Below are 55,964 nucleotides of genomic sequence, written 5' to 3' on the forward strand. Positions count from 1 at the left end.
CTTAAACACGAACCTCTAAGGACAGAGCAAATATTACTAGTACTGGTTTCTCAGAGGTGTGCCCCTGCTAGTAGGAACTGAGCACCTGTTTGGGCTGAATGCACACAAATGTCAGACAATAAAAAATAAGAACCTCATTTTCAGTTTATGTTTACACTCCAAAACCATAATAAAAGGTTCTGCAAAAAAATAATTTATTGCAATTTTGCCCCTCACCTCAAAGCTAAAAAGAAAGGAATTATGTATTTATTAATGTATTTAACATAGTAGGGATGTGGAAGTTTCCCTGAGGTGACATGCAGCTTAGCGGTGTGTATATGTATCATATTGCCAACAGCAGTTGAGGATTACCTAAATCCTAATAAGCCAGATTCTTTTTGACGTGAGCTTGCAGCAGATCTTGAGGTAATTATGCGCTTTCAGTATCAGCTTGTGATACTCTCTCTGAACTACAGCTTGAGGGCTCCATAGTATTTTTTTACTATTTTGGGGGCATTTTATGCCTTAATTAGACAGTGACAGTAGAGAGATGACAGGAAACGACAGAGAGAGAGAGATGGGGCACAACATGTGCAACTGAAACTTGGCACATTACCGTTGTTCCAGAGCATCACATGAGCAGAGTCACACCACCAAACTGAAATGCATATTGTTGCAAAAAAAATAGTGAAAATCCTGAGTGAATGTGAGTGTCTGTGAACTGTATTTTATTTAATACTAAATGTAATAATAATTGTCAGTCTACCAGTCTAATATCTCTAGTACCTTCAGAAGCTCACATTGCCATTCCATACTATTAGCCCTAAATGTGTCCCACCCTTCACCAACACCTGACCTCCATTTTACCAGTCACTCTGTCAACGCAGGTAGATACTCAGATCTTAAACTGAAGAGCATAAACATGCTTTTGTATCGTTTTAGAGTTATTGTGATAGACAGTCACAAAGATGTATACTCTGACATACAGACAGTCTTTGTAATGTGCTTTGAGACAGAGGAGATGCATCAGGTTTCATTCAGACACCGGACCAGTGCAGTAATTCTGCACAGGAGACTGAACTGCAGAGGAGGAACCTAATCCTCAAGCACAGAGGACTGTGCTTTTGCAAAAAGATTGTGCTTCTGCAACTACCCCCCCTAATGTTAACATTTTTGAGGATATCAGAGTAATGCATAAACTTGTAGAGGCAAAGAATTTTTAAACTCACACTCCTCCTTCTCCTTCATGCCCTGCACTTAAATCACACTCTGCCAGTCATCTTTAAGGTGATATGACTCCCTCTTCGCCCTCTGTCCATCTTATCTCTGTCTGCAGTTTGCTCTCTGGTCCAGCTGAAACAACAAGAACTGTTTTAATTTTTATTATCTGAGATGTTTCTACTCAGAGAATAAAATAAAAAGAACCTGAATTTATTGGTAAACAAGACTCAAAGGTCAACCTGATGAACTTTTACTTCCTGAGTGTAAAAGTGTAGATTTAGATCAAATTCAAGTTGTTTTTACTCTTCAAAAAAAACTGCAGGATTTGTTCTGATGAGACACAGTTTGACAATTTGATTGATTCCCTATTGATTGTAAAATTGATCAAAGTTGCTCTGGTTGGTTCCTCTGCTCACTGCGCATGCGTGTGCACACGTGTGTGTGCGTGCATGTGTGTGTTCATACTGCAGCAGCATTGTCGCTTTGCTACCTGCTGATCAATGAGACAACCCAACAGATGTTTAATGTGAATTCATGCATTCGGTCATCAGTGCCCCCCCCCCCAAAATGTGTGTGCATGGCCCTGCTGGCAGTAATGCATTTTCATTAATCATTTACTGTATTATTCATATTCAATGAATGCGTTATTTAATTAGGTTATGATACTGGCTCATTTGGAGAAATTTAGTAGCCTATATGTTTCAGGAAAAGTGTCTCATGTCACAAATAGTTTCTATCTGAGACGCTGGGATTTTAAGTCAGCCTCATGTGAGTGGATAGAAAACCAATATTTAATTAAAATATCTTCCTGACTTTTTCCCTTATTATTAAGACCTACAGATACCACAGATCCAATCATTTTAATTAAATGTCTCTCCAATCCCCCCGTCAGAAAGGGTGTTTCAGATATTGTTAGATGTGATGATAAACACTTTGTTTGAATCATACTGAGGCCTTAGATGGGAACCTTTGGTCATGTGATAACAGGTGGTCATATATATTCAACCAATGACCATTGAGATGGGCTGCAGCCCCCCACAATCCTGGGATAAACGTTTTAAAAAATATGGATAGATATCTTGATGAATTTTGGACTTTGTCTCAATGTCGTCAATACTCTGTGAAACAGTGGAGATAGTATCGTCCAAAAATGTTTCTAGGACTCAGCAGTCTCTTGAACCTTTTGGGGGTTTTTTTATGTCCAAAGAACAACACAGGTTGACATACATACTGTATGTTACGAGGTCTTATATTAAGGTTTCCCCTTAACCATCACAAATTATTATTATTATTTGTCATGAATCATGGCATAGGACATCTGAAATTTAAGTCACACTGACAATTGCTAAAACCCATGTAATGAATATAATTATTTTGTCTGTTCAAACTCAAACTGACAGTAATTATGCTAAACATTCCAACACATACATTTGTCCAATTCATCACTGACTGTATGCAGAATTTGGTGATAGATGCTGTCTGAGCATTAGTATTTTACAAGCAGACCTGCTGTATTGGAATGCATCCGGTACAACCCGCTAATGAATGGAGATGCTCATTTAGTACTAAAAGAATTATGGGAGACTTTCAGTTTAAATAACCTTCATGGCTGTTATCTTACACATTTATATCATGTGTCCAGTGCTCTTAATGCATAGACATGCAAGTAAGAGATGTAAGGATGTTGAGTGCTGGATGCAGAAACAGAGAAAGACTAGGCCTGGTGGATAACAAAGGCTGAGATAAAGATTTTTATGTAAAGACACCACCGGGGATGCAACAGAGGTAGCAGTGATTATTCACTCTTCTCTAATAGATTGATAAATTTAAATCTGAAAGTCAAATAAAAACTTCAAAGAGACATTATGACTTTGACTTGTGGGTGTCATCTAATATAGGTTACTGAAAACCTGTCTCAAATGCAAATCAGTTTGTTTCAAGAATTTTAAGGCTGGCTGCACTAAAATCAAGAATAACATCCTGATTCTAGAAAATGATGTTTGATTTTGATTGTCTGAAAGTTTAGCAGTGTTAAATGCACTAATAAACCAAACAGAAAACTTTCCAGTGTCTCACGTATATATTTACTGTATTTTACTTTATAGCCTTGAGGGTTTAGTTAGTATTGCAATAACAGTTTTCGGCTGGTGTGAACAGAAGCTTACTATTAACATTGACATTTTAAATGTTGTGCTTCCAAGCATTTAATTTGTAGGAATGCACATCCCTCAAGGGCCCATAAATCACTCAGAACCGTAGACAATAACAGTGTAAATGGTGATGAAAAAAACTTACTGTAAATATGCCAACATCCCTTTCAGGCAACCACCCAATTATATGTATATGCACAGTATAAGTAAAAATGTGTAACTTTACACCAGCAGCAATTTAATACAAATTTGCTTCACACTAAAACTTTCATTAAAGAATTGACTGACCAATTATCTATTGTTTTCTTCTCTTATTTTTGTAATCTACAATATTACAGGATTGAAAAGCTGATTGCTGAAGAATATCAATCAGGTTGATCTTATCCTGTAAAATTTTAAATGATGCAACATGTTAAATAAATGTAAATCCAAAGTTTGGTACTAAACTAAACTCTACAGCTCTGCTGAGCATTTCAGCATCTTTTAGCCCATTGTTCTTGTTTTACGTCACATTTACTGATTGGTTCAGCCTCAGCACTCTCATCCTGCGTCCTGCAGCAGCAGGCAGCTTTTTTGTGGTGAACTGGTCAATCAAGTGGAACATCTAAGCCAAATACTTTTCTTAAGAGTTTGCAATAACCAAACCTAAAAGGAGAGTGAGTATAAGACATTCATGGGCACAAACAGTACTCCAAATGAACATTGCTCTATTTAGCCTCATCAAATTTACAACATGTCGGGACTGTGAGTCTAGCTGCTTGTTGTGGTGTTTTTCTGGCCCCTAGTGAGTAAGAATCAATTAATGCAGCTTTAATGTGGAAACAGCGGCCAGATTCTCCAGACATTCCAGGGGGACTCGAATTGTAAGTACAGGAAATCCTGTTTCTTGTAAAACTGGATTACATTCATTGATAAATATCTGTGGAGGCACAGTATATCACAGACAGATTTGCATAATAAGCACATTACGTAATTATGCCTCTCAGACAGCTGCTGTAAGTGAGAGGTAGGCAGGCTGTGTTTCTCAATTTAGGTGGTGGTCATTCAGGAAACAACTATGTCTCTGATTCTTAAGCCTATTACTTCAGTCCACAGTGTTATGCAGATTCTGCACCCGCGCCACAAAAGCTTTTGAAAGCTGAGCACAAAATATTAGCAGATCATCTGCACTCACACAATCATTACTAACACACACCTCATTCTTCTCTGATGAGGCCCTGACCATTAGCATAACTATATGCTTGAAGCCCTTACTTGTTACAGATCCACAACAAGAACTGACTGCAAAACCAGTTTGTTTCTCCCTGAAGGCACAGAGTCCTCCTTTGCCAAATGCTTGTGTAAGGAATCCTATCATTAGAGGTTTTTCCTCAGGCACAGTAAACAGAATCTGCCCCCACAAAGCCTCCGTAAAAATGAAAGAAACTCATTAAAAACCCCTAATCTTAACTTTGGCTATTGTTTAGTGGTTATTTACAAAACTGATTATATTTCATTTGACTCTGTAATTTATCTTAGATTGAGGTCATGTATTCCATGTAGCTATAAACATGATCAGAGTAAATTATGTGTTTAAGTTCTACATGTAAACATTAAAAAGTAGGTTTATGTTACTATTTTTTATTTAATGGTAAAATATGCTATGAGATGCAGGTGGTGTGTGTTGCACTTTAGACACAGAAGGGCACCTCAGCAATTAGATTTTTGTGGTTATTTTTAAGCACCCAAAACATTTGGTTTAAGGTTAGAGAAACATTAGTTTTGTTGCCATTCATCTGTTTTCATGCACATGTTCTATTTGGATTGAAACAAAAGGGGAATTCAACCAAACTATTATAAAATAAGTTTTGTACTTTTACTGAGGTAGAAAAGTTGGCCTACGAAAAAAGAAAAGATGACAAAAGCTAATGGAAACAAATTTTTTGAACATACTTAAAAGAAACACAAATGCAAAATTCAGCAGAAAACCACAATGAAATACCAATGATATCAAATATTGGAGTTCCTGGTGTTTGATTAACTATTCAATCATGTAGCTTAATCTTTAATACATTTGCATATAGATTGTTGATAGAAAAATATATCCATTTGCGCTTTTTTCAACAAAATTTTAGAAGTCTGTTTAAACTTTTAATGAAAGGGTTAGGGAAAAGTTTTAATGAAAATCTGAAGCATGAGATGAGATGTGACCTCCATCCCGACATCATCCCTACAACTTTCACTGCTTTATAAATACCTAAACTACTTCCAGTTTTGGAACAGAAAGCTGAAAGTTGAAAATTGCTTTTGCACATTATTTATATTTGTATGAGAAAGTAGATAAAAGAAACAGATGTATAAAGAGGAGAGTCTTGAGTTAGAAAAAAAGAAAGAAGACAGTTGCAAAATATTTAAGCTGTGTATCATGGGATCTTTGACATCTGTCACAACCATTCCCAAATAATGAGACTTCCCAGACTGCATTGCTGTGGCATGTCTCCAAAGCTTTAAAGTAGTCTCTACACATTTTATTGCTAGCATATAAATCCATTAGCGCATGATGTGTACATGCAATTAATCAATACTTCAAGTGGTTCCAACTGCTGACGGCCAGGATTGAAGTGTTTCAGTGCACTCTTGTCAGCCAATAAATGTCATGTAAGTCTTACTAAAATCATGGGATGCTGACAGTGTTATAATGTGCTCACCAATTAAAAAGGAGTTTGTACAGATCACAGTGGTAATGATTAAAATACTTACATTTATATTTACATTTATTTTATTTTGGCAAATGTTCCACAGGCTTACAGGTTTCCCTCCAGATCAGCTGCAGTGAAATCTTGCAATCAGACAAGCTAAGAAAGGTGTTCTTACATTCCACATTGTGTCAAACGGCCCCAGGGAAAGGCTTTGATGAGGATTCCTTTAGGTCTCGAGAAAATGAAAGTTTCTTTTTACCAATCTAACTGAACCAAGCCATAAAAAAAAAAAAAAAAAATCTATTGTAACACTGCACATGGAAATATGCCGGAAATAATATTATTTTGTCAACAGTTTGCCTTTGAAAAAGACTATTTTCAACACATGTATGTTGTTTCAAAGGAGGACAGAACACGATTAAGATGTATGCTGACTGTTTTTACTTTTACAGATGTAAAAGTTGTGGAACAGGCCCGGATACAAATATCACTACACCAAAACTGTTCTCAGTGACCGCTGGATAAAAATATCCAACAAATATTTCTACTGTAACCTCAGAGGACACCAACAGGAAATGCCATTAAATATCATTGGGTTACTGTAAAATCACTATCAAGCAAAATGAGCAATGTAAATCACATAAAATCCCACTATCATGTCTTTATAACGAGCACCACAGACATGCAGATTTCCTATAAAACAAAACATATTATATATGACAAAGTAATCTAAGCTCAAAGGTTTCAACTGCATCTCACGGTCTTAATACATATGCTAAGAAACATAACTGTGTGCTGTTGTTGGGTATACAAAGATGGTATTTTGGAAGGTAATCTAAAAGACAGTGTGTATAGTGAAACCTTTGTGTTTACTGAGATTAAATATATGTTAGAACATGCAAAACTTAGTAAAATTAATTCATCCAATATTGTGTGTTCCAAAAGTTATTCTCAAGACAAAGACAAACTGGATGATACCAGTCTTGTTATAAACACATTGTAATTGTTTAACTGCATTTTTAGTTTCTTGTAAAAAAAAAAAAAAAAAATACCCGGTGCTGTGTGTATTACTGACTCATTCATTAAGTTACAATCACACATGCACACACACGTGTGCACACAAAAGGGGGCCTGCAAGGGGAGGGCACAATTTCACAGAGCAGAAGTTTTTCATGTTATATCATCTTGTGAACTGCTGCATATTCTGCACAATATAACTTTCAAACATGTGTTAACCTAATTTGAAAGGTCCATGCACAACTTTGTGCTAAAATGACTCATATTTTTCTTTTTTCTTTTTTTTCTGTATAAAGGTTTAAAATACATTCTTGAAACAAAAATGAGAACACTGTGATAAAGAGTTATGCATCTGTATGGTGTGTATTCTCATGTGTGTGCTTGTGAGACAGAGGACAAGAGATGAATATGTTAAAGGCAATAAAATTAAATAAATATCAAAATGAATTTTGCCTGTATTTTTTTTTTCTATTTTACCCTGAGAAAGTAACTTATTTCAAGTTTTATTTTTTTCTTCATTCTGGCTATTAATGGGTTAAATACCTTAGGCCTATAAGTAGTAAAACCACCACTTAGTAGGCAGTCCGTGTCCGTGTTGAGCAACCAGTACAACGACGCTATGAACCTGTTTTCCTTTCTCATCTGTTTATATTGGCAGTAGTGGATCTGGAGTGAACCTCTTCATACTGCGGCTCGTCAGAGGGCGGCTCTTTGACTGCTTTTTACGCATCATTATAAAGGCTTACTCCCTCCCTCTGCGCGCTGTCCCGCTCCTCCGCTGCGAGCCCTCAAGCCTTCAGTGTCTGGATCTATGGAGTAGATGGGCTAGATGCCACATGCCAGTAGCCTGCAGGTTGCAAAGGTTGAAAGTTTGACTTCAAATTCGTCCTGTTCTTCTTTTTTGGGGCTTCTTTTCTCCTCCGCTTGGATACTACTGACTTAGGCATTGGATATGTGCACACAGGATGATGACAACCCCTTTCCTCCCCGTAGAAGTAAAATAAAATAGGCTTTCGCACACACTGGATTTACTCCTGTCGTTCCATATGAAGAAGTCAAAAGTAAGTAATTGTTTATTGTTGTTTTACTTGAGGGAATACATAGTTTGCGTTGTGGCGTGACACGTTCCTGCAGCTTTCCTTTAGTTCAACTTAACCAGTCAAGGTTTTAGATTCGGCGTGTTTTTAAAACCTTATCAGCGTTGACTAGACAAACAAAAGGAGACACTTATATACTGGTTTGTAAATTAACTGGACACTGCAAGTGCCAGCGGGATCAAAGCTGGTCGGCAACGCTCCCTTCGCTGTGGTGTGGCTTAATTGCTCAGGTCCTTGTGGTGATATGTCAATAGGAGCGGGTTTATCACAATGCATCGTAATAAAACGCTTTCATCCCTAAATGCCGCGTTTTCCCAAATGCTCCACCTGTCCAGAGTTCATGCAGCTTGTCCCACATCCACATAGTCTTCCATATTCGAACGTCAGAGCTCTTAATGGTTCCCCGATCAATAAGTTTATATTAACGGCGCCAGTCTGGCACCTCAAGAGTATCCACTTCTGAGAACGGTTTGCGCCTTGCATAACTGTTACCTATTTAACTGCTCTTCAAATGATTGCATCTGTAAGAAGGGACGTAGCACAGGAGGACAAATTAGTTCACATATTTTTACCTGCAATATAGAGTTTATGTCTTTTTATTCATGAAGGTAGAACGGCGCGGTCTCTAATTCGCGTAAAGTTGCTTTTCTGAATGTGCAACTGATTTTTTATTGTAACGTTTGATATGTAGCCTAAAACATGATTTAATCATTTCTCCAAGATGTCACAAATCATTTGCAGATACATTTGGCTCATGTTCATCAGGTAGTTATAATGTCAGGACAGCGTGGCCTGATCACCCACACAGAGCGTTTATCTGCCTTTTCATCTGACGCCAGTCCACCGTTGCAGGTAACCCTTCAGGTTATTCACCAGCCTGCTCCGCAGTGAGAGCAGCCGCTGTCTCTGTTTTAAGAGCGCTGCAGGGACAGCTTAGGCTCGCTGTCAACAAGCCCTGATACCATAATCTCTGGCGTATGAACTGGGTGACCCAAAAATATACAAAATAACGACAAACGCTTATTTTTAGGTCTCTGTTATCATCATTTGGCAAAGAAAGTAAAATGAATTACGCACATTTCTGCATTTTTCTTTTCTTTTATCACCGTGGTGTAGGAAGGTTAAACATGGTTATTTGGACCCTTCATATATCAGTAGGTGATCACCTTAAGGCAAGCAACTAGTATAAAACAGAAACATCTGCTTGAATCTCTTTTAAATGAAAGCATTGATGTTTCCTTATTTAAAGACCCTTTGTGCACCCGGTTCACATTACCATTTGAGGAAGCCTGCAGTGTGAAAATAAATTGGTTTACATGGATTAAATGTGTGTATATGTGTTGTGCAAATTAGAAGGTGTGCAGATTAAGTTAGAAAGGTTTAACCTGCATTATATCCTCAAGGCTGTTTGACTGAAGTCTGCACATATTAGGTTTTTGACTAATCTCTGCCACAGTCTGCTCAGTAATTTAAGCTCCTTTTAATCACTATCAGATCAAAATAAAAAGACACGAAGCAAATTAATATTGATACAGCAGGGTGTGTGTGTGTGTGCATGCATCTGAGAATAAAAGTCTTTGAAGTTTCCTGGAGGAAAGATGGGCATTTCTGCATAACTGCCGCTGTTAATCATATTCCAGGCAGAGTTCCCTTTATGCTTTTTTAATGAAGGTGTACGTAAGTTGTGCTCCGTGACTGTATGCATTAACAGGCACCTTTCATCTTTTATTTACTGTCTTCGCCACAGCTCACGGTGCTGTCATGTAATCACATGTAGAAAATGTGTAAGGGATTTGTGAGAATTCTTATTGTAGTTGTCTGGAATTTGTCGTGAAAATTGTAAAAATTCAACTTTTAGTTTCAAGGCTGCGCTGCTCCCTATTTAATCTTTTCATATTTCCAAAGAGATTTAATTGTTGCTATTAGGAAATTTATAGTGATCTCATATTATACTGGCACCGTCTTTGGTGTTTGTAATCAGTTAAAACCAGGATTTAAAATGTCTTTAATGTTTTCTAATGATGGGGGACTGTTCACCAGACTGAAAAGTGAGTCAAGCCTTTTTAGATCTGGCACATGAGATGTGTGTGTTCAAGAGTTTGTGTGTGTGTGAGAGACAGAAAGTGGTAGTGCATGTCTAATCCTTCAAAGAACATTTGGCACCAGTAGGGGGCGCTAGTTTTCTGATGCCTGCATAGTGTTGGAGAGACCAGTTGCCGAGCTCTTGGGACTGTGGGAGGTTTAGAAAAGACATCACATATCAATGTCCTCCCCCGTGTTTTTCCTGAATACTGACACAGATATGTGAAGGTAATTTAGTGTCACCTATTGCTAATTCAGTGACAGTAATTCAAGATAAAGAGTCCGATCAGATGAGTGACATTTAAGATATCTTCTCCTCAACTGCTTGCTCTCAGGGGTCAGATCTCCGTGATGATATACAGCTTGCTGTTTGATGACTGGTCGAGCTATTTTCCCAGGTTACGGATTTCCATCTGAGGGAAGTGACATAAGGCACGTGAAGAGGTGATGGAGTGTTTTGGTATCAGGATGATTTAGACGCACACATGCTCTGGCCGGAGGAGCTGTGCTTTATCACAGGCTGTAAATCCAAAGGCCAACTGCTCACATATTGTAGGCTCAGTTTGCCTCTACTTTATTGTTGTGGCCTTTGACCTGCTGAGGACCAGCATACAACATAAGAAACCCCCGAGTAAACTAGATCATTTTTTATTGTTGTTCAGGAAATTGTCATTGTTTGAGGGTTTGAAATGTGCAAGTTGGTGCAGAATAGAAGGCAAAGCATGAAAAGGAACGACAGACCGTTCTTCATCATTAGATTTATTATGTCACATGTTCTAGGAAGCATACAGGAGGTAGGCGTTGTGGCAAAGAGGCTGTTGATGTGTCAGAATTACACTCTCCAGTAATCACAGCTGAATGAATTAGCTAAGGCAAATTTGATTATAAGGAGCACATGCAGTAAAGACTTTAATTTGCTAATCAAGTCTTGTGTTCATGATTTTTTTTGACAGTTTATCAATGACTTTTCATTACCAGCAGGAAACAAAACACTAAACATTCAATTAGAGCTACCATGTGGTGCTGTGTTGTATCCACACTCATTGTACGGTGAGGATGGTGTTGCTGCTCTTTAATTAATTGATTAGTTCCTCTCAAGTGGATCTTCTAACTTAAAAGCCACATCAAAACATTTTTGTTCTTCTTTGCATTTTTGTGGTTAATAATTTTTGTCACATTTGTGAACTTCCCTCCTGGAGCCAAGTGCGGAGCCAGTAAATTTCCCTGTGATGCCGGCAGTCACTGACTTTTCCTCATTGTCAACAGACAATGCTCATTTTTCTGTCTTGCATATCAAATAGACGCTGTGACTCATGTTTTAATCACAGCTCATGCCTGGCTACATATCTTACCATGTGTTAAATTAGATCAATCACTGCCACATTATTGTTTATCAGCTTCCAAATATTCCTCTTAAATCTGTATTCAAGAAGATGTTTTATATGGCTGTAAGATGTAATTAAAATGACAAGTAAATGTCTTGGATATCATAATACATATTTCCTTGTAATTCAGCTTGACATATAAAACCTTTGGAAACCCTGTAATGTAGACTTGCAGCGTTCTGTGGGTTTGAACAATGCTCATTGGCAGGAAGGATTAACCAGTTCATCAGTAATGCTGTTCTCTACCTTGTGATGATCGACCCGCCAAAGGTTGTGTTGGGTTGAAGAGGTTCAGTCACATTGATCTCCAGTGTCACATGTTATTGATAAAACTGAAATTAATTTGGTTTCAGTGTTTCCAATAGGATCTTTTTCAGCAGCGGAGGAAAGGGTTTTGTTGTACCGGGGTAGTGCACGCGTGTAGGAGTGAATATCAATATGTAATTTAAAATATGAAATGAAATGATACTTGACTGCAAAACAAGCTTTAGCACATAATTATTGACATGCACTTATTCATACATAATGCCTTTTTGAACCCCTACTTTTAGAGGGCACTCTATATTAGCCTCAGTGGCAAAGTTTACAGCCTGGCTAAGAGCACTTAATTTTCTTGTTTGTTTTTTTTTGTTTTTTTTTTTAAAAGAGCTTTAAGGCTCTGTCACAGGGAAACTCCCCCAGAGGTGGCCCATTGATGCTTAGTAGCATGCATGATGCCAGATGGTCCTCATTCAGCCTGTTTGTCAGGTCTGTCTTAACCTACAAATAGAATAACAAAAATGAGTGGAGTGTGAGAAATTGAGGAAAACCAAACAATCTCTCATTTCAGATATCAACTATCTTACCCTATTCGTAGTTAAGAAGTCTCTCTCACAGTTCACACTGGAGATGGGCACTGTGAGGGCAATGGTCACCAGCCGGCTCAGGCAAGGGTAGAGCTGTCCCCATTCATCATACTGGGATGCCAGTTTCCCCATTATTGTGAGCTGGTCCATATCCTGAAACACATTAAACACAGACAGTGGGACAACATTAATCTAGCAGTCATCTTTCTGCAGATCTCCCCTGATAATTGTGATTTTTACATTTTACCTGAAATGCTCTGGTCAGCAAATGCTGCTTGTATGATGGCCATTCATACAGGATTTTCAGGCTGCTGCAGGAATTTTGAGGACAGGGTCTTGAGATTTTCTATATTGATGGCATCAACCTCCTTGGTTGCTTAGGATCCCAGCACGTGAAAGGCTCACATAATGTCCACGCTCTGGAACCTTCTGTCCAGGCTGTCCTGGAGACCATCCAGATTACCCCTTTACCTAAACATGGCAGAAAAAACTTTTATATTTTATCGGTCTGGTAGTCCTACAAACACCCGAGGTAAGTTTTATGACCAATCCAACTTTTTTTTCTGATCATGTCATACATTGACAGCTAAGTTACAACAGCTTCCATAAAACAAAACTTTAGGCTACTAGCTGAGCTGATAACAGTAGTCAGTTTAAAAAGCTGGCTCACTCATGAGAGATGTCAGATTAAACTAGGAAATAAACACTGAATCTAAATGATTTAGATATGTCATACACACATCACTGTAAGTCAGTCTCAGGTATAATATACAGTATATTGTGTAATCATATATTGTGGTTCATATCAAGTAGGTCCATTAGCAATGATTTTGCAACCAAATTATGACAGTTTACTTAGTCACTTTGAGTAGTTAGCTGTTTTCAGCTCTCATTCGTGAATTCATGCCATTGTATTATGAGTTTTGAGGATTTTCCATCATGTAGGCCTAGTAATAATGGTAGTATGTATCTGATATGATGCTCATTTTGGTTTGAGACAATCGAGTGGCTGGAATATTTATGTGCATATTATACAGTAAATCAAATTCAAACCCTTCCGTTTCCAATTTTCACATGTTTTAAGCAATGTGTAGCCCTCACATGCATGAAAAAAAATGCATGGAAACAGTCTATTTAGGAGTACATTTATAAAAGTTTTTTGATGGAGAAGAATCTGGCCAGTAGTTGGTCTGTTTTCTTAAAGAAATGAAATTCAATAAAGATTGAATATTACGTAATTTTGAGGTGAGCTAATTTGCAGTGACGAAATGCAAATATGAACAGTAACACAGGACCATGATTATTATTTACCTTCAGCTTTTTAAAGTAGTCACACCTCAGCAACTCAGCTAGATCAAGGATAATTTGTATGGTGTGCTTGCTCTCACTTTGTTAAGTAGTAGAAGCATTTGATGTTCTAAAATTATGAGTAGGTCAAAGTCACAACCAGAACTAAAGAACCTAGCAGGTACAAATATCTGTTATCTTTGATGGTTTTAGCAACAAAAAGCAGGTTGTACATACCTGAGACATCTTTATGAATTAAAATAACTTCCTATTATATCTAATTGAAGGAACTTCACTTTGTGCCAGTAAAGCATGACTTCACACTGTGGAACTCCGTCATCATATGCATATTTAAATAGTCAACTCTGTAGAGTTGGCATCCTGTCTCGGTGAAGGGCAACTCGCCCCCTCCTCTTTTTGGTGCCTTCTTATGTTGCCAACATAAGCAGCAGAACATTCCCGTAGGGACAGAGTAAAGTGTCATTATTGGTCATTGTTCATACATTGAAATACACTGAATTGCATAATATGGTGTAATGCTGAATACTCACCATGATAAGTGTGGTTGAGCCGTGGGTAGGACCTTTTCTTGTCTACTCATTTTAGGGTCCCAGCCTGATATCCTGTGCTTAGTCTTTGTTTTCTCTCCTCTCCTCTTCCACTCTCCTGTCCACTGTCATCTCCTTCTGTCTTCTCTCCTGCTCCACTCTGCTCTGCTGCTCTACTCTGCTCTTCTGCTCTACTCTGCTCTGCTGCTCCACTCTGCTCTGCTGCTCTACTCTGCTCTGCTGCTCCACTCTGCTCTGCTGCTCTACTCTGCTCTTCTGCTCCACTCTGCTCTGCTGCTCCACTCTGCTCTGCTGCTCTACTCTGCTCTTCTGCTCCACTCTGCTCTCTGCTCTACTCTGCTCTCTTGCTCCACTCACCCTCACTACGCCTTCCTGTCTTCTTGGTTAATAAGGTTTCATTTGAGAATGAGCAAAGTTCTCCCACATCACAAATATTTGATCAAAAAACCAGTAAGAACATTAAAATATTGTAGTAGCCACCACTAACATTACATATTTTAGAACTAGAAGGAATATCTTTCCCTTCAAAAGTTCGGGGCATAGCTAAAACCCTTGAGTCCGTCCTTCGCTAGTATAACGTTACCTGACTATCTTCCTCATTGACATCAGGCATCTTTCTCTTCTTGGAGAAATATTTTAACAAACTCATCTGAAAAGCCAAAATATTTTAATGCATAGCTTATATAAACATTGTTGGCAATTATTTTAACATTTACTGAAGTAACATTACCGGTATTATGATTCACTAAGTTCACTAATGTTAACGTTACTTAGCTAAAGTTAGCTGGAACATTATTTCACAATATATTATTAATAATAATTAGTTGGCCATGGACATCTGTAGAGAATACATTGTGAATGTTTATTTAAACTGTAAAATCTATCTAACTTAATGTTAGCTAGTTAAATCTACCTTTTATCTTGTTGTCCAGTAATGTAATCCTATCCTCTGCCCTGTTTGTCACTCTGCCTGAGGAGAAAATACTGTATTTGCGCTGTTGTTTATTTGGTTGTCATGACTTCGCGAGTGATTAATGTCCTGTTACTGTTCCAGTTGCTCATCCTCAAAGTGGAGAGAGAGCAGACAACCGTTCATTTGAGTTCAGTGGAGCGGACAGCTCCACAGAGTCGTGTAATTACGACTTCATGACATTTCATAAAATTCTGTAGCAGCAGCGGTAATAATTTCCGCCGCTGCAAAATATATATAACACTGAGGAAACACTGGGTTTGGTTGTGTGATTTGTTGTCATGCATTCTGTGACATCATTACACTGAGTACAAAATAAACACTTTCATATTAATTTATAGCACACCAAGACATTGGAGTGGTTGATGTTTTAGTTTTAGTTCTCGGTCTAATATTTCAATTCCCTTTAAACAGCAAAGATTATCATCAATAAAAATCTATGAAAGAAAATAAGAATATAGGAGGCAAAATAACCAACAGCATTTTTTTGATGACAAAGCCTGCACAGTTCAGCAATGTTATGGGAAAAGAAATTAAGGACTTCCTCGTCCTTTGCACACAAAGTTGATGTTTAATCTTATTTGCAGGACTCTCGCCTCATTTGCACCATCCTGCCATAAGGCCCAAACAGGAGGAACTCAAGGAACACACAGAAGAAACTGAGACTTTTTTTTTTGGACACCGCAAATGGTCAGTCAACGCTAGACAGCAGTGTACTTTGAAAATGATTTTCTCCACCTCCATTAGTCAAGGATGTTCACAGGGTTGCAGTGTGGTCAAGCAGAAACAAATACCACATTGGTTGGTGATCTCTCTTATTTTGGTTGAATTTCTTTAAAAAAAAAAAAAATGATACAGTCTGTCAAGCCCATATTTAGTCTTATATGTTGGCTTTCCCCCCTGTGGAATAAAAACATATGTTTTTGGAACTGTAAAGCACGCAGTATCCATAAAAGCAACAAAGTGAACATGGTTTGAGTTACAGGCTTTTCTTCTGTCACAGAGCCTTGGCCTAGTGTCTGAATGTTTGATGTCTTATTTCTACAGCAACGAGACATTCAATGTGCTGTCCCAGACCCAGAGAAAGGCTGTTCTGCAGGCTTCAGATAAACTCCGAGTCATTTGACTACATGCCCAGTCTAACCTTAAGCCTGCCATCAAGGTGGCGTGTCTACAAGAGAGGGTATTTTGCAAGAAATCTGCAAGTTGCAGATACGCCTTCTTGGAAATCTTGGTGTTTAGCTGTGGTTGATTTCTGTGATGCTTGGGATATAAAACCACGAAGAACTCATCTTGAAGTGATCCTCTGAAATGTGTCAGACAAACACCCAATGTGATGTGAGCTGTTTGTCGTTGTACATGTGAGTGGCGGAGGTTTCGGTACACCTGGCAGTCTGACAGTTTGGAGGTCCTTCAGGCCTTTTCAACCTGACGTGCAAGCTTGAAATGACAAGTTCGATCAGTTCAAAGATTTATTAGACCTGGGTTCAGGCTTGTCTTTGTACAAAAGGCGCAGTGAGTGGGTGTCATGTGAATGCGAACATTAGTGGGGAAATCACTGTCACATGGATGCAGTACACGACCGGAGCCAGGATGATGGGTCTGTTCTGTGGGTTGGCAGGAAATGAGAACCAGAAGCCACAGTGATACATTTGTCAGAGGCAATTACTAGCACTTAACACGGCAACTCCTCTTTTTCTCCCCTCTGAAGTCCAAGACTGTCTGTAATCACCAGCTATTTGCTAATTATCACACAATATTAAATTTGTTGCATTTTATTTGAGACTCCAGATTCTAAGTGTGAGAATTTATGCTCTACTTGTGGCCTCGCATGATTCATGAGTGTCTTAAATCTAAATTGATCTCTCACTATGGAGTTGCCTTTGAATGTTTAATACTGTGTATGCAGTGAAAAGTGAACAAGGGGGGAATTTCTGTGTCCAGATTTTTCAGATTGCACTACTGATTTAAAAGCATGACCAACAGAGAACATTTATCTGGAAAAAAATGCCAAACATTTGCTGGCTCCAGCTTCTCAAATGTGATTTACAGATCTCTCTGTTTTATGTCATTGTAAATATCTTTGGATTTTTGTTGGTCAGATGAAAAAAAGCTATTTAAAGACTTCACTGTGGGCTCTGGGAGATTGCTACAGGCTTATTTTCTGACATTTTACCGACCAAACCATTTGTTGATGATTGTAAAAAATAATCGACCAGTTAATTGGTAGCAAAAATGATTGTCTCTTGCTGTAGCCGACACAGTCTCCCCATAATTCTGAGTTAAATGTTCTTTTCACTGTGTCTCTGAAGGACAGGTGGCATAAATGCAGTGACTTCTCAAGAGATGAGCCTTTTCTGTAGTGTTTCTAACTTGCATTCATTGTAGACAATCTCTCATACCCTAAGTCAGGACCGTTTTGTAGCACTTACTTGATCCATATGTTTTATTGTTAATCTATGTGTTTCTCTTATTTGCAGTTTATACCTTTAAAGCAAGTGCTTTGACTCACTGAGAGCGCAGAGACTGCAGACTGTAAACCTGGCAACCACTTCAGTGGTTCATTGAAGGTTCATTTAAATATTCTCCTTTGCCGTATCCTCAAGTGGCATGAAGCACAATATGAAAATCTTGAATTTTGTGGTTTTTGTCTTGGCCAAGAGACACAAGTGTATAGCGTGCACCATCTGTGACCCACAGTGTTTCTATATAATCAACCTCTCTCTTTTTTTCACCTCCCTGTCTCATATGATCATTCTCATGAATATTTTGACAACATAAAATCACATCTTTGAGTGATTTTAAATTTAATTAAAGGGTTCATTGCTCTGCTATGGTTTGGGAAAAATTCTTCCACACTCTTGGTCTTGTGAAACGTTGTAAAAATCCATTGGATAAACTCTAAAATTCACTCAAACAAGTCTGTTTTTGTTGGTTTCTTAAAAGTTGACATTTTGGGGATATGTGGTTTCCCAGAGTAGCCGCAAGATCTTTCAAAGTATATTTAGTGAGCTCTGGATTTAACTCTCACACCCTTTCTGTTGAAAGTAACTTAAGTATTCATAAAGTAGAAACTCCCTACTTTAAGTCATTTTGGTCATACAAGGCTACAGTATTGTAATGTGTGGATAATGTTACATAAAAAGTGGAGACCAGATAAATCTGAATCTCATATCCCCCAGAGGCTTACTGATACTTATTAAAACAGAATTTTGAGTGTTTGTGTGGTGAAAAAAGGGTGATTTTAAGTTGATTTGGTTTCACGTCTTTGCAGCAGCAGCCCGCTGTCACAGAGTCAGCGAAGACACATCGTCTGGTGAAAAAGATTACATCTGAAACAAATTGTTACGTGATCAGTGGATTACTCCATCCTTTCTGCAAAGAATCAACTAATTTAGTTAGCATTCTCATTGGGCTGTAGTTGTGCTGCATGAGTGTATGCGCTCTGCGTCTTACATGACTCAGTTCTGTGTGATTGGCATGTTGCCTTGAACTCACATAATTAAGAGAGGCTCGAGGTCCAGTACACATGAAGGACCTCTGGATATATTTACAAGCACAGAGTCATCCTAATTGACTGTTGTCCACTATTGAGCAATCCCACTGTATATCTGGCTCAGAGCAGTCACTGCTGGAGGCCATTTAAAGGGATTTGATTTGTCCTATGTTCGTAGAACCCTTCATGGCCAATAATGCATCTGCTTGCAAGGAAATTGCAGTTTCCACATGATAGGTTTTTCCTTAAGCTAGTATGAGAAGTAACTTGGGGCAGCTGACACAAGATTTAGAAACTGCATTAGTCATCTGTTGTGTTCAAGAAACATTATAGAAATATACGTTAGTTTTGTCCACATTTCTTTAAGCTTGACATGTTGTGCGGTCAACTAAAGCTGTTCCTCGTGATTTCAAGGGCTGTTATATGCATTTCTTGTCAGTTTTGGCATGACTGGTCATGTGAATTTGGCATGTTATTTCTTTAACAATGGCAACAAGAAATCTCGGTCACACTTTATTTTACGGTACACTAATAAGCCGCACTCTGTATCAAATTAGACAATGAGTAAAAATGATGTTTGTTAGACAGCAAACAAACACAATTATAACCTAATTAGAAACCATACACCTAAATTATGCTGTAATTAGAAACCGCATATAATGCCATATTAGACCCAAAATATACTATACTTACACACTATTATACCAAATTATACTCTAATGAGAAACCAGATAGGAAATCCTAATATACTATTAGACACCATTTTACAAGATCATAGTCTAATTATAAATCAAATACAATGCCATATCAGATCCAAAATATGCTACAGTTAGACACTATTCTACCCTTACTACCAAATCATGCTGTAATTAAACACTACATTTAATGCAACCAACATGGGCTTATGATAGCTTAATTAGACAATGCTGGCAGTAATTAGATGAATTTAATGCCATATTATATCGGGCATAGCCTTTATAATAGTCAGACAAAACACTGAGAGTTCAGTGGACAGTACATTTTCATTAGAAGAAAACTGTATCATAAACTAAAGTCAAACCACATCGGGTCACATCTGGTCGCTACTTAACACGTCCCTCGTCGCCTGGATGTTCTCCGGAGACCCGTGGAGTTTGTAGGTAGTAACACATAGCCTAATACATGCTTCCTCTACATTCTACTCCCATACCAGTTAAGACATCAAACCACTTAATGCAATGTCACTATCTGACCCCAGTAACATCAGGCTATGGAAGCTGCCAGGACATTGCATCTTTATTTCCCAATGTTAGACCCTTATTAGAATTTCTTAGAGGGTAATTTGCGACAACAGAACTGTACCGTAAACTAAAGCGAAATCACATATCTGCTACTTGAGACAATGTTACCGACACCTGCTTCGGCTCGTCCCATGCTGGACGTCCTTCCTGAGCATCCAATGCCAAAATATTTTACCATCATCAACAGGCCTATTAAGCTATTTTGCTAAAGTTTATGTACACAGTGTGCATTCTGCCTCTTTATACATCCTATATGTCCAGATTAACAACTTAATATGCTCTACTTTCTAAAATGGTCCAATGAATGTCCTGTCTGACCCAGACGTCTGTTATACATATTTATACATCACTTTCAAGATAATCTTGATAATAGATTATATATAACCAAACACACAGAAAACACATTAAGTATTAAGAATTCTTAAGTCTTTTAATTCCATCTGATACACTTTTCTCCAGCTTCCATCGAGGCGCTGAAGCAGGCTAATGCTAACGCTAACCCCAGGATGTACACAACTGCCAACAGTCCTCATTGGAGCTCTGTGAGGAAAACTGAGGCTCTAAATCACTAAACTCTTTATCAACATGAGCGTTGTAGAACATACACGCCAACATAAAGCAAACTTACCCAACCGCATTATTTCACAACCTCTTGTTTCTATTGAGAGCAGCATGTTCTATGCTCTCAACTCTCGCAGTTAACTACTGTATGTGTATTCTCGCGAATGGGGGTGTGTCTCGCCCACAAGTACGAAGATAATACATTCATGATAAAGATACACTCACTGGCCACTTCATGACATACACCTGTGCAATCTAATGCAATCCAATACAAGAGCTCTGCCATAAATTCTACATTTACGAAGCTTATACATTTTCAGTTTTTGTTGACATTGTCAGAAAGGTGATAATTCTACTTCATGTTTATTATTGAGGTTGTAGTGAGTGATGGTGGTGTACTGGGATGCACTGTATTGAATGGTGTTCCTAATATTTTGTCCACTCCATTAACACACATGAGCGGGGCAAAATATTAGAAACACCAGTAGAATTTATGGCTGAACTGTTGTATTGGATTGCATTAGATTGCACAGGTGTTCCCAGATAAAGCCCATATCATAGCTAAACTGTTAAAAATATGTAATGCCCAATGACGTTGATTTTATGTGCAGAAGACATCCTTCTAGGACGATCTGCTTTTTTTACGAAAAATACGAAAACAAAACACCCATAGATGTGTTGCACAGCAAAACTTTGAGAAGTATTTGAAATGTTTTCGAAGTCAGGCTCAGATGGACCTTTATTGAACATGGAAAGGACAACACCCTGGGACCATCTGTTCACACCAGTTTTTAAACCAAAATTGGACCCGACCTGATATTCATTAGGAGGAGAAATTGACACTTCCACATGTTTTTGGCGTCTGACCAGAACCATTTTTTGCCAGGAGACAACGTCGCCATCCAAAAAATTTTTGCTGGGTTATTTTGGATCTGATATGGCATTGTATTTGATTTCTAATTAGACTATAATCTTGTAAAAATAGTGTATTGGGATCTCCTAATAAGAGTATTTCTTGGTATAATAGTGTTTAAGTATAGTATATTTTTGGTTTAATATGGCATGATATACAATTTCTAATTACAGCATTTAGGTGTATGGTATCTAATTAGGGTATAACTGTGTTTGTTTACTGTCTAATAAAGAACATATTATTTCTAGTTTTTGTACAATTTGATACAAAGTATGACTTAATACGTCTTATTACATTTACAGCTTTTTATGAGGCCAGATTTTGGGAGGGACTTACAGTGCACCATTCTCTTTAAAATCCCTTCAGACTAGGCAGACACGATACACTACTTTCTACAAAAACCCCTTTTTTCATTTAACAAAAAGAAGCCAAAGTTGTCAAGCATTACATGTAATCTAAACACAAGCCGTTGTACAAAAACTTCGCTCAAATAAAATACAATTTATGGTTTAAATCAGAAAATGTTGGATCAAAGAATGAGTCAAGAACATTACAAAGAAAGAATTCTGGCATTGAATTCAAGAATTCACTGCCAGCTTTCGGTACTTAATAATTCTCAAGTGGCAATGACACATTTTGGTCAGTTCCAAAAAAGTATTGAGGTTTCATACCCAGCCCTAGCTCAGACTTCCTGTCTTTTCATTCAGCTTGCAGTTTGTTGAACAGAAACAAAAAGGCCACCTTGAAACTAAAACTAAAACAGTTTAAAGGACCAATAAGTTATCAAGTTATTTTTTAAGAGGGTTGCACATTCTTTTCCTCCTTTCTTAACCCCTATTTCAGTCATGGTTGTATTCTTATTAAGCTAAATGTCTGTCAGAAAAGAATTTTGCTGTCATCTAACAGTGTCAAGCACATGTTGCTGATTAGTAGCACTGTTGTTGCTTGATCTAAGCAGACAGCATAATAGATTAATTGAATTAGAATAATTGGTCCACAATGAGCAGGTTAATATCAGGGTGGCCACCATTACCAACCACAGTCTTATATATCAGGGAATGAATCACAAGATCAAAACTTCAAAGGTTGTTTTTTTGGGGGGGTGGGGGGGCAGTGCTTTTTAGTCATTCAGAGGTAAGACTAGGAAGAAATTTATCTGAGCTGTGTGTGAGAACTTGTGGAGATAAAAAAAACAAAAAAAAAACTTGGCAGGACATACATATATGAATCTGATAAAAAAAAAAAAAAGCACAGTTGCACAACTCAACTTTCTTCCTTGTTGTCCAAGCCAAATTCCCCTCCTGCAGTTAGTGCATATTAACCAGAGTCATCCTTGCAGTTATTTGTTGACATAGTAAGTGATGTGGCTAAATAAATGGACTGTAAGGGGATCATAAAATAGCGCCTTTCTCTTCCAAGGAAAACAATAAAGCCTACAGTAATCAAGTGTATTTTATCTTCACCCTCCCCCGTTCAAATGTGCTCTCAGTAGCGAGATCAGATTTACTGCTGGACACCAATGGGACGATTTGATTGCAATCAAAGCATCAGTATTTCAAGTCTACACATCCTCTAAAGGAGCAGCAATTTATGTGGATGAATTATAAATGAAAGACAGCAAATTTCACAGAGAAAAAGCGATTGTCCATCCAGTAAGTTGACTTAACGAGGGCCATAATTCTTCAATCACACATTGGGACTCTCAGGATAAGTCCCAGAGACAGTAATCTGATTAAGCCACTGCTCCATCTCAAACAACAAATGCCTGGAAAACTTCATCTCAGGAAACGTGGGATAACAAGAGCTTACCAAGCCAAAGGACACTTGTGCTCCAAGTTTGAAATAGGAATCTCGTGTATGTCCCCAAAAATAGCACCTCTGGATTGTTTTTCTTCTCGGTTCCCATTTTTTCCTTAGCTTCATTTTTATTTGTGTTTTCACCATTAAAACCTCTAATCCTCTCCAGCACACTGACTCTTTGATAATATTTGGTTGGAGGGCCGCAACATTTGGTACACACTGATCTTTGAAACCCATGCTTTAACACAGAGGCTGCTCTCTCTAATTTCCACCAAAGCAATTGTGAGATCTGGTCTCATTAAACATTTGAAAAGGTTTGCTTGTTTCCTGTTTTTCTCTGCAGCATATACTTAGTTGTGAACACAACTAAACTAATTGTTCTCACATTGAATGAAAAGAGCAATTTGAGACTCTCACTTAAAACGTATCTATAGCTACATGCGGCAGCTTGCTTGCGGTTGTGAGCACCAGTACCATTAAGTGGTTTAGTTGATCTCAGCCTACAAGGTAGGCCTCTGTCTGTCCATCTGTTCGTAAAAAATTTTTCTCTAGACCTGCGTAGCTTTACACAAAGGTGGGAGACACCAGTGGAGGCCATCTTTCCGTCTGAGGTCATTTTATGTGTTCTTAAATGGAACCAGATAGCTTCTGCGATATCTTTATTTTGCATTCGTCATTTGATATGCGTTAATAAACGTCTCAAAAGACAGAAGTAAAGAGGAGATTTTATTGCATTGTTTCCTTTTTTATGTGTTAAATTTTACTCACTATTTGACTATTTGCTCATCTACTTTACAAACATTTAGCCCTTTGCTAGCAGGGCTTTATAGAGTGGCTTGGGTATCAGCCAGATCCACTTTAATTCAATTTTTTTTTTTTCAATATTATTATAACATGTACTATGTCTAAAAGTTATAATCATTTGTTTGTACAAGGGGCTGTTCTGGATTGCTGTTCTTGCCCAGGCACATCATCTGTCTGAGATGTGTGAGATATTTTATTATGTTTCTCAAATACACCATGTTGAGCCAAGATAATACTGAAGAATGCAACACTTACTCTTGCCAGGAACTACCTCAGACTTGTCAGACACAAGTTCCTCTTAAGCTTCTGCACAACCAATTAGATTCAATCCGACTCAAAGTAATTGTATTCCTCCAGTCTATTACCCTGAAGAGTATTAGTGCCAGGAGCTACTGTGCACCTCAGCAGACAGCAGCAGCAGCCGACTGAATGTTCTCAGATGCTAATTTGATGTACACATGAAGTAAGTGTACTGTAGTTGCTGTGTCAGGCCCTGTTTGGTGTACCTTGTGACTATCCGAAAAGGATACAGATCATATTATGCAATCAAGGTAGTGGATTTGGTGATAACTGCAATGTTGCTCATGGTAATATTTAACTAATTGTAAGATCAACACAAAAGTCTGAAAATACATTTTGATAGGAAAATCTTTTGAAGCTGTCTTTATAGCTTTATCTTTATGGTTTTTATGGGGCTAAAACTGCTTCCTGAGAATTGAGGCCTCTTTTCATCGCAGCTTATTCATTGAGATGTTAAATATTGACATGTGAATGTGACTAAGGTCCCTCCTGATTGCCTGTGACATGGTGATTCGTTACAGTGTGGTATCGGAGAGAAACATGAACTTTTATTGCCAGTAAACAGCATGAAGCACAAGAACATGTTGGCACCATGTACAAAGCACTGACCAGTATAAACAACATCAGCACCAAAGAATAAACAACAACTTTTAAGGGAAGAGATTGTGGCTGGGAACAGAGAGAGGTGCGGGGGTGTGGTTAAACATTAAGGGTTGTCTTTCAATACACAGTGCAGAAGAGTGATTTGGTTTTATTATTTTATTTCAGGAATATCCCCACAGAAACAGCAAAGATATCACCAAGGGGGCGAAAACAAACCTCTGAATAAAACCTTAGCTGTCTGGATCAACTCTAACATCTGGAAAACAACAGCAGCCTGGTGTATTCTTTGCACAGTTTTTATAATCTGCCCCATTTTAATCCTCATTATGAAACACAGGGACCAATATCACATGACAAAATTCAAAACAACGATCTAGGAAAAAGATTAGGATAAAATATCCATCTCTCTGACAAAACAGGCTGCATGTTGCTATGGTGGACTAATGTCATGCAAGGTCCTGTGTTCCGCCTTTATGAGATTATATGGTTAAGAGGGCCACAAGGCCGGCGGTCTGGAGAGCCTGTTCAGCTCAGGTTCAAAGCGATGGTGGAAAATGAGACAGGGGTAATCATCCTCAGCATGAATGTGATGAGGTAGAGCAGGCTCGCAGGCCTTGAGAGCCATAATGCACCCGACAATGACCGACAAGAGGGCTTTAGTTTGGAGGGTTGCACCTCACTGTTCAACTCTTGTGGTTTGTTATCAGTTGGTTCTACTGTTGAAGGACTACAAGTGGTTGATTTGCTTTACTTAGGACACAGAAACAGTGTACTTTTCAGTGTTCCAGATAAAAATGGGGACCATTTAATTTCTTCAACATGGGAAATTATTCCCTGTCAGAGCAGCTGTGACTTCAGTCTCACAAGGTCATTCAGAGAGTGTCAATGAAACTTTCAAATAGGTTAAAGCCATCTCGCTTTTCTCACTGAAGCCTTGTTGTTTGTTGATATGTTTGGCCAAGTTGTGTTGGGTGACCATGAGTATTTTTTCAAACTTGTAGAAACAAGATCAGTTTGTTTTTATACTGGTATTATTTACAAGATATGTTTTCCCATCTTTTTTGGTGTTTTTTTGTTAAATAAAGACAGCTCATGATAAGATAGGAATCGCAGTTCCAGTTTGGATCTTGGTTTTATCAAAGTACATTGTGCTTCTGTGGACATTACAACATAACAACAACAAGCTTTATGTGTTTAACCCCCAGACAGACATACGTTTATGGCAATACATGATGGAGTCATGATGGAGAGGCAATAACAACAGAACCACATTCATGTGCTGCAAGAAATAAGATAGAAAAGACAGATCAAAGTTACAAATACTCTACTTTTTGAAGATTTGCAGTAGTAGATCATTCTGATTTTAATGAAACACAACTGAAATGGCTGCATCACTAATTAATTATCTTAGAAATCCTTTCTAAGTAATGTGCAGCCTATGATATTAGAAACTTCCATCGTCTCTGAGCGTCAGGAGATCAAACACATAAAGACATCAGACAGAGCCAATAACTCTGACATGAATTAGTTTAAACATAACAAAATGGCTGCAAATATATTGAATACAGTACTACATACCAATATTTACAATTTGTAAATGTTGTTGTAACACTATGAACACAAAGGTAAACTCTAGGGGTATTTTCGGATGTTTTTCTTTTTCTATTTTCTAATCCCATGCATGGTAGTAATGCATATTTTCTTACAAATGTTGCTTTTTGCATAGTATGTTAGCCACGAACACATTATTTTTCTTAGCAATACCCTGCACCCATTGCAAGCACAGCTGCATTTTGGAATGTTTCATGCAAACAAGTTGTCATGTCATCCCCATACCCTGGGATCTTAGTTAAAATATTTGTACACCTTCACACAGAACTTAACACTCAGCAGTGGGATCCATTTCTGGTACAATGAATTTGACTGGAGACACATTTTAGTAGCAGCAAAACCATTTGAAAATGCCTGTTAAACTCAAATACTTTAAAGCTGAACCATGCAGCAACATTTAAGTCATCAGTATCCAGTAATGTGCTTCAAATGTCCTAGAAACATGTGCATTTATTGAAGTACTGCTTACAGAAACCCCTCACGTGTAGATCATTCACTGGACAGGAATTTTCCCATAGCTTGAAGCTAACGGGGTGGTTAATCAGTAGGTTTCCCAATATACTCTGGTCTAGCTTTGGGAGCAGTTATCATTGTATATCATAGAGTTTGGTTTAGGCTCCTGCAGAAAATAAAGTGTCTTTTTCAGTTGCCCAACTTTTTTCAATGCTAACACAGCTTTGTTCTTGTTAGCTGGTTGCTAGATAGGTTATCACAATAACTTGTTGTCTTATAGTGTTTCCCTACAATTTCTGATATGAGTTGGCATTGTTCTGATATGGGTTGGTATTGTCTTGTTAAATATATTGCAATATTTCATGAAAACCACTACTTAGTATGTTTATGATATGTACCCTCACCCCTGAATTTCCACAAGGTTGGGATAACCTTGGTTGGAGGCTGCCTGGCATGCATCTCTTCATCTAACAACTGACTATGGCTGCTTCCGCTTTAGTATTACTCTCTTAAAATATTTGATGCTATGACCAAAAGCACTGAAAAATGTCCATATATTGATTTAGACCACTTTTTAATGGAACAGTACTAACACAGGAACTAACCTCCATGGCTAGCCTGCATTCAGCATATAACTGTAGCTGCTTCACAGTAAAAGCTACCAGTGGTTGGCCCATAAAAATGTGTTTAGGCTACAGTAAATGCAAAGCAATTTTTTTCACTCCTGCACAATTTTTGACAGTTTTTGTAGTCCTATATACGTTAGCTGAAGCTAGATAACAAAACCCATGGATTTCTCTGACAGATGTTGAGATTTACCACCAACTTCACTTCTTTATGTTTTTATCTCCAGACAGCCCCCCCTGTTTATCTCTGTATGTTCATGAAGAGGAATCATATGGTTTTGTAATGACTGAAAATTCCTTTCTGATGTTGAAACTTTTTCAACTCAAGTTGAGATGCAGTTTGCTCCACCTTCAGCAAACCTGAGTCAAGCTGTGCCCAGTACTTCCACTGCCTTGTTGCATGCCATTGTGCTGCTTCTAAAATATGTTTCACTTTCAGTCTGATTACATCATTAACATTAAATATAAATCAGTGGAAGGTTCAATAGTAAGTTAACAACAGAAGACATCATTACTGAACCAATCAAAAGTACTGCAGATAAGAGCATGTTAGTATAGCAGCATGAGAACACGGTGTTTTACAAGTCAGGAGAAAGTTTCACAAAAATCAACAGCTAGACAGATCAATACTGTGATAGCCAAAAGTTTGCAAGGAGGTGCTGAGTCAGCACAAGTCTTTGACTCTTTTGTGTGCAACTCCTTGGAGGGGTTGCAAATTGTTAAATACACCAAAGAGTTTTTTGTGAGCATCTCAGAAATGTATGAATGGATTTCCATAAAACGTGGACCACAGATCAGCCTTGGAGCAAAGAAAAAGTTAATTACACTTTGGTGGTAATCAAAATCTGGGAATCCTACCCTTCCATAATGATTTTTTAGACATAACCTGTAGCCACCATCAATTACATAATCAAATTTCACTGACTTAGTCAATAAAAGAAACTATTACATCTTGTCAGGTTTTAATTCTTAAATTAGGTAATGAAGAAAAACATCAAATTATGCACTTTTTGGGTATCTGGAAAAGAACGGTTGACAAAATTTTCCTTCTTCCATTTTAAGTCAGATCTTTCATAGATTGAAAACTAGAAGGCCCTGGCTTGCCGTCAGAACTCGCAGCTCCTCTGACATCGGTACCTTTCAGATGGCTTGTTTCATGGGCTGTGAATCTGCCTCATAAAGACCCGAGAATGGTGAACGATATCGCTGTCACCTGGGGGTGGGTGAAGAAAAAGAATTCACCTAAGAATCTCAATTCTTATCGCCTATGATTCTGAATTGATGTTTGTCAATAATGTTGATGGTGACAGAATGAAAAAGGTGGAACTCTTCTGCAACGGCAGTGCAGCACCCGGACAGTCTAGAGTACATACACACTAGAGTTATCTTGTAGTTCATCTTCAAAAAAGGCAGAGCTTGCAAGCATGTTTTGATGTAATGACTAAATAATTACCTTTGCGAGATGAATGTGAAGTATTTTGTGAACTTTCTACACTGTCACTCAGAGACTGATGTTAGCACAGCGGAGCAGAACAGCGAACTCCAGCAGTAACAAATGAGACCAGCTGATGAACACACACTGCAGCATTAAACAACGTAAACCAACAATGAGGTGAAGAAAACAACTCGGTGCTCAGTCGGTTTCACCTCAAAAACCCTGCACCTGCTCAGTGTCTTGGACAACAACAGCTTTTCCAGGAGCTAACAGTGCAGCGGAGAGGCTGCTCTCCACTGCTGGAGACATGATGTTAATAACAACACAGCAGAGCAGTCCACCTCCCCCTCATTTTGTTATTGTCATACAGGCAGGACACTTTAAGATGCTTTCAAATTAATTCATTAATTCATTAATGCAGTTAACTTTTTAAAATAAAAAGGGTATACTGGAGCAAGAGACTGAAAATAGTGCCCCCCTTTCTATTCATTCAGTCGAGAATATGTTTTGAATCAAGAATTGATTCTGAATTGAATTGGACACCTAAGAATCGGAATCGAATTGCGAGATTCCCAAAGATTCACACCCCCGCTGTCATCACTCACACATCACATCCTGCTGTGTATATTGCTGTGTTTACTTGGCCCTGCCCGCTCTCACTAAAAAGCCACAGGGATGGTTTTAAAAAGAATGACTGTAAATGATCGTAAATGGCAACTATGAGCTCTGGTAGTCAGTGACAGTTGCTTTCAATAGAGAGCAGATGTGTATAGAACATTTTAACCCTTAACTGACTTTATTATGCATATTGAACACACATGTAGGGTGAAACATCCTTGATGTTCTGTAAATGTTTGCATGTGCTTGTATTGAATATTTTTCTTCGGAAATTGAATGACATAAAAGACAAAAGTCTGATGATTTGGCACCAACATATGTAATGTGACAGCAAGCACACACATAGTAAATGATTCTGCTTTGGGAGTTACAGTGCTGACAAGATAGACCAGGTTTTGCTGAGAGACAGCTCTTCTTCATTGCATTCAGTTCTGTTTCAAGATGACAGGAGTCTTTCTGCATGGGATTTTGGGATGGGATCCAAACTAAATTGGCATGTCTTTTCATAATTTTTTTTTCACTCATTCAATTTGGATATTTGTTTGACACGAAGGTATTAGCAGCCACCACCTACTTTACACGCTGAATCATCCTTTAAACAAACTTTGCAGAAGTAAAACAGGGCAGTGTCAGTGAAGTGATAATCCCATTCATTGAAACCAGATATTCTGAAAGTGAAACACTGAAACAGTCAGCCCTGGTGCTTTGCTGCAACTTGAGGCAACATTTAAAAAGCTGGACGATCTGGTGACCTTTTTTTTAAAAAAATATGAACCTTCCCCGAAACTAAAACAAAGATTTGGACCTGCTGAACTGAGACACAAAATACAGTGCAAGTGGTAGATGTGTGTCTCAGAGTGAATATCAGATCACATGGAGAAACCACATGGATTAATATTGTCTGTAATGCATCTGAAACAAGCTTCCCTATGTAATTCATTTTGATATAGTACAGTTCCTGCTGAAGTAGTGAAGAGGCAGCCAGGTGACCATGTGTTAGCTCAGAGCAGACAAAAACAGGTCAATAGGCTTGTTTTTCTCATTCAGTCAGTACAGGTGTTTAACACCTGTGCATTTGAAGCATAGGTAATATCAAGAGTATTTGCAGGGGTTTAATATTGCTGTCAGTAGCCCCTTTTATACAGAGATCCCGCAATATTGCTGTAAAGAAGACCCCTCATTATGCTGGCTTTGCTTTTTTGCACTGAACCAAACAAAGTTGGACCCCATGTGTGATTTTAGATAGAATGCTGGTATTCCAGAATCAGAGGCGTGACGTGAAACACAACAGCGTCGGCATCACACGTGTGTACTCCCGCCATGCCAGCTGTCCCTTTTACACAGATGATCTGGCAATGTGACAACCTCAGCTTGAGGCTTAATGGCAAAACAACAATGCCCCCTATTCCGTGTTTGTACCTTTTATACAGAATGGCAAGGCAGAATAACAACACAATATTCCCCCTTTGAGCAGGCTGTGTAAAAGGGACTAGAGAGTTGGCACTTGACGTTGTTTGAAACTTTTGTCTTCTGTGATTTTTGCCATGTGTGGAAGTAAACTCAAATCGGCACTCTATCAAGAGTCTATTGATTTGGGGGGATTTTTTTTGTGCAAACATTAAGTATGACTTCGCAAAACAAGTTGTAATATGGCAACTTGCATTAACTTTTAATATCCTGTACAAAAATGGTTCATGACAGGCAAAGGTTGAGGCTTAACTGATGAACTACAAGATGTCGCACACATTTGTCTTTTTCTAATCACTCTTTAAACATTGCTTGCTTATTGCCCCCTTCTACCATTTAAAGATGATTAGCTTTGGTAAGCAGTAGATGCAAGGAGGAATTGAATTACATCCCATCTGTCCTGTACATGGTGCTTTTCCTTTGGCCTTTCCTGCTGTTGATGGATCATTGTTCTATTCTCTTCCTGTTGTGCTTCCGTAAGACAAATATATAGTAACAGGAGGAATGTGGGTGGCAGATTCTGCCTTGAAGATTTCAAAATGATTGATCTTAATCCTCAAACTGGCAGGGAAAATGTAGACGACAGAAGTATGAATGTGTGTAAATGCGTGAATGAGATGCAGCAAGTTGCTGCAAAAGAGCAAGTGTGGTCATCAAAATCTGTCATGAATAAACTTTAGACTTTGTACTGGTTGAAGTGCGTGAAGCTTAGACATGGCTCAGCTCATTATGATCTTTTTTATCCCTCTCAATGAGTCCCATTTGTGAAACATAAGCTTTTTTTCACTAAAGAGGAGGTTCACTTTCAAGGTTGCTGAATTGTTTTGGTTGGGCTCCCAACCAAATCTTAACTCCTAATCCCCATTAAGAGAATTGCAGGTCCATTGTTTAATATGGTCAGATTGGCACAGAGAAGTGGTAGGATGTCAGCCACATGAATGGCAACTGTTAATGTACTGTAAGCCAATGCAACTCCATTAGGCAGTAAAATACTCACAGAAAGAGACAGACCACAGGCCTCCAATGCAACCATGGGAAAGAACTGTCGATAGCAACAGATAGTTCCCTGTTTACTAAAGGCATCTGAAAGGTACCCTCTGGAGTTCCTCATTGTAAACAAACAAAAGTTACATTTACATTCTGTGTTTCTATCCAAAAAGAATTTTGGTGCATTTTGTGTGTCCTTGAGGTCATGTTGAGTGCATGTCCTCATTCTAAAAAAAATAATTAATTAATAGTGCATTGTTTATAGTGCTTGTTTACTTCCTTCTTAACTTCCTTTTGTGGTTGCATTGCTACGGTTGGTGGTGCGTTACTGTCACCATTTGTCAATCAAACTGGCAGGTCGCCCTCATGTTCATGCGTGTCCTTGTTCACATGTGCAATACAAACGAAATGGGGACCCACTCATAAAAACATTAGTTTGCAGTTTTCCAGTGCTACAAGTGGTCAGAAACTCCACAGGGTACCTTTAATGCTTCAAACTGCACACCACATTTTGTTACATTTAAAAAAACATTGTTATTAAAGATACTCTTGGAATCTCTCATATATTATAAAATACTACCTATCAGTCATTAGTTGGTGGAATTGCTGAATTTCAAATCACTCATGACGGCATAGATTTAAATTGAAGTATACCAACTGAAATTCACTGTTCCTATCAATACTCATGTCACTTGTCAACCATTTTCAGCCAAAAGAAAGAATTAGATTTCTAGTTTCAAACTTGTACTGCCCTTACTAAGACATCAATTTGATGGTGACAACTGTGGCTCAGGAAGTAGAGCAGGTTGTCCACCAATCACTCAGTTGGCAGTTTGATCTCTGGCTCCTCCGGTCCACATTCAAAGTGTCCTTGGGCAAGACACTGAATTCTAAATGGCTCCCAGTGGTTGGGCCAGTGCCTTGCATGGTAGCTCGCTGCCATCAGTGTCTGAATGGGTGAATGAGAGGAACATTGTAAAGTGCTTTGGATAAAAGTGCTGTATAAATTGCAGTCATTTTACCATTGATGAGTTGTAGACAATTCAATAGACAGCAATGCTGTAGCAAGACGCAGGGTTTCATTACACTATTCAAATTGGTGTTGGAACAAAATGCTTCAGGTTACTAGATGCTGCACATACAAATTCTAACATCTAGATCATGGTAATATTGCTGTTTTTGAAATTCAATCCAGTTGTCAGAAAAGTAAACATATGTAATGACATCTGAGAGTTTTGGATCAGTTAGCTTCATGTCACAACAAGATCACCCATTCCAACTTGACACCGCTATTTGAAGTCTACCTTTCTCACAGCACTAAAAGTTGTCTGAGAGCCAACGTCATGACTCAACCCGAGGGCAGCTCACTGACAGTCTGAAAAATTGACTTGACTAATTAAACGGAACCGGAAGCTGCTAGCTCGTCAGTTTAAAGCAGCTGCCGTAATCTGTATGGAAGGAGCCTTTTTTTAGTTCAAGAACAATTTTCCTGGTGGAAGACTAATTCTTTACAGTAGTTCAGAGGAAATTATTGCATTTGTATGGAAAAAGAAACTTGTTCATATAGTCCATTCAGTCTTTGATTCATTCACTATTTTGTTCATTCATTTGTCATACTGAATATATTGCAATTGCATTGAAATGTAAAGTATCTAATTAGCATTTTATTCATTCATTCATTTACTCTATCTGTCTTTCCTTGTGGCCCTTAATTGCATAGTAATGCAATTATACCTGGCCAAAAAAGACCCCATGACTACCTTACCCAAACTGAATAAATTACCCCAAATTATAAGCATCTGCTAATTTAGAAAAGGCTACCAACCCCAAAGGACCCAACAAAAATCTGTTTCGAGCTTGAACAGACCCATGTCAAGAAAAAGCGGTTGTTTGTCACCCAGCTCCAAATTTTTGATTAAAACCACATAAGCCTTTTTCAGGGAAAACATTTTGATATGTCCCAGCAAGAAAAACACAAGTTGAAAGAATATCAATTAATGTTAGCTAAATTTGGTAACCCTTTACTTTTGCTACTGTGACAAGCCAAAATGTCTGCTGTGAAAAAGGCCTATCATCTCTTTATTGGCAGATCTAGAACTTCCACTGGTTCACTTTAACAGCACAGAAGTTTAAAGTTTCAAATAGTGGCTTTTTTTCCTTTGGCACTTAAAGAGCACATAAACATGCATACATATTTAAAAACATCTACTGAAAATGCCCCTAACTCAGGAAAAATCTCAATAGTCATTATTACTATTTCCTGGCTGAAATGCATCAATATTTAAAGCTGCCCTGTGGAGTTTCTGACATCGAGTAGCGCTATGGAGCAGTTTTTTTAATGAGTGGGTCCCCGTTTTGTTTGTCTCACACACGAGGACACACATGCACATACTCAGCACATGGGTGATGCCATATACAATCCTGCCAATGGTTTCTCAATATTTCAACAACCTACAAGTGGCTGTAATGTGCCAAGAAATGCAGCAAAGTGCCAACAAAGCTAGTGAAGCAGAAGACTGCAACCTAGTGCACTACAGGATTTAAAATACTTTTAATTGGCTTTGCAAAGGTTTTTCAAGGATGGAAATGGATTGGACGCTTTTGTTAGACCTCAAGGATACACAGAATGAGTTTTAGTGAATGAACATAACTCTTGTTTGTCTACAAGAAAACTCCACAGGGACTCTTAAAGTAACAGTGACAATCTCTTAACCCAATAAAGCCACAATTAATCAACAGCATATGGCATTTGTTGCTCAAATAAGACTATGTTTCAAACACTCTAATTGGTTCCATCATGTCCAATTAGACTTTTGCCCAGACTTGAGACTCATTGTAATTTAGGATGGACCTGAAACTGTCTGTCAAAAACAAAGACAATACTGATCATTCACCTGTGTCCTCTTAGCAATACAGGGGTGATATCTATGGCACTGTGCCTCCTTGTGAAATACTGTGATGAATCTTCACCAGAAACAACGAGCCAGTGGACAACATACTTTTTATCAGCTACATCTCTGTAGCTACTGAAATATCGCTTTAAATTACAGTGTCTCATTGTTAATGGCTGACTTGCATAACAGAAACAGCAGCTTTGAGTGTCTAATGTCAGTCTATTGATGTGGTCAATGGTTTGTGAAGGTTAATGACTTTATATCTTTTGACCTCAAAGAGTATTACAAAGCTGTTGGTGAGTTGCAGTGTCACAATCATTTGTTTCCCCCTATAATTTACTGTGTCATTGTTATGTGCAGAAGAGCTCTAATTAATTGTTTTCCATAGATTGAAAAATATTCTAATTTCACATCGTCTTAATTATCATTCATTATGTGTAGTTGGAGATGTGACTAATTGTCAAAACATCCTGTTTGCCTCTTTTCACCTGCAGATTTGGATACGCGTCTGTGTCCATTTACTGCTGTTCATCACGTTTGGGGTACATTCAAGTAAATTTGACGTCAACCCAGTGACAGATGACATCTTTAGACTCTCTGCTTTGGTAAGAACAACACTCTCATTTAACGTCAATTCAAAAATATTAAGTTTGGTTATAACAATCATATTCATGCGGGACTATCACTTTACTATATAATGACTAACTATCATTCCTGAATATACTGTTTATTTCACAGGCTAAAACACTATTTCTAATGTACAATATAATACTGTACATTAAATCTGCAAAGTACACCTGGATCTTATTACAAGTGGCTACTTTAACTGGAAGTGATTCTCTTCCCAAAATGTGTTCAGTATAAATACAAAAACATGAAAATACAACAGCATTTAGGTCAGTTAGTAATTCAGTAGGTTGCAATCTGCAACCTCACTGCTAGATGCCACTAAATCTTACACACTGGTCCTTTAATGGTACAAATGAAATACATGAAAAAGAGAGAAATCAAACTTGCTGTTCGTTTGACACACCAAATGGAAGTGTTATTCTGTGTTGACAAAGAATGAATGTTGTTTTTTTGTCCATATATACTATTATCCATGTGCTTGCAGGTTTTTTGTTTTTTGTTTTTTAGAAGTTTATGTATTGCATTGCTACTTTTCAGGATTTCAATGTGATTTTCTTTTGCAATTTAACTGAATTACATTTTTTCTTTTTACAGAGACAAAATATTCCTAAAGATTACAAAATTCCTGTAAATTACATTCCAAAAGAGGAGGTAAGACATCATCGTATCTTCGCTCGATAAATCATGTGGGGATGATAATGTGGAGTGATAATTAAGTTAATAGTAGATTTCTATGTCACTATAGTGTGTTGATTTGACAGGCCTTTAGAGGATAGTGTTGTTTGTTCTTCAATTCAATGTGATAACAATGTCACATTGTCACCCAATGCTGCTTTGGTCCATATCTGTGTGCTGTTATTCTGACACATATACATATATATTTTTTCTAGACCAGTTGAACTCGTGACCCTTGTTTCTATCTAAGGGTTGTTCATTAATCTTTAGGGTTAGTTATATTTATTTCTGAGTCTGTACAAGACTATTTAAGAACTGGCTGAGTGCCAACTCATCAGAGAGAGAAAAGGTCATTGTTAGTAGGTATGTGCTCTCTCTCTCTCAGAAGTACGATGCATTGTACTTCTGATTGTATTTTTTGATTACATTGTTTTCATAATCTTCATATTATCATAATCTGACAATGCTCTGTGTGTTTTTTGAGTTATTAAGCAATTTTCTACTATAACGCCTCCAGCTATTCATTTCTGTAGAAACCTATCTCCTTAGCATTACTCATACTGACACAAACTTTACTTCACACTATTGTTCAGTGTAAATATTGTGTCATCTGTGGATCTGCACTGTACTGAGAGCTTTCTTGTTGACATTGTTGTAAATCTGATTAGCACACTATATATGTAACTATCATACAGTACATGCTATCGCTCATTGTATGCTATATCTGTCTGCTCTTTTTCTTCTAGGGTGGGATGTGTTGGGTAAAATTAAATGTCTTCTACTTGGAGGAGAGTTTACAAGAATTAGCTTGGAAGTTTGGAAATATTTCATCCAACAGAAAAGATATTAGCTTATTTATCCAAATGCTCCAAGAAATACGGCTCAACATGGGGTCTGTGGTAAGTTCATATTGTGGTTGTACCATAGACATACTGAATGTGTCAACAACATAAAATCGTCACCATTAAGGAAAAGATCTGTGTATTGTGTCTTCATTCTGCCATCATAATGAACATGCTTTTGATATACAGTGGTCTTAAAAACATGCTCATTGTTGCTGCTAAATATATCTTTGGAGTGTTGAAAACTTTACAGTTTCCAGCCTTGATCTGAATAATTAAAGCCAAAATCCAAACATTGACACCCTTTACAGTGGTGAGGGGTAATTTAAATTATGTTCAAACTACAAAAAAGATGGCAGACCGTCCAGAGTCGTACTTCTAACATCTTTATATTGCCTAATGTTACAGTTTGTGGCTAGCATGACAAAAACAACATTCTTAACTCCACGAACACATGGCTAGCATGCCTACAGCAAGATGAGGGTCATTTATCTGAATACAAATCTGAAAACTTTATGTCCACTGTATGAAGCAATCTTGGTTTTCTCTCAACAATTTGTTTGTGACTTCCTCCTCTTCTAGATGCTTCCTTGTTTACAACTTGTGCAGAATACTGTGATGAAGCCTGCCATTATCTGAGTCAGCCATTGCAAATGTTGATCAGATCGATAATCAGATTTTCCTTTCACTTCATTTAAATTGAGCCTAATACCGTGTTCATGTTAGCTAATTTCTTTCTGTGTGGGTTGTGTAAGTGACCTTCTGTCGCTTTCCGGTCAACACGCAAGCTACAGTAGCGGCTTTAAATTGTCATTGTTATTTGTATATGAACTGCTTGAGCACAAATATTAATTTCTGTGTTTTTTTAACTTTATTTTTGTATTTGCAGGAGCCGATCATGTACGATTTTGAGTGCCACTACAGGGAAGAGAGGTGGCAGACAGCGCGATACTTTGACTTTCTTAAAGAGTTCCTTATAGCTGCACAGCATAGAGAAGACTCGGATGACTGTGATCCTCCACCCTGTACCACGCCATCATACACAGTAAAAACAGAAACATCTTCTAAAGGTGAATATTTATTATATGTGGTATTAATATGTGGCCTGCTTGTATTACTGCAGTTATTTTTTAACAGAGTTTGTATTTTGGCAACCTGGCATGTTGGTTACAAAACAAGTAATATGAAAAAGTCATCTTGGGCTCTTATTTTCCCACTGATAATGAAAATTATGATAAGTTGCGGCCCAACAGTGCATGAATGCTGCATTTATGGCTTTAGTAATGTATTTTAGTGCAGGGCTGTTGGTGACTGCAGCCTGGCAGAGCATGCTGATACCTTTTTTGTTGCTGGTGCCACTATTAACTACAGTCCTTGGCTGTCAGCTGAATCAGCTGCAGATTATCTCCATTAACTAAATATTTCACTGCTGCTTGCGATATTGCAGTATTTATGTCAAGTTTTCCAACTATAAAACCTGCGACTTATGTTATGTTTTTATTATGTTTTGTTCCCTGTAAATTTGCTCACCATTGGGTAAAGTTCATGTCAAATCGACAACGAACTGTGAAGAAGTGTGTTTTCTTTGAGCAAATATGATGGGAAGTTTCTGTTCTGAGTGACATCATCGGCTGAGACTCAGAAAGATAAAAACACACATATACTTAGAATAAAAATAAGACACAGTGGTTATTTCTCCAACAAGCTTTTTGAACTGACATATCTCAGCCGTTAACCTCCACACATTGATGTTGAATTGTTGCATCCCCACAATGATTTCCACACTGCGCGCTCATGTTCATCCCATCTGGCTTGTGATGTCTTAAGCCAAAGGATAATACAATAAAATGGCAAGACTGGCGCAAGATCTAACAGTCAGTCCAGCTTTCTCTGGATGAAGCTGATATTTCTGAGACTGTTTACATTTCACACTGAATTTGGATTTGTCTCTTCATGTGGCATGGGAAGGGTCAACAACAACATTTGGCAAATAAAGTGCATCAACATTGTTTCAACAAGTGAACCCATTTTGTGAAAGTACTGCTGTACTTTCATATAAGAAATAATCTCACTGCTCAGAAAACAACCCACAAATACTTAACTTACTTAATCACAGCTGCAACGGGTTAAAATACAGAGGTCATGACAGCACAGAGGTCAACTGCATTACTCTTAGTCAACGTTAGGTTTGGTAATAATGTCAGTGAGTCAATCAGTTTCACAGTTCAGATCAGTTTGGTATGAAGCTGGCCCATGATTCTGTCAGGATGAAGATAAGATCACCTGAATGGCTGCCAACCAGACATTCTGCGTGTGATTTGTGGGGTTTTTTTAAACCTCAGATAATCCTGAGAACATTTGCTCAATGTTTTTTTGTTGTTTTTTTTCATATTCATAGGAGCAGGAACTCCAATTGTACTGTGGAGCAGTGAGAGGAAAGCTTCCCCAGGGTCACATAAAATCACATATTCAGTCACTTGCCTCTAGCTGTGTCTAACCATGCAGACAGTTTTGGTTTTATGTTTTGGGATATGTATCAATTACCTCACTGTCAACAGGTTTTTAGAGGCTATTTCTTTGGCAAAAAGTTCCAAATAAAATTGTTTACATCAAGGTCTGTGGATTACCCAGATTAACCAAGACATTGTTTCTGGTAAGAAATATGGCTGTTAAGCTGCCCATAAGCTATTTTTCAACACTTTTAGCACCACAATCAAATGTCCATACACTGCCACCATATTGAGGTGGCAGATGTGAAATCTTTATTGTGGATATCGCAAAACCTCAGCAAATAAAACCAAACTATCTGCATCATTCGATAAAGCTAGTGATAAGTGAGAAAATGTGTTTTCACGATTTGGGTTAACCAAGACTTAAAGTGTTTTAAGTGTTTTGCTCCAGAACACATTAACAGCAGTTGATGATGTAGGTCACACTTCCCACACACATTTTGTGAGCCAGTCTTCAGATTCAAACATTCCAGCTCACTTCTGCTTGTAAAACCACCGCCACCCTCTTTGGACTATTGTGAACAGGCTCTATTTAGGACAGATCTCTTGTGGCCGTTTCGAGAAGCTTTTAATCCAGGAACCATTATTTCTTCACAAGAACTTTGCGAGATAAAAACTCCAAACAGTGTCAGTGCTTAGACGGCCCATTGAGACATGGCTGAGTCACAGGACTGAGGGAAGATGTCCCCAGGTAGCGCATGTGAAAAGGAAGAAAAGGGCCGAAACCTGATTGTATACGTGTTGATTACAGAGCAATCTTCCAATCTTCCCAAGCGCTTGGCCTTTCTTTGCCAGAGTGGTTGGATCAGCTTTTTTGTGTGTGTGTGTGTGTGTGTGTGTGTGTGTGTGTGTGTGTGTGTGTGGGTGGGTGGGTGGGGGAGGGGTGGGGTGGGGTGGGATGGGGGTTGAAAAAGGCGGCGTTGAGACAACTTTTTAGCACCTGACAATGAAATGTTTTCATCATCAGGCTGTAACACTCCACACTTTTCCCCTTTTTTTTTCATTTTATCCCTCCCCTCATTTTTTGGTTTTCTCCTCTTGTAACCACTAACTCAAAATCTTTTTTTTCTCCCCCCCAGGAACACCCACATCCAAGAGTGAAGGCTTAGAGTGTGATTTGTTGAAAGACTGCAAAACACGTAAGTTTGTGATTGTCAGTATTTCTGAAAAAAATAAGTGTCACTCCTGTGATCTGGCTGCAAAACCAGTCCAGCTGGTGTGTCAAAGCAGCAACTTTTGCCCGCTACAGTATTTTGCCACATTCTAGGGCAAGTTAGTCAATTTCCTTGGAGCTACTGTCACTTGATTAATGACGCCCTGCAGGGCAAATTCCTCATCATGTCTGCCTCATGTCTTATCTTGTCTGCTGAGAAAAGGCTTTTCTCTTTCCGCCTTATTGAGACCCTTGCACAGTTCTACATTTTCTGAAGTTAGTCTGTTTCTGTTTCCGTGACTGGATATCCCAGTCATGTGGTTTTAACTGAGAGGACATTGTGTGCATTTTTTAACTTGTCTTTATAGAAGCATACACAATAATACTGTGTAAGAGTGTAATGAAATGTGACAAACTTGCAAAAATGTTTTGGGTTCGTAAAAAATGCAAACACGCCATGATATTTTATGGTAATCAGTAACATATTGTAGTGAGCCCGCATTGCTGGACATAAATCCTATTGGCTTAGCACAGCAGTTTGTTTGATGTGAAATGGAAAATAACTGATACAAAATACAAATTTTCTGAGTGAATTATTTCTGGATGTCTAATGTCAGATTTTTGTTCTGGAAGTGTTTCTGGAATACCTTGGATTAAAGGTAGAGTCATTGATTCTGGAGAAAAATTGTGTATATTTGAACTAAACACCTAAACAAATACATCCCTCCCTACCTTCGTGTCCCTTCAGAAGCTGCGCCCCCCCCCCCCCCCCATATTCATGGATGCGCATTTGAAAAAAAAATTTCATCTCATGTGAGCACAACAGTCCATCCACAGGCCTCCTTACTTCTCACTCGACCCGTGTTCAGCATCTCTGTCCATGGAAGCAGCCTTCTGTCAGCGGTCAGACAAACTGTCTTCACCAGGCTGACTGACAGCGGATATTTACTGAGCCAGTTTGCATGTCGGCTCCACAGGAAGAAATCAACAGTGTTTGTATTTATTGATTCATTGTTCTTATTTCCGTGCCCGCTGTAGCAAGTAAGGGGAATCTGCTTATAGTGAAACAGGCCAGCTCACAGACGAACTGGGAGCCTTGATCAATCAATGTAGATACGGTTAATAAGTTCAAAACACATATACAGTGGGATATTTGTGTGATTTAAAAAGCTGCTTGCTCAGATTAAGCTTCTCTAAATGCGACAAAAATAGGCTCAGCATATAAATAAATGCAGGGGGTCTCCGTCAGACTGTCTCGGATTCATTGTGGATTGATACGTTTAATAAAATGGTAGCGTGTCTTTTCCGTGAGACACGCGAGTGACGGATGTCAAAAGCGCTTCTAAAAACACTTTTTATGTGAATTGGTCACAGCCTCTCTCTCTCCTCAGTTTGCCAGCCCTCCCCCACCTTTCAACGGGTGCCGGAGACAAGAGACTGTCATATCCCATGCAGACTGTTCATGGAATAGTGTCATGTGGCTCGGTCCGAGCAACTTTGTTTCCGATTTCCAGAGCCAGGGCTGTGTATGAACACCAGACTTTTTTCAGCACACACAGAACAGACGGCTCGCAGACCGTGAAGATATATTTGCCAAATTTGACAAAAAAGTGTATTGAACAATCTTTCTCCAGAATCACTGACTCTACCTTTAGGTCAAGGGTCACATCTGATGTTAATAATAAACAGATGAGGGAAGCTCATCGTTATATGGATTCCTTGGCACCTCTGAACATAATTGACTGTAAACACAAAAAGCAGGATGGTAACAATAATCTAAAAAAATACTAGGTGTTTTTTTTTTGTTTTTTTTAAAAGCAAGAAGCATTTGCAGATGTTTTTTACTCATTGTCTTTAATGTACACTGTCAGCTCACAATCATTCAATAGGTCAAGACTCAGGAAAGGTTAACAACAATGTAAATTATAGACATTAAAGGGTAGATGCTTGTTTATAATGAAAGCAACACAAGAATGAGGTTAAAACAATCGTAAATTACCCAACTTTTGGGTAATCGTAAATTACCCAACTGCAGATCTATTATCAGCCAGAAGTATATCCAGAAGTATCCAGATGTTGACAATATTTCAGAGGCTCTTAAATAATAATAATGAGAGTCAGAGGAGAGAAAATGATGGGGTTTTTTCTCTTTTTTGTTCCAGATAAACCAGCAAGGCTCCTGCCTGAGGTGGTGGAGCGAAGCCTTCTCTCCCTGCTGTTCATTCCACTCCTAGCCCTCGTAGTCCTGCTTGTGTGGAAGGTGAGCTGATCTTTGACCTCTGGCACTAAGCTTCTTAACTTCCTGTGGCACTCCTTTGTTTATTGTTGGAGGATAGCACTTTGCTCCGTGGAATTTATGACAGACGGCGATAGCCTTTCAACTGTCTACAGATGCTGTGCAGACTGTGCTGATCTGAGTTGTGGCGATTTCAGCTGGAACTAAGAATGTTGGTATTAAAAATGATTTCCTACCCTGAAACAGGTCAGATCACGAAGAAACGAGGATGATCTTCAACAGAATCCTGGAGAAGGTGGATTATTCACAGGAACAGAAGGGACTGCACCTCCACTAGATGAAATCTCAGAAAAGTGAGCTGATTTTCCTCTTTTATGTGCATTGATGTTTTGTTTTCTTGTTTTTTCACACTGAAAACTGATTAGTTGCTGCACACTTTATGTGTCTGACTTCATTCAGTGCTCTTGAAAAGCTACAAAGTTTAGATAAAGAAAAATTGTGTATTATTTATTTACACATTTCTTGTGTTACAGAGATGTTAGCCTGATGAATTTGTTTAGCTGGTTGTTATTAGGTATATAATATAATATGATAATACATATTTGGCTAATTAAAGATGTGATGATGAAGAAAAACATCCGCATCTATAACAATCAACCCATCAGAAATAGAATAAACAGAAACAACCTGGGTCAAATTTTATGTGAACTCTAAAGCTCTATTAGTAGAAAAGATAATATGGTAGGTTAGGTAATATTTTCTGAGGTTAGTTACGCCTGCTGCCTTGTATAAAACTGGCCATAAAAAAGGCTGAATTACCAACCATGAAAAGGGCTGCACCAGGGCCAGCAGTTAATTATGTTATAACCACACTATGTTGAGGAAAATAGGCCTCCTATCCCTCTGAGGGCCCCTGGCAGGCCCTGGGCATGAGAAGTATGAAAACTGCAAAAGTAGAAAGTTGAAAAAATCTACAGCAAATCATCAATCAGAGCTGTAGAAAAAAGTAATCACATACTGTGTACCTCACTATAAGTTCAACTGGTAAAATACAGGAATAATAGGCCGGTTTCTGTAGACTTTTTGACAACTTCTCACTCGTTTTGCTTCTATCAGGCTGAACTGACAGCTTTTGACTCTGAGAGGTTGAAAGACATGCTTATTGACCATCTGTACATCATCCAGTTTACATTAATGATCAGTCAGCTGTGTGGGAAGTATAAAGACCTCGGGTGACTTCTTGATGGTGTGGCTTACAGTTCCTGCCACAATGGAACCGCTTGAAGAAAAATGCAGAATCGCATGCTGAGGTTGTTTAAGTAGTTTGAAATTAGACCTGGCTTGACTTTCTCGGAGCACAATTACCAGGACTTGAATGCGACGCATGATATGTCATCAGGCCCGACGCAGCCACGGGACCCACTTTGTCCTGAGTTAGTCACTGACGAAACAAAACTGAGTTCCTCATACATGAAAAACTATTGGTCAAGTTAGATTGATTGAACGGCCATCCAGTCAATCACAGCCATTTGACCAACCCACCAGGCCAGGGAAGAGTAAACGCTGAAGTATGGTAAAGTTATGTGCGTAAATTCAGAAACTGTGCTTCAGTCACTTGCCGCTGGCTGTGACAACAAATTAGGGAATAACGGATCAGAGGTATGAAACGGCTATTTAATACTAGACAATAAGGACAATTTTGCCCTTTGTTGTTTATGACTGTGGTTTTGAGTCGAGTACTGTTTTTGTAATGTGAAAGCTGCTATGTTGTTGCCAATTTCACCCATTGACACTGGTTTTGAGTAATGTGTATGGTCGAATTGGACAATGTAGTCAGTTCTCATAAAATAAGAAAAAAGAGAAATTAAAGTCTTATTCTTTATATTTGTGTGAAAAGCATGTTTTTTTAACAGACTATTAAAAAGTCTAAAGTCATTGCTTAATACTATGGTATGTGAAAGCTGGTGAATATAGTATCTTGGGGTGAAGAGTGTGCTGCTACAATGTACATTTTGAACTCAATATTATTTGCATATAGTGGTGAAGAAAATGTTAGAAATGCACCCCTGCGTGTCATCACGTGTCATGTGAGAGCTCCTTCAGCCACCCTAAAGCAGGCATTCTTACTGACATTTTCTTTTGTTGTTACCCAGTGTGTAATATTTTTCTCTGTCCAATTCCAGAAACAAGTTGAACGTCATTGAAACAGTGTAATGCAACCCTTCAATGTTATCCAGCGTAATTGGTGAGATTTTTCATATTGCATTAAATCAGACAAACAGGAAATTGGTTTTGAAAGAAAAGAGAGTCTTGTTTGAATTCTTGCCTTGACACTGAGCTCTAAAACCTCTCCCCATACTTTTCTCTTACAGGGCTCTACTCTTTTCTCCTGTTGGTGTCCAAAGGTGATGAAAACCAAACATGAAGCTGACTTCCATAATGAGATCTCAGAGGTGAAAGGCCTGTTTTTGACTGCTCTTCAAATTCACAATGGCTTCACAATTGCCATGACCAAGATTTTTCTGGTTAAACCACGCCTGCTACCGTATGGATAAGCTTGCCTTTCTTATAAGACTGCAAAACCCCATGCTTTTGAAAAAGACTGAGATTTTAGCAGAGAGAAACCCCCATACCAGAAGCCCCTCTGGATTCTCTGGCTTCCGCGAATCATCCATCAGAACCTGCTGCATCGTGAACTCTTTGGGGAAAACTTTGCTTCCCCATTTGCACGTTGCTACAGTCTGCCTGTGTTTTTGGGCCCACCAGTTCATCTTCAAACAGCAAAGCAGAGAGTGACTGACACTGGTTATCTCTTATATGAACTGAGGCATGAATTACTACCTCTGGTGACCCTCACGTTAACCACATTCTCAACAGCTATACAGTGTCCTCTTAGTCTGGGGTTTCCCAAAGACTATAATGTTAAACATTGTAGTTCCAAGGTGTAGTCGCATTGTTTATCATGTGCCCAAGGGGCTGTATGATGTATTTATTTATTGGTGGCGGCACTGAGCTGCTACTGTTGATTCAATTAAAATGTTTCTAGCGATCATTTAAGATTAAATTTACTAATGGGTCACATTTAAAGAACAATCAGTATACTAACACATCATAAACCCAAAAACACATTCCTGAACAAGTGACATTTCCTCATCTGATATTGTTGTATTTGGTATATATGACGGGGATGATTAGGTTGTGTGAATGGATTACATGGAGAAAAAAGACATTTATACAAAGCTGCTTTGACTAACTTACATGTAGACCATTAAAACTGCAATGACATTCTGTTAACAAGTATCAGGGATGACTTCTGTGGATCCAGGAATTTTACAATAGGTATGTATGTAAGACAACGATCGGCCTCCCATAGTAATTATTAGTTAAACATTGCCTTTATTTTTTACTTATCTCACCTTTATGCTTGCAAGGCAGGAACTGTTACAGGAGAGATCATTGACAGTCATTCCTCAACAAAAGGAAAAGAAACTAAATTGCTAAATTTGTAAAAAAAAAATAATAATAATAATAATAATAAAATAAAATAAAATAAAATAAAAAAAAAGAAACTTTTTTGTAAAAGATAATAGGAAGAACTCATAAGGTAAGATTGAATATACGAATGCTATACAATTTTTAAAAAAAATATATTTAAAATGTAATAAACTATCAGTTCTTGACTGTTCGTTCAAAAACAAAATATACTCACAAATCAAACCCTCCAGCTTAGACTGTTCACAGTCTTAATCTGATCCCTGACTTGCCTTTGTCCGGTATCAGTGTTGTATTTGCATGATAAAACCCTACACAATAAAAACCATTATAGACAATCTGACAAACCTAGTTAGTGCATTTACCAAGAATTAAATGCTAATAGAATTCTGAAGGATGATACCACTGTTTATGACATTTACAGACAGCACCTTAGTTATATTCACAATCCACAAAGCTCGCCACATGGAAATGCCATGCAGACCTAAATATCAATTTTGCCTTAAAGTTGCGCCATAATACACTGTCAAAGGAAGTGCACTGTCATCTCCTTCACATACTGAGCTGTAGCACAATGGTGTAACTTTCAAAAAAAAAAGCTGTTTTTTAGAAGAAATGTGGTGAGTTTTACAGTTGTTTTTCTCCGGTATGCAAAGATCCAGTGAAGGGCAGGGAATTATTTACTTGTTGGCAAATCCAAACAGTTGACAGTGAGGTTATAAAATCCACATGTATCCAGCTCCAGCAATTGCAGAAGCCCTCAGGCTCTTTCAGATACTACATCAATGGGCCCCTCCCTGCCTCCTTTCCGTTATGCATTCTCAGATATGATAAGTTAGGAGCTTTATGTGCTCCCTGTCTCACTGATACCAGGTCTTATCAGATCTGAAAAAGGCAACAGGTTTAAAAACATCTAAGCAGGGGTTGACTTCCACTTAGTCTTGCCCAAAACACAAAGTAAAGTAGATCAGAGGTATGACGATAAATATCAAGATTACTAATGACAATCATTTAAGAGATAAGAGTGTTAACAGGACACACTAGTTGTGATCTTTCCCATCAAGCTCCCCTGCTGCAAATACTTGACAGTGACAAAGTGGCAGGACACAAACATCTGTTTCTGTATCTAGTTTGAGTATTTCTATCATGTTTGTGGTCTTACATTGTACCATGTCCATCCTTGGTTTTGTGCCTTGTTTGATTAGTGTGATTGACTCTGTCTATGTTTCTGTGTGGTAACAGAAAGTGGAGAGATCATTACAGGGCAGATTAGAACAATCTCACCACAATAACCCAGCAGATATGATTCCCAATCAATATCTTTTTTTTTTAAAATAAACTCAAAACCATGCCAGTTTAGTTGGCTGGACCTGTGCCCAGTTATGATGGGGAAGACAGTTTTCTGGAAAAGCGGTGCTTCAGTATGTGAAAACTTTATTGGCAGAAAAAACTGCAGTGGTTGTGACATTTCTGTCCACACGTTACATTTTAGCCTTTGTAACCTTTAGGAAACAGTTCATCTGGTAACTCTTCTTGTTTCATGTGTATTTGGGACTATATGTTGGGAATTTTTTTCTTATAGGAGACGAGAGTATATTGTGCAAAATTGAATCTGTGTTTGAAAAACAATGTATACCACATTGGTGTTCATATAGTTCAGAGCAACAGTACCTTTCAGCATCAATAGCTGGAATTCTTTGGTGTGGTAAAGTATTGTTTGTTGTGTTGAACTGCAAGATCATTTTATTCATTCAAAGATGCATTTTGGAAGAATACTATTAACAGTGACATATTCCCTGTGCCATATTCTCTATGGCAGTTTAGAGCTGAGTCTGTGTTAGAAAATGTATACCTCATTGGTGTTCATATAGTCCACAGCAACAGTACTTTTTAGTTTGAATATCTGAAATCAGTGGTGTTGAAAAGTATTGTTGTTTTTAAAGCTTTTAGTGAATTCTTCTCTTTCAAAAATGCATTTTTGAACAATATTGGAACATACAGTACTATCTATGACAGTTTAGACCTGAGACTTTCTCTGCGATCATCTTTAGGTTTCGCTTGTCTACATGAAGTCTATTACGTGCAGTGCCCAGTATTCTGACAGAGACACAGGCTAGTCTAGCCATAAACAAAACTAACAAACAAGGTATACTATGTCAAAAGTTGCTTTTTATACATAGTCTATGAATATCATGAGCTGCAACAGGTCTAAGCTGTGAACAAAAAATAAAAAAACATGGTCTCCCATTTTCCTGTCTATGTGAGAGCCCAAACAGTCTGTATGTCTGATGCATGGAAGCCAGAAACCGAGTAATTTCATGCATTAGTCGAGAGCATGACTGCCCTTAAATACTGTTCCTATGTGGGTTGTTGTGTGGTCTGAGAGTGAGCGGAGCTGCATCCTGAACAGTGCATTCGGGCTCAAGTGATCCAATCCATCCCACTTCAGTGGGTAAATCAAATGGCTCTAGGCAGGAAATAAGTCTGGGTGCCAAAAAGCAAATGTAATTATTGCCCGGTTGGTATTCTGGGTGAAAACTCTACTGTATTCTGTATTTTTGTATAAATGTAAACAAACATATATGAGATATGAATAAAGTACACGTATCCAACTGTTAATAATGGGTTTGTTTATTGTATTTTATTCATTGTAATCATGTCTTTGTGTCTTTTTTCAAAAAGAACCTGTCTCAGCAGGAAGTCAAAATGTCTTAGGTGAAATAGCTTAGCTGTAGACATGCAGGGTGACAGTAATTAGCCTACCTTGATGCCTCAGGAAAACACATCTACAAGTTTCAAACTGCATGTTTTAAGCCATTTGAAAGTAAGTCCAGATCCAACTAGTGGTGGTCTGATTTTGACTGGAAAAGCACTGTTAAATTTTAAGAATTACATAATTTTTTTTATGCTTACCACATGATGGTAATCAATTGAATGGAAATGGTAGTTTCTGGCTTTCTGACATTATTTTAGAGATTTAGGGGGTTTTGAACAATCTTTTCAAAGACCACATGAGAGTTCAAAGCTTCAGGTTTGATTCCAATGAAATGTGTCCAAGAAAAGCTTGTGCACTTCAACAATGTGCTTTTTAAGGTCTTTTGTCCGTTTGCCTGCTTTTTAGGTAGATTAATGTGCGTAAGATGTCAAATTTTATTTGCTAAACCGAACTGAGCTCCAGGGATAACTTGGGGAAAAAGCTGCTTAGAATAATGTGTTATGTGTCAGGTTGATAAGATAATAAAGAAAAAAATGTCCTCTCTTAAATCTAGTGAATCACATCTTGTGTCTTGAAGGCTTCAGCGTTCCTTCAGGCTCTTCCCAGAAGAGTGTAACCATACTTTTTAGCTTCTTCATGACCATATTTTATTAAAGCAATAACCCCACAGGGAGTTATAACCAAGGTTAACATAACCTTAAATAAATAAAAGGTTGAGCAAATAATAAATATAATGAAAATAAATAACAATAGTTATTGTAGCAGTAACAGCAGTGTAACTGTTGCGCCGCTTGCAAGAGAGAGAAGAAAAATAGAGAGAACAACAGATCTTAAGAGATGAGTGACAGAGAAGTCACAAATGAGTGAGGAGAGAAGGAAAATAAGAGTAAAAAAGAGAAAAGGAATATAAATATGTTGGGTTTTTTCATTTTTGCAGGCTTTTGTGTTCACCTTCTGTCTATGTTGCTGAATTCGGTTCATTTTGACTTTTGAACAAGGATTTGGCCCATTTGTGGTTGTGAGGATCACTTGGTGTTTGCACACCCAAAGCTGGGGAATTAAGAAATCACGTTGGAAAATTTGAATTTCTGCTCTTTGATCACCCCATTGGCTCTGCGGTTAAGCCCTGGTAAAGGTCAGTTTTCGCTGCTAGATAGGAAGGTTCTGGGTTTGATACCAGCTCAGGGCAGTCCTCCATATAACATTGCTTTACCTGAGTTGCCTGAGTTGCTTTACGTGTTTATCATGTTTATCATTCAATGCAACTCTTTGATATTTAAAATTTAGCTTGATATGCATGTTAAAAAAATCTTTTGTCGGCAGAAAACATTATATCTGAATAGTCCAGTGGTTTTAAGATATTGCCACCCCTGTGTCCCTTTTAGATCCAAAGGTTGTGAGTTTGGACATTGCTAAGGGCAGCACTCAGTAGAGTTGAGGGTGAAAAAAATGCAGATGCACACAGGTGCTCCCAATCTGCTGATTGAGACTGCAAAACACAGTCCTTTTGACAAGACCCCCTCTCCCTCTCTCGTTCTCTGTTTTTAAGTCTTACCCTGGGATTCCACCGGGGGCATGTGCGCTGCGTTCCGGCTCCAACGCGGTTTTGCTCCGTCCTCTGCACAGTGCCCTATTCCACCGGGAGCATGTCAGAAGCGGAGCATCTTCACTGCAGGGAAGCCATCCGCCATTTAAAGTCAGTTGCACTCCTACTACAGTAATTGCAGCGGCCCAGTCAAAGCTGATAAAGTGCCTTAAGACTAACGTAATTACTGCAGTAGCAGGGCAACTAAACTGCCCAATTTTGTTAACTTGTTCAGCTTTCGTTGATTTGGTCATTTCCTTGATTTTTGTGCTTCTGCTATGGTTAAGAATGCTACGTAGTTAAATGGTTTCTTTATTCGTCTGTTTTAATTGCGTTTATTGTTGATATACAACCAGGAGCCTGCACGGGGTGTTTTATTTTGAAAATTGATTGGATGCTTAATGCTGTTTCTGTGTCTGACTTCCTGCCCAGCTCGATCTGTTCTGTGCTGCTTGACGCGGCCTCCTTAAAAAACAGACACCTATCTTTAGTGCAGCGGAGCGTGTTCGCCACTTCTGGGACGCTTCTGAAACGCGCCACAGCACACCCGGTGGAATCAGATACATTGACTAGAATGGCCGCGATCAGCTCCGGAGGTTGTGTTAGAGCCGGAACACAGTGTACACACGCCCGGTGGAATTTAGGAGTTACCCCTAAATTTGGAATTTGCCAAATTTACCCCTAAATTCCACCAGGTGCCTGTGCGCCGCTTTCCGGCTCTGGCAGCCATGTCGGAGCCAGAACACAGTGCACACGCGTGTCTTAAAAGTGTCTTAAAATCTTGCCACTTCTGTCTAGCCACTTCTGTGCTTTTAGATCCAAAGGTTGTGAGTTCAAACCCATCTAAGGGCAGCACTCAGTAGAGTTGAAGGTGAAAAAAATGCAGAGGTACACAGCTGCTGACAATCTGTTGATTGAGACTGGCAGAACTACAACCCTTATTTTCTATGCAATTAAAAGTCTAAATATGAATATCTGATCTTTCTTGCTGTTTGCTGTGTGACATGTTGGCTCAGTACATAGCATAGCTGTCAAATAAGCATGAGGTTATAGGTTCAATCCCACCTGTGAGCATTGTTGTCTTGGTAGATTTTAAAAACTTTCCAGCTTCCATGGGGCATTAAAGTAACATTAAAACATGACATTTCCTCATAATATTGCTCTTGAACAAAGTTGCTTTGAAGTTCAAGTTTATTGTTGTCCCAACTCTACACAGCAAAGGTATACAGCAGGATGAAATTTCATTTCTCTCAAAAGACCTACAAATAGACATTTGGATTAAGAACAAACATGACACATCAATATAACAAGTCATAGCAAAAGACAAGACACATAGCAATAGGACAACACCTATTAATAATGGATAAATGTAAAAGTGCAAATGTACACTGTGCAAAGGGTTGTATGTTGAATTAATAAATATAGTAAAAATATAAATATATAGCTAAAAATGGATGCGGCAGTGTTCCCTTGGTTTGAATGAGAGCACTAGTGGGATGTAAGGGGGCACCAGTGGGATGTGGGTGCGATGGGGTGATGAATGGATCAGGGCAGCAGTAGGTTTATTGTGTACCACCATGCTGTGCATTTCCAACTCCCCTTATTATTATAAGAATGTCAGTTACTGTTTGTTGTTCGTTGTTTGACATGTTAGCTCAGTGCATAGCATGGCTGTTTTATAAACATGAGGGTATAGATTTGATCCCACCTGCAGGCATTATTAGTCTTGGTAGATTTTCAAAACTTTCCCGTTTCCAGGGGGCGCTAGAGTAACATGATATTTCTGCCATTTTGTTGTCTTTAATAAAATGAAACTTGGGGTGCCCTTCATAACATTGCTCTTGAACAAAGTTGCTTTCCAGTTAAAATTCAAGTCAAGTTCAAGTCAAGTTTATTGTCGTCCCAACTTCTCCCAAAAAACCATGGCATTATTAGTCTTGGTAGATTTTCAATACCATTCAGCTTCCAGAGAGTGCTAAAGTAACATTAAAACATGATATTTCTGTAATTCTGTTGTCTTTATAAAACTAAAGATACACAAGTTCTCCATGAGAATGTGGGCAGCATATTGAAGCATGGCACCAATAGCCCCACCTCGTGGCCATTAGTAAAACACCACCATACTACTTATTAACGTCCATATCTCTTTAATGTAATATTCCATGGTAATCAAATTCAGAAAGTTGTACACATGGGGATGCCGAACAAGTCTGTAGCATCTGATACAATTTCACCTGTAGGTGTCGCTAAAAGATATTGAAAATTGCTACTGGGAGAAGCGGCAGTAGCTGCAGCCAACAGCTTACAGCTCTCACATGCATTTTCTTCAGAAAATGCACATTCTAGTTATTTTTATTCTAGTATATTTTATTTTCCATTTATTTTGTGCCGAATTGGTATGCATGCAAATGGGTTGTGTTACTGTAAATTCTAAACTTATGTACTAGTTAAGTAAACTAACGAGAATATGGAATTAACTCTTAAATAGGCCTAACTAAGGCAAAATGAGGACCTGAGTCAATTCAAAGAGAAACGAGGAACTAAATAACAATTTAAAGAAACCTAAGCTAAAATGTCTGATTTGGTACCAATTTATGTGTATGTCTAGTACTAATTGTCTATATAAATAAACTGGCAGTTCAAACTTACCCCTTGCTCTGTGGTCTGTTATTCCTGAGTTCTAGTTATAAACTCTGATCCTAGCTATCTGTAAATACCTACAGTGCTACAGAGCACTTGGCCTTCTGTCTACAGCCACTTTAAACTGTCGCCCATATCTCATGGTTTAGCACGACCTTGAGTATGTTATTACTTGTATGCAACATTTAGCACAGTTGGCATGAACAAACACAGGAGCTTTCATTAGTTTTGATAAATTGATTCTCTTGTTCTCATTCTCTATGAAGAAAGAATCAATTACACATCCCTAATAGTAAAAGTGCTGAAGGGTTTTGCTCCCTGAAAGCTAATTCTGTTCTAGTTTACCCACAAAAACTGTTCAATTACTTTTATTACTGGAAAAATGTAGCAGTTGCTTTGAAAACTTTTTAAATCCTGCTGAACTATCAACAAAATCCATTTCTGAGTAAGTTGTGGGTGAACTCATTAGTTATAGTCTGGTTTAGTGAGGCTACTCTGTTGGCGAAATGATATTAACCCTATTCTTAGAAAAGCTTGAGGACATTAATAACATGGCTTATGCTGATGGTATGATTCAGTTTACAAAGATCTCCCATAAAGAACCGACTGGTGTGATGATATACCATCAATCATCATGTCCATCCTTGGCAATTAACCAACCAAAGCCCTGTCAGACATGTTCCAAACTAAATAACTTTTTCTCTTGATTGTCCATAGGTCTGTATACATTATAATAGTGAATTTCTTATCAACCCATTTATCCCAATTATCACCCCAATATACACTTAAATTTGGAAAGGTAGAGTAATTTGGAAATTTCTAATGGTAGTGTTGGGAAAAACATATTTCAACCTTGTTTTCCAACAAAAAAAAAACTCCCATTGAGAGGTTGTGAACTTGAAGAATGTTAATGCACTTAAGTACTTCTTTACTTAAGTGCAGCTTTGTGGGAAACATTTTAATCGGTTGGTATTTCAACGACTGAGAAAATGTTTGGGAAAAAAACAATCAAATCATGAGTCAGTATCCTTGGCAACATGTGTGTCAGAGCAGTTGTATGAACACAAATCCAAGCAGTATTTTAAAATAAAAACCCAGCAAGATCCTTCCCTTGATACAATTTTTTAAAGGACTATATAAATCTCAGAGTTTGTAGAAACAAAGGTTACGGGCTGCTAGCACAGTAGATTGGACCCCAGGGATCTGGGGATTGGATGGGGCATATCATATCCATAGCTCATTGCTGACTGAGGGCATCCCTTCTTAGCAGGACATGAACTAAGTCCACTGACAGCCTCCATGGAAGTACTTCACTCGCTTTTATAAACATGGCCTAGAGGACTCTCTCCTGACACCAACTTTCATAACCTCCCTGATTTCTACCTCACAGCCAGGAGCTTCCGCTTTCCCATCTTTCCCCGCAGACGGCTCCCAGCTGCACAAACTGATGAAGGAAGAGCATTTAGCAACCAGACCTTTTTTTGTTTTCGTGACTGTAAGCCAGCTGAACTTGGACCACAGTGTGCTGGCTCTTTGTGTGAGTGCACTTGATGGATCAGTCCCTTATGTACCCATGAATGTGACTTTGATATGTGTTCAAAAAGGGGTTTGTTTTTTATTTTTGAAAAATTTATTTTCAGTTGTGCTTTGTCTCAGGCGAAGACAAATGTGCTTCGATGTTTCCCCACCAGTTCTGGTTTGGATAACAGTTAGGAAAAATAACTGAGAGCAAACGACTCTATCTGACAAACAGCAGTTCAAGTGGAGTCACTTTGGAGAGGGATTTGACTATGGTTCTTATCCAGAAATAACAATGCGTGCAACTGCAGAGTGGTAGCAACAGCTTGAAAGTCTTCCCTGCCAATGTATAGTAAACACAGTGAAACAACGTCCAAGACAATGGCTCAAATATTTATGTGTTCACAGACATATTTAATGAAAAAAAATGACTCGGGTCAGTATTTTCATTCAAGTAGACCAAATTTTAGTATGACCTACTGGTCAGTATCTGTAACAGTGACTGGCACCAAAGTCATCCATCCATGTACAGCAGAAATACTCTAATTCAGTGTGGAGGTAGCTTACACAAATAAATGAAAATTAATTTTGTCAATGGACAACAAGAATATGCTTCTAGGTGCACTTTGAGTAAAGATTTTATGTTTTGTAACTCCTCTAAAGTGCAGCATCCAGCTAGCCAATGAGTTGGCTAGAACAGAGTTGTTTAACCAAAGATGACAGGGATAGACAAGAATGCAGCGCTGTCATGTGGAAGTTGTTTATAAGGATTGACACAGAAGCAATGAAATAGCCCTACTTTGGTGAATGAATCTGTCATTGGTGATTGGAGTTGATGA

The 55,964-nt window shown here is 38.3% G+C and overlaps 1 protein-coding gene and 1 long non-coding RNA gene across 2 annotated transcripts; one reads left to right on the top strand and one right to left on the bottom strand.

Moving 5' to 3' along the window:
* Positions 1–7,716: 7,716 nt before the first annotated feature.
* kitlga (kit ligand a) lies at positions 7,717–46,663 on the top strand. Its single transcript, XM_042410952.1, has 10 exons — positions 7,717–8,106; positions 35,623–35,733; positions 36,353–36,409; positions 37,180–37,332; positions 38,165–38,345; positions 40,865–40,924; positions 43,101–43,198; positions 43,421–43,527; positions 45,358–45,419; positions 45,547–46,663. The coding sequence occupies exons 1-9, from the start codon at positions 8,092–8,094 to the stop codon at positions 45,386–45,388; spliced, it is 813 nt and encodes a 270-aa protein (XP_042266886.1). The 5' UTR covers positions 7,717–8,091; the 3' UTR covers positions 45,389–45,419; positions 45,547–46,663.
* On the bottom strand, positions 12,295–12,959 carry LOC121896891. Its single transcript, XR_006096134.1, has 3 exons — positions 12,702–12,959; positions 12,455–12,607; positions 12,295–12,368 (listed from the first exon to the last, which is right to left on the bottom strand). It is a non-coding gene; the product is annotated as an uncharacterized LOC121896891 (long non-coding RNA).
* Positions 46,664–55,964: the final 9,301 nt, after the last annotated feature.

The sequence above is a fragment of the Thunnus maccoyii genome, chromosome 5, assembly GCF_910596095.1.
Source record: "Thunnus maccoyii chromosome 5, fThuMac1.1, whole genome shotgun sequence".
Taxonomy (NCBI): Eukaryota; Metazoa; Chordata; class Actinopteri; order Scombriformes; family Scombridae; genus Thunnus; species Thunnus maccoyii.

Bases quoted from the DNA above. Each gene is read 5' to 3' on its own strand.
- kitlga (XM_042410952.1), top strand. The intron at 35,734-36,352 runs GTAAGAACAACA...TTCTTTTTACAG, and splicing joins TCTTTAGACTCTCTGCTTTG to AGACAAAATATTCCTAAAGA. The intron at 38,346-40,864 runs GTGAATATTTAT...TCTCCCCCCCAG, and splicing joins AACAGAAACATCTTCTAAAG to GAACACCCACATCCAAGAGT.